This window comes from Saccostrea cucullata, unplaced genomic scaffold (genome assembly GCF_032062105.1).
Source record: "Saccostrea cucullata isolate Sc308-1 unplaced genomic scaffold, CSIRO_AGI_Scuc_v1 ctg912, whole genome shotgun sequence".
NCBI lineage: Eukaryota > Metazoa > Mollusca > Bivalvia > Ostreida > Ostreidae > Saccostrea > Saccostrea cuccullata.
Window position 1 is genome coordinate 106979 of NW_026923925.1, and position 55381 is coordinate 162359.

General features: G+C 34.2%; 1 protein-coding gene, 1 long non-coding RNA gene and 1 pseudogene across 2 annotated transcripts; 1 reads left to right on the plus strand and 2 right to left on the minus strand.

Annotated features, from left to right (window-relative positions):
- Positions 1 to 20246: 20246 nt before the first annotated feature.
- LOC134265281 (uncharacterized) lies at positions 20247 to 23238 on the minus strand. The gene is made up of 3 exons (XR_009991717.1): positions 23141 to 23238; positions 21039 to 21165; positions 20247 to 20430 (listed from the first exon to the last, which is right to left on the minus strand). It is a non-coding gene; the product is annotated as an uncharacterized LOC134265281 (long non-coding RNA).
- A 1594-nt stretch (positions 23239 to 24832) lies between these two features.
- Positions 24833 to 28066, plus strand: LOC134265284 (ATP-dependent DNA helicase RecQ-like). Its single transcript, XM_062747520.1, has 3 exons — positions 24833 to 25169; positions 25870 to 26029; positions 27100 to 28066. The coding sequence occupies exons 1-3, from the start codon at positions 24872 to 24874 to the stop codon at positions 28064 to 28066; spliced, it is 1425 nt and encodes a 474-aa protein (XP_062603504.1). The 5' UTR covers positions 24833 to 24871.
- Positions 28067 to 29745: 1679 nt separating this feature from the next.
- Positions 29746 to 33808, minus strand: LOC134265289 (uncharacterized; annotated as a pseudogene).
- Between the last annotated feature and the right edge of the window lie 21573 nt (positions 33809 to 55381).

Here is a 55381-nt window from a genome sequence, read left to right on the forward strand (position 1 = left end):
TTTATACACTGAATTGACCACGGATTTTTTCCGTTATTTCCTGATTATGACAACGAGCACACGGCGGGTGTGACCGGTCGGCAGGGGATGCTCACTCCTCCATGGCACCTGATCCCACCTCTGATGTTTCGGAGATCCGTGTTTGCTCTGCTCTTATTTTGTATATTTGTTTAATGGACGTTGAGATTGAATACTGTTTGTTATTTCCATATCCTTCATTGAAGTTGATTTTTTTTTTGAAGAAACACGTTTTTTAACGTAGGTCAGCTCCAAAAGCAAAGGGTCAAAGTTGTTGATATCCAATGAAAGATTTTTCACAATGATTACATATCTGAAGTATGAAAGCCGTAGCCCTTACTGTTCAGAAGTTATGGTCAAGGTTCAAGTTTTTTTATAAGAACGTAAATCTCTAAGGTCAAGGTCAAAGTTGTTGAAATCCAATGAAAGTACTTGCCATAAAGTATACATATGTGAAATATAAAAGGCCTAGTATTTACCGTTCAAAAGTCACCAAAATTAAAGTTTTTTAAGGGAAAATATCCCTCTGCTCCAAATTTCCCGACTTATTTTTTAAAAATCCAGACATTGATTTTCAGCAAGAACTATAACATTAAATTCAAATGGAAAATAGTTTGAAGTATGAAGTTTTGCTTACTTTTTCAGAAATGAATAATATGTCAAATCATGATGTGAAGAAAATTTGATATGGTAGATAGAAAGATTAATTATTTTTTAACTCACAATTAAATTAGAGATATGAAGTATATATTGAAATAATATTTACTCTCATACCTATCTAATTCTCATTAGAAAACATACTGAAGCGCTGCTTTTTAAACCACAAATACAAATTGTTTTCTGTGCATGTAAAATAACACGCATCCATAAGCAAGAGTTATCCTTCCATTATCGCCCTTGAAAATATTTTTTAATGAAACAAAATATTAATTAAATGTTTATAAACAATACTGCATCTGAAATTTCTGTACAATTAAAAGAATTATACTTTAAGAGGTAGAGATTTCTCAATTTACACTGTTTAAAGGAACTGAGTATAAATGTTTTAAGTAAATTATTATAAATCATTAATGTACATACAAGCAATAGAAACTATAAATCAACATTTGTACCTTAGAATAAGTTTGATTGAGTTGACTATGAAATGGTTGGCATGAATGAAACATGCAAACTCTGACATATCTAAGGAAAGTTATCTTTCTTATAAGAAGAGTTATCTCTCTTATCAGAGGGATGATCCACCTTAAAAGTAGTTAAAACTCCAATGTCATAGGGTAAAAGTTGTTGGTATGCAATGAAAGGTCTTCTCCCAAGGATTACATATGTGAAGTACGAAAGCCCTAGCCCTCACCGTTCAAAAGTTATGGTCAAGGTTAAAGTTTTTTCTTGTGTTTGCAAAAAGTACCCGGTTAACCGGTTAATCGTCGGACGATGCCAGTATCGGTTAGTAAAACTGCTACTCGGTTGCTCGGATAAAAATACATTTTTCATATTATATACGTATAAAAAAAACCTTGATATCATTTGTTAATGTATATTTGACACATTTCACTAATTAAATTACCGTTAGGTTTGCAGTAGTGGTTCACAAATTGGTCGATTTATTTTGATTAGTTTAATTGATGGCTTCAATTGCCATGGTGGTACACGTCTTGAAAACCTGAGTAATAATTAACATAAAGGTACATACTTTCACAAGATGCCGCTGAGAACATCAAGTGTGTGGAAATATTGTTAAAGAACTTGAAATCTGTGTTGTGTTGTCTTGTCAAATTCAAATTATGTGAATTGGAGTTATCGTATAAAGGTGGAACTAAAAATATGCTAAATAACTTTAGATTGAAACTTAATTCGATAATCACCGACTTGTAGGAGACTCAACAAACACAACCAGCATTTACAGGCTGTGTTAATTCTCCTCGATTGCTTGATTGATTGTATACTGTTTAACGTCCCTCTCCAGAATATTTCACTGATATGGAGAAGTCACCATTGCCGGTGAAGGGCTACAAATTTATGCCTATGCTTACGGCCTTTGAGCAGGGAGGGCTCTTTATCGTGCCACACCTGCTGTGACACGGGGCCTCAGTTTATACGGTCTCATCAGAAGGACCGCCCCATTTAGTCGCCTTTTACGACAAGCAAAGGGGTACTGAGGACCTATTCTAACCCGGATGCCCACGCAACAATATATATTCTTCATATGTTGATATAATTCTTTTCTTAACCAACAACAAATTCCCCGATTCGAGTGACATTTAAAATCAAAATTCTTTGAAGATAATGTGTTTATGGTTTTTTTTTTTGGTTTGTATTTGTAAATTAAGTTCATATATCTTACATTTGTTGTTTATTTATACCAATGAGTAAAAGGGTGAAATTAATAATAAATACGGAACTATAACATAAAATCTTCCGAGTAACCGTGTACTCGATCAAAAGATTAAGCGAGTGACCGGTTCATAAAAATCGTCCGATATGCCAACACTAGTTTTTTTCATAAGAACGTAAATCTCCAAGGTCAAAAGGTCAAGGTTGTTGGTGTCCAATGAAATGTTTTGCCACCAGGAATACATATGTGAAATACAAGAGGCCCAAGGGCCTTGAATCGCTCTTGTGATAAATTGTACAACCTATCACTTGTATCTGAAGCCTCTAACCCTAAGTATCCTAAAACCTAGTTGCATCAACTGATAAAAAGTTTGATGATTCTTAGCCAATTAGGACTGATGATATTTAAATAAAGCTATAAAAAAAACCATGAGTAGGTCAGGGTGACCTACTTTAAGATTGAAGTTTTCTAAGGACTCAAGACGCATTAATAGACAAGCTAATATTGAAAGTTCTAAGCCAATATGTATTTGAGATATTCAAAAGAAGGTCACCTTGACTTACATTTTGGACTACATTCATGGAAAACCCAAGATGCATCAACTGACAAAGTTTGATTATTCTAAGCCAATGAATACCTGAGATATTCAAAAGTAAGTTACCGTGACCTACTTTTTTGGTCAATATTCTCTGGAAACCCAAGAAGCATAAACTAGCAAAGTTTGACGATTCTAAGCCAATAAGTACCAGATATACTTAAATATAGCCATAAAATGTCAAAAGTAGGTCATCGTGACCTATTTTTTGGTCAACATTCTCTGAAAACCCAAGATACATACACAGATAAAAAGTTTGATGATTCTAAGCAGATAAGTACGGGATAGATACTTAAATGTAGCCATTAGATGTCAAAAGTAGGTCATCGTGACCTACATTTTAGTTGACATTTATCAGAGGTCTAAGATGCATCTGCTGAACGGCCAAGTTTAATAATTCTAAGCCAATAAATACCTAAGATATTCAAAAGTAGATCACTGTGACCTATTTTTGGTTGACATTCTCTGAAAACCTAAGAGGCATAAACTAACAAACTTTAATGATTGTAAACCGATAAGTACCAGAAATATATAAATATAGCCATTAAATGTCAAAAGTAGGTCACCGTAACCTACTTCTTGGTAGACATTCTCCGAAAACCCAAAATACATAAATTGACAAAGTTTGATGATTCTAAGCCGATAAGTACTGGAGATATGCAAATATAGCCATGAAATATTAAAAGTAAGTCACCATTTTTGGTCGTCACTCTCCGAAAACATAAGATGCATCAACTCACACAGTTTGATGATTCTAAGCCAATAAATACCAAAGATACTGAAATATAGCCATAAAATTCGAAAGTAGATCACAGTGACATATATTTTGGTCGAAATTTCCCAAGATGCAACAGCTGACCAAGTTTAATGATTATTGGTCTAAAGGTAATCAAAATATGCCTTTTAAACAATTTAAAACAAATGCCTGCAAAATGCTAAAAGTAGGTCACAGTGATCCACTTTTACTTAAATATGTTTTAAGGTCCCAAGAAGCAGCAACTTACAAGATTTGATGATTCTAACCCTATCAGTGTCTGAAATAATGGAATGAAATGTTTTAAAAAGAATAAGTCATGAAGTTCAAAAAGTAGGTCACAGTGACGTACTTTTAAGTTGACTATGTTCAAGGACCCAAGATGCATCAACTGACAAAGTTGGATGATCATATGCCTTAAAGTGTCCTAAATATGCCTTCAAATCAATTTGAAAAAAAGAATCACCTCAAAAGTAAACAAGAGGCCCATGGGCCACATCGCTCAACTGAGAAGCTTTGACCATTCTGTCCTTTACTAGATTCCCCCCTTGTAATACATATTGTGACCCCACCCTACCCCACTGATCATAATTTGTACAATTTGAAATCTACACTACCCCAGAATGCTTCCATATAAGTTTCAGCTTTTCTGGCCCAGAGGTTCTTGAGAAGAAGATTTAGATTCTCAAAGATTTTTCCAATATACATGTATTTCTATGTAAAACTTTGATTCCCCATTGTGGTCCCGCCCTTCCCCCGGGGGTCATGTTTTAAACAATTTAATATCTACACTACTTTAAGATGCTTTCATATAAGTTTCAGCTTTTCTGGCCCAATAGTTCTTGAGAAGAAGATTTTCAAAGATTTTTCCTATATATTTCTATGTAAAACTTTTTCCACAAAGGCTTAAATGTTCGTTTTACCTATTCTAAAAAAATACTGTACCCATCTTTCAGAAAAAAAAGATCAATGAACACAAACTACTTCTGTTTATTATGTTCCCCAAACGAAGTTGGGGGACATATTGTTTTTACTCTGTTTCTTATTATTATTATTAGGGTCTTCCGTCTTCAGCGGAAGACCCTTCTATTATTCTATTGTTTCTTTTTCACTTTTCTTATTATTCTTCCTTTTTTTAGGTCACCTGAGTAAACTCAGGTGACCTATTGCCATCCGTTTTCGTCCGTCGTCGTGCGTCGTGCGACGTCCGTCGTCCATCGTGTGTTAACATTTGAACATTTTCAGCTTCTTCTCTGCAACCACTCAATTAATTTCAACCAACTTTGGCACAAAGCATCTATGGGTGAAGGGGAACAAAAATTGTGAATTTCATGATGCCTGCCCCCCTGGGGCCTGAGGGGTGGGGCCAAAACCACTAAAATTAATGCAATCTTTAAAAATCTTCTTCTTTACTCCTGGACATCAAGCAGTCAAACTGTTTGCATGATTGTAATCAACATTGAGTCCTCTACCAAAATTGTGAAATTCATGGCCCTGGGGTCAGGGGTTCTAGTGCTAGGGCAGGGCTAAATAAGTATATAGTGAAAATGCATTATTTCTTTGAAAATCTTGTTCTCTGCTCCTGGGTACTAAATAAACCAACTAAGTACATTGTTATGATGAGCAAGAGTGCCTCTATCAAAATTGTGAATTTTATGGCCCCAGGGTCAGAGGTTCTGGTGTTAGGGTGGGGCTCTAATGATTATATAGTAAAAATACATGATTTCTTTGAAAATCTTCTTCTCTGCCCCTGGGTATTAAATAAACCAAGTAAGTAAATAGTTATTATGAGCAAGAGTGCCTCTACCAAAATTGTGAATTTTATGGCCCCAGGATCAAGGGTTCTGGTGTTTGGGGGGGGGGGGGGGCTCGGGCTCTATTGATTATATAGTGAAATTACATGAATTCTTTGAAAATCTTCTTCTCTGCTCCTAGGTATTAAATAAACTAACTAAGTGCATAGTTATGATGAGCAAGAGTGCCTCTACAAAAATTGTGAATTTTATGGCCCCAGCATCAATGGTTCTGGAGGGGGGGGGGGGAATTAATGTTTATTAAGTGAAAATACATGAATTCTTTGAAAATCTTCTTCTCTGCTCCTAGGTATTAAATAAACTAACTAAGTACAAAGTTATGATAAGCAAGTGTTTCTAAACCAAGATTGTGAATTTTATGGCCCCAGGGTCAAGGGTTCTGGTGTGTGTGGGGGGGGGGGAGGGGCTCTATTGATTATATAGTGAAAATATGTGAATTCCTTGAAAATCTTCTTCTGCTCCTAGGTATTAAATAAACTAACTAATTGCATAGTAATGATGAGCAAGTGTGCTTCAACCAAAATTGTGAATTTAATGGCCCTATCATCAAGGGTTCTGGTATTGGGCGGGAGTCTATTGATTATATAGTGAAATTACATGAATTCTTTGAAAATCTTCTTCTCTGCTCCTAGGTATTAAATAAACTAACTAAGTGCATAGTTATGATGAGCAAGAGTGCCTCTACAAAAATTGTGAATTTTATGGCCCCAGCGTCAATGGTTCTGGTGGGGGGGGGGGGGGCTTTATTGTTTATAAAGTGAAAATACATGAATTCTTTGAAAATATTCTTCTCTGCTCCTAGGTATTAAATAAACTAAATAAGTGCAAAGTTATGATGAGCAAGAATGCCTCTTCTAAAATTATGAATTTCATTGCCCCAGGGTCTGGGGTTCTGGTGTTAGGGTGGGGCGCTATTGATTATATAGCGAAAATACATTAAATCTTTGAAAGTTTTCTTCTCTGTCTCTGGGTATGAAGCAGATGAACTATCTATATAGTTATGATGAGCAAGGGCCCTAATCTTGCAGAATTGTGAATTTCAAGGCCCCAGGGTCAGGGGTGGGGGGGGGAGGCTCTACTTATATACTGAAAATGAATTAATTGTTTGAAATCTGGTCCTTTGTATTCAGCGTTTTTTTTCCTTATATAACTGGTACCGATAAACGGCACCATTCCCAATGCCAAAAAACATTAATTTTTCCCAATTCTGTGACTAAAAATTCCCAATTAAACTGTGAAGCAAAAGATTACGACGACATCGTAATTTCTTGTTAAATGAAACATTGTACAAGTTGATTAATTGTTTCACTTCCGCTTAAATCGAAAGTAGAGAAAGTCATAATTTGGCGGGACCAGTGGTTTAGCGTAGTGTCATACATTTTGACAAATTGAAAGCATGACAATGTGAAAACAAGGGATGTTGATATAAAAACAATAAGTACTTGTTGTTTATTCTTTAAAACAAGCAGTAATAGGTAATTAAGTTGGAATAAACGCAAAATACTTTGCATTTGCATAAATTAGAGAAAATTCTCCTTCTCCTTTTTCTTCGATGTTATTTTTCCCAATTGAACCGGTACCGGACCCTTTCCCAATGGGTGGAAAAAAATCGCTGGTATTTATAAAACATTTATTTATTTTTTGATAGGCAATTTTAAGGGTGCCTTTTAAAAATTTGTGCAACCTAGGGTCAGGGGTTTATGTCAAAGTGTTAGGGGGCACTACTGATTATTGATGAATATTACTGATAAGTTGGAGTGCATTTTTGTTCCCCTACCCTGCGTATGGGTATTCAGTAACCAAGCTAAGCAACTGCTAAGTTTATTGTTATGATGATCAATGGCGCCCTTTCAAAATTGTGAATGCCATATAGCATCTGGCTTAAAACATGAATCAAATTCAATACACTGTAACTGGAAAGTTGTTGCATAATGCTCAGGTGACCTATAAGGCCCGTGGGCCTCTTGTTTTTCTTTACAAAATTTGTGCAGAAGATTTCTCAGAGATGTCTCGTCCGATTTGCTTCAAATTTTCATGGTAGATGTGTTGGCATCTGAAGTTAATTCCGGCAAATTATTTTAGGGATATTCACTTCCGGTCGGAAGTTATCGCCCTTTGATCGAAATTTAGATGACCTCCTTGTCTGTGATGGAACTCAAAAACGGTTCAAGCTAGAAAGCTGAAATTTTCAGTGATAATAGAGGACATGTTGCCATGTTGCACCTGGGTCAGGATATTTTCCGGAAGTGCCTAGTATGGAAGCTCGGTAGGGGTCGAAATTTAGGACACGAATCATGACCGATTTTTTGAGACATTTTGCATCATATCTTTTAAAGTATCATTATTTTGTTAAAACATAATGAACAAAATGTGTGCAGAATGACACGAACTTTAATATGAGATCAATAAAAAAGTGCTGACTCATCACAATAGGGGCCAAAAGGGGCTAAAAGTCTTTTTTCGATAACTCTTTAACAGTCAATATTTTGTTATACATTACTGAAGCAAAAATGTTCATCTCAACAATCTACAACTGTATATTATGATTTTAATGTCGTACATTACATAATTAGGGGCCACAAGGGGCCAGAATGCTAAATCTTTGACGCTTTATATCTCGAAAGTGAGAAATATTTTGATAAGTAATATTGAACAAAAGATGTTCAAAATCATGTTCTGAACAATATGCAATCTTTCATTTTTCGCTAAACGTCCCCATTAGGGAGTTGAAGGGATGGCCCCTAAATATTTCTTTTGCGGATAACTCGAAAACGAAAAAGAATCTCTGAAAAGTTGTTGAACAAAAAGTGTTCAAAATCCAAAGACCTTTAAGGTGAAATCAAGAAAAAAGGGCTGAAAACTCAAATTAGGGGCCAAAAGGGGCTAAAAGTATTTTTTCGATAACTCTTTAACAGTCAATATTTTGTTATACATTACTGAAGCAAAAATGTTTATCTTAACAATCTACAACTGTATATAATGATTTTAATGTCGCACATTACATAATTAGGGGCCACAAGGGGCCAGAATGCTAAATCTTTGACGCTTTATATCTCGAAAGTGAGAAATATTTTGATAAGTAATATTGAACAAAAGATGTTCAAAATCATGTTCTGAACAATATGCAATCTTTCATTTTTCACTACACGTCCCCATTAGGGAGTTGAAAGGAAGGCCCCTAAATATTTCTTTTGCGAATAACTCGAAAACGAAAAAGAATCTCTGAATAGTTGTTGAACAAAAAGTGTTCAAAATCCTAAGAGCTTCAAGATAAAACCAAGAAAAAAGGGCTGGGCATTCAAATTAGGGATCAAAAGGGGCTAAAAGTCTTTTTTCGATAACTCATTAACAGTCAATATTTTGTTATACATTACTGAAGCAAAAATGTTTATCTTAACAATCTACAACTGTATATAATGATTTTAATGTCGCACATTACATAATTAGGGGCCACAAGGGGCCAGAATGCTAAATCTTTGACGCTTTATATCTCGAAAATGAGAAATATTTTGATAAGTAATATTGTACAACAGATGCTCAAAATAATGTTCTGAACAATATGCAATCTTTCATTTTTCACTACACGTCCCCATTAGGGAGTTGAAGGGAAGGCCCCTAAATATTTCTTTTGCGAATAACTCGAAAACGAAAAAAAATCTCTGAATAGTTGTTGAACAAAAAGTGTTCAAAATCCTAAGAGCTTCAAGATGAAATCAAGAAAAAAGGGCTGGGCATTCAAATTAGGGGCCAAAAGGGGCTAAAAGTCTTTTTTCGATAACTCATTAACAGTCAATATTTTGTTATACATTACTGAAGCAAAATGTTTATCTCAACAATCTACAACTGTATATAATGATTTTAATGTCATACATTACATAATTAGGGGCCACAAGGGGCCAGAATGCTAAATCTTTGACGCTTTATATCTCGAAAGTGAGAAATATTTTGATAAGTAATACTGAACAAAAGATGTTCAAAATCATGTTCTGAACAATATGCAATCTTTCATTTTTCGCTAAACGTCCCCATTAGGGAGTTGAAGGGATGGCCCCTAAATATTTCTTTTGCGAATAACTCGAAAACGAAAAAGAATCTCTGAATAGTTGTTGAACAAAAAGTGTTCAAAATCCTAAGGGCTTCAAGATAAAATCAAGAAAAAAGGGCTGGGCATTCAAATTAGGGGCCAAAAGGGGCAAAAAGTCTTTTTTCGATAATTCTTTAACAGTCAATATTTTGTTATACATTACTGAAGCAAAAATGTTTATCTCAACAATCTATAACTTTATATTATGATTTTAATGTCGTACATTACATAATTAGGGGTCACAGGGGGCCAGAATGCTAAATCTTTGATGCTTTACATCTCGAAAGTGAGAAATATTTTGATAAGTAATAACGAACAAAAGATGTTCAAAATCATGTTCTGAACAATATGCAATCTTTCATTTTTCGCTAAACGTCCCCATTAGGGAGTTGAAGGGATGGCCCCTAAATATTTCTTTTGCGGATAACTCGAAAACGAAAAAGAATCTCTGAATAGTTGTTGAACAAAAAGAGTGTTCAAAATCCTAAGAGCTTCAAGATGAAATCAAGAAAAAAGGGCTGGGCATTCAAATTAGGGGCCAAAAGGGGCTAAAAGTCTTTTTTCGATAACTCTTTTAACACTCAATATTTTGTTATACATTACTGAAGCAAAAATGTTTTTCTCAACAATCTACAGCTGTATAATATGATTTTAATGTCATACATTACATAATTAGGGGCCACAAGGGGCCAGAATGCTTAATCTTTGACGCTTTAAATCTCGAAAATGAGAAATATTTTGATAAGTAATATTGTACAACAGATGCTCAAAATAATGTTCTGAACAATATGCAATCTTTCATTTTTCACTACACGTCCCCATTAGGGAGTTGAAGGGAAGGACCCTAAATATTTCTTTTGCGAATAACTCGAAAACGAAAAAGAATCTCTGAATAGTTGTTGAACAAAAAGTGTTCAAAATCCTAAGAGCTTCAAGATAAAATCAAGAAAAAGGGCTGGGCATTCAAATTAGGGGCCAAAAGGGGCTAAAAGTCTTTTTTCGATAACTCATTAACAGTCAATATTTTGTTATACATTACTGAAGCAACAATGTTTATCTCAACAACCTACAACTTTATACTATGATTTTAATGTCGTATATTAAATAATTAGGGGCCACAAGGGGCCAGAATTCTAAATCTTTGACGTTTTATCGCTCGAAAGTTAGAAATATTTTGATAGGTAATAATCTAAAAGATGTTCAAAATGATGTTATGAACAATATGCAACCTTTCATTTTTCGATAAACGTCCCCATTAGGGAGCTGAATGGTTGCAATTTGGCCCCTAAATATTTCTGATGAAATAACTCGAAAACGAATAGGAATATTTGAATAGTTGTTGAACAAAAAGTGTTCATTATCCTGAGAGCTTTAAATAAAATGATATGAAGAAAAAAAGGCTGAATGATCCCTTATATTTTGGGCCGTGAGGGGCCAAAAGTCGATTTTTGAAGTCTTTATTGTTCAATTTCTTTGTACAGATTATGAAAAATCATGAAGTTCGAATGAAAATCTCAATCAAAATCTTATCTCATCGCATCAAGAATCGAACGGAAGACCCACTCGTTGCTCGCAACGAGATCGTATCTAGTTCTTATTATTTTTCTTCCTGGGAAAATTTTGTACGCGAGTGATCTTGTAAACTACACATCCGACTTAGGTGAAACCTTTTTAGGGTAAGTAGGCATGTTATGTAGATTTGCGGAATCAAGGTCATTTTGCGCGCACGTGCTTGCAAGAGCGCGCACGTGCAACACGTGAAATGACCAATATAATGGATATTGCCGTAACTTTTCTATTTTTAATGAAATTTTTTTTAAACTCATAATGTAAGGATTCATTAGTAGTATAGACAAGATAGCATGGTCAAAATAGCAAGATCTCACGTGCATGCACGTGCGCTTCGCTCTGATTGGCTGAAACTAAAGTCTCAATATCTTTCTTGTTTCTTGTCACAATCCTTTGAAATTTTGAACATAGTCCTACATAATGAAGATCTACCGCAAGATATATAAGAATTTTCATGAAAGCGTGCGCGTGCTGCAAGCTGATTAGCTGAAACTTTAAATGGCAATATCTCCTTTGTTTTTTGACGAAATTCTTTGAAATTTAAAATATAGTCATGCATTAGGAAATCCTACAAAATGATGTAGAAAAATATCATGAAATCACGCGCATGCACGTGTGCTGCAGTCTGATTGGCTGAAACTTTAAATGGCTATTTCTCCTTTGTTTTTTGACGAAATTCTTTGAAATTCAAAATATAGTCATGCATTAGGATATCCTACAAAATGATATAAAAAAATCATGAAATAAGGCGCATGCACGTGTGCTGCAATCTGATTGGCTGAAACTTTAATGGCTATTTCTCCTTTGTTTTTTGACGAAATTCTTTGAAATTTAAAATATAGTCATGCATTAGGATATCCTACAAAATGATATATAAAAAAACATGAAATATGGCGCATGCACGTGTGCTGCAATCTGATTGGATGAAACTTTAAATGGCTATAACTCCCTTGTTTTTCAACCAAACGGGATGGGATTTAGAACATAGATGTAAGGGACTCCTACAAAAAGGTATGATCATCATGCACGTGCACGCACGTGCGTGCATTTAAAACGAGTATAATTAAAAATACACTTGAATGAGTGATTTTTATTACTTTTGAACTGAATGCTTTAATATATAGTACATGTATATTAAAATATACAAATAGTGTAGACAAGATGATATGGTCATAACGCACATGCATTCACATGCGCTTGGGTGCAATGCTAAAAATTGAATATAATTGGTATCCTTCTGGGAAGACGTTGTTAAAGTAAAAAATGCACAGAGTTTGTCTTATTTTATGAAGCTTACAGGGAATATGGCACTGAAAGGGAGTTGGGGAGCGTTTGGGGAACATCTTTAACGGTTCCCGTTACAATTAGCACTAGTTTCAGTTGAGAAAATGCTTTCCTACCACATCCGACACCGAACTAAACTGACCATAGCAAATTACCAGGTTACGGACGATAATGATGTGCCTACTCAAGAAGATGCAAACCAGTTTCGACCACAACTTTCCTGAGTCCAAACTATTCCGGACGACCTACCCACATAACAATTTCTTTTTAAAATGTCTTGAAAAGATTATACTACACTTCATCCCGTATGACAGAAGAAGCTCGACTTCTCGTGAATCCAAGGGACTGCATTAACTCAGAGAAAAGGAAGTCAGCATGTCTAATACTCTACAACCAATGCATTTTGATTCTGTAGTGAAAGCTGCACTTATGACAGCAGGTTATGATGATGAAGAGGATTTACAGTCACCATTAACTGCCATCAAATTAGGATGTGACAAATGCCAAAGGAATTAAAGACAAAGAATTAGTTGATGCTTGCAAGCAGTTTTTTTAGACTGATCAACATTGAATGGTCCACAAAAGTAACTAAGCTCGCAACAGTGACCTTTGAGTTTTGTCGTTTCAATAAATATTTATCAGATTGTCAGAAGTACTTGACTTAATTTTCCGAACGAGAAAATGGAGACCCTGTATGGAGAGGAAAAGATTCATAAGAAGTGGTCAACCGAGGGAGGCACGTGCCCAGTACTGAACTGTCCCTTGAAGAAACACACCTTCCGAAAGTTCGGATCATACAGGGTGAACTTTTTTAAGAATCACAAAGTTCAGGTCCCTGTATACTACTGTTATTCTTCTTTATGTTCGTTTTCCTCATTCAAAAAGAAACATGCTTCGGCGGCATATGGTAGCCTATCACTACGGTTTAACCGGATGTTAGTTTTTGGAAGTAGTCAACAACCCTAGATTTGTAAGCCCAGAGAGTATTGGGATGTCACTACCCACTATCCAATAGGAGGCACATGACTTGGCGGCAAGAATTGCTTTTGCATGAATAGACATAAATAAAGTCTCATAGACGAATTGATACAAAATTTGAATGAAATTACATGAGGAAATTTATTATTCTCTTTATTTTTAAGCATTTTGCCACAGAAGAAACTTTCACTGGATTTGGGGATGTTCTCATGTAACAAGGGAGTATAAATTTGTAGCAGTTTTTTTATTCTTTTCCCCATCACATTTGTATAGAGTACCATTTTTCATTATTGAGCATTTGATATCATTATGAGCAGAGATTTTTTTTCATAGACAGCAATATAGCTTGTATAAATTATTAAAAGAGCGAATGAAAAAATAGAAAATATTATCAATGCATGGATTTGGAAAGGATTAATCTTTGGAATGATCCTGTACAATTTAATAAACATAAGAAAAAACACAATATTCATTTTATTCTATTTATATCTTATTATTATATCAGTTATCAACTGTTTAGCCTCAAATTGAATGTAAAAAGTGGTTATCTTGATGAAGGAACTGTTAAGGTTTTCAATCCCTAATGGTACCAAATTCTGTACCCTTAAATGTCCGTCAAGTACACAATACTCTGATATTATATTAAAGCATTTTATAGTGTAAAAGGATTGCCCACGAGAAAATTTCAAAAAGTTCATTAATTAAGCAGTAGTTAATTAGCAAAGATTGCATTGAAGTCTATGGGGAAAAGCGTTTTTTCAAAATAAAAATTCAAATAATTTGAATATCAATAAATCCTGTGGTTGAAAGATGCATTGAAATATTATAAATAGAATGATAATTGAAAACAATTTTTTTACCAGCTAAATTTTTTTTAATTGATTTTTTTTTTATTAATAAAAAAAGGGGAGATAACTCTTACCAAAATTCAAGGTCATGAATTAGGACACATCCCACTAAACATACTTATAGTAATAAATGGGAAGTATGTCTAAATAAACTGAGTATTCAATGTCTACATATCTGCTATGTCTTCAGTTTCATTGAATTTCTTCCTATTAGGGATTGAAGACCTTAATTAGTAATGAATCAAGGTCATATATAACCTATGTATGCCGGGGTTCTACGGTACCGGTGTACTTACGTATCAATGTTGAAAATTATTAAATGCTGTGAGCTGTTGAACAACAAATGTGACAAATCAATAATAAAGAATGTATTTCAACAAAAAATCAGCTTTACATTGTTTTATTTACTCAATTAGTCTTGAATCATTAACGAAACTTACATAATCTGAAGATACGTTTTCCAAGGGACGTTACTCTGATACCGGTATATATGTATGGCGCGCCGTTAATGTTAAAAATAACAAAATTTTGTAAGAAAATAATATAAAAAATAAGTAATTTACACTTTTAAAAAAAAAAAATTATTTATGTTTAAATGTCAATCAGTTATTTTTCATTTCAATACATTTTTTTCTTATACATTATGAAGAAGTAGAGGAAACATTTTTTGAATCATTTGAAGTTGTAAATTGAATTAGTTAATAATTCACAAATTCCTCTAACAATGGGGACATATAAAAGAACAAGATTCTTTAACTTCCCTTTCCTCAAAACAAAAGGATAAATGAGTCCAATGTCCACAAATGTCACATTTTGCCCATTTCACAAAAGTCAAGCTGGTCATCTCTCTAAGTTTTGACAGACGCTCACCAGCAATCGGCGTCATTTGTCACTAGCCGATTTTAGCCTCAACAATAGCTACTACGGATTTTCAGATTTTTCTAATACCAGGTATTGAAATCGTGTCTATTTGGATCGCCAGGACCAACACTGAAGAGAGCTTGGTAGATAAAACATGGGCATTTTAAGACAATCATAACTGATGGAGAGGCACCCTTGCTCATAATAACTATGCACATAGTTTATTTATTTAATACCTAGGAGCAGAGAAGATTTTCAAATAATTCATGTATTTTCACTACATAATCTATAGAGCCCAGCCATAACACCAGAACCCCTGACAATTGGGCCATTAAATTCCAAATTTTGGTAGATGCACTTTTGATCATTATAACTATGCACTTAGTAGGTTTATTTAATACCATGAAGCAGAGAAGATTTTCAAAGAAAAATATACTTTAAGACTTTATACTTATTAAATCCTGCCCTAGCACTAGAACCCTTGACCCCAGGGCAATGAATTTCACAATATTGGAAGAGGACTCAATGCTGATTTACAATTATGCTAACAGTTTGACTGCTTGATGTCCAAGAGTAAAGAAGAAGATTTTCAAACATTGCACTTATTTTAGTGGTTTTGGCCCCACCCCTCAGGCCCAAGGGGGGCAGGGATCATGAAATTCACAATTTTTGTCCCCTTCAACCATAGATGCTTTGTGACAAATTTGGTTGAAATTGGTTAACTGGTTGCAGAGAAAAAGCTGAAAACATTCAAATGTAAAAGGATGACGACGGACGTAAAAACAGATAGCATAGGTGATAGCTATTGTATGCAAATTATGAGTTTCCTTTAACAAGTTTTAAAGATTTTATAGATTATTGAAATTTTGACTTTAGGCTAAGTCTGTGTAATGATATTGTTCTGATCAAAATATACCAGAAGAATCAAGTATAATTTTATGAATCATTCCTTACCCATAATTGTTACCAAACGGTATATAACAATCAGTTTGTCTACAAATCTTTCGTATCACAAGTTCCAATACAGCTGGGGCTTTGATAATTTTGATTTTCCAAAAATATTTTGAAGACTCTTTTTGGTCAAATAGGTACAATCTGAAAATTAAAAAAAAAGCGTATTTTGATCGTGTACTTTTATCCACATTAAAGTAGATTGAGTGAAAAATTCCATTTGGGGCGATGGAGAACAAAAATAATAGTATACTCCATTCCTACGATACCGGTGGTTTTACGGTACCGGGGTATTCCTTTATTCCTTCTAGACTTGTGATTAAAAAGAGGATAAATGCTTTTGAAAACTAGGATTGTACATGTTTATTAAATATTTCCAATCACTCAATCCACTTCACTTAAAATAGTGTCGACTTTCTTAAAATACATATGACTAAATAGGCATAGTTGCCATAATATCTTGTGGAGAAAAAAGCATGTGAGATTTTGCAACAATTTCTTCAATCACATTATCTGTTAGGCTATGCATCAGATCAGACCAAAGCAAAGTGCTTGATATTGATAAAGAAAACTTAAATGCTATCAATGTTTCTTTTAAAAGAACACAGTCTGAGTCTGACACTGAAGGTCCCATGCTTGGATAACAGCTCTCCCTTTCCATACATGCTGGGTATGTTGGATACGACTCAACACCCATTGACATTCTTTTTCACAAACATCACAGCAGTTATGTAAAGGGTTAATGTCCATGTTGCAAAGATATGAAATTCCTTTAAAACGCTATTCCTTCTCCAGTTTTAGTTTGATTTCAAAATAAGTTGGCACACAAGTAGACTACAGAAATACAAAAATACTGCAATGGTTTTTGATAAGTACAATCCAGTAGAGCTACAGTCTTGATAGAGACTTCTGGTTTGTTCTCCTTACAAACTTTCATGTTTATCCTTACTACGAAGGTGGAAGGCAGGGACGTCTCCTCCAGCTCGATTGTACAGCCCTCATATCCGCAGTTAGTCTTCGTCCCGGCCTCATTCTGTCCCTAGCCCCAAAGATCTTACCCCTTCACAGACATCCTGCAAGACCAGTTCATTTTCCGTTTGATAATACGAAAAACGTACGCAGCCACGAAGAGGCAAATCAAAGTAAAGGACGTAACAGCTAGCCCATAAATATAGAAATGACTAGTAATATGTAAAAATACATGAAACGTCCAGAAATGTACAGGACAATTCTTTAAAAAATCTTCTTCTCAAACATGTTTACCTGTATGGAGGAAATATCCGATACCTGCTACACGTTGGCTAGTAAGAAATGGGCTTATGTGCGTGGTTCTTTAGATCAGCAATTTGAACGATGGCAAAGTAAAGATAATCCTAAGAATACGGACAAAGCAATGGTCATTGCACTTCACCAAATGAGGGTTAAATTCCACTTTACTGTCGTCAAGTTCCAGTTCTTGGATTTAATTCTGCCATGTACGACTTGAACTTAAATTAAAAACGACATCGCGAGACATCTTCGTTTACATGAAACCAACGGGATGACCATTAAAATGAACAATACGTATACGTGTATAAGCTACAACAAACTCCGTCTTCTAGACATTACAAGCTTTATGGCATCTGGTACCTCCTATGCAAGTTTTCTCCGTGCATATCAGATTGAAGAACAAAAAGTTTTTTTTTTCCGTACGAACATTTAAAAAAATTCCGACAACTTAAAGAGGAAAAAACAACTACCCCCCATTGAAATGCGAACATAAGCCCAGAGAATTATAAATTCTGTCAGGACGTTTGGGAGAAAGAAAATATGAACTGTTTAAAAGGTTTCTTGTGTGGTATAATAACCAGGACATTGGACCGTTTGTAGAAGCAGTGGAGAAGTAACAAAGAATTTACTTTGAAAGTGGCATTGATGTTTTTAAAGTGGTCATGTCTCTTCCCGGCATTGCGCAAACAATTTTATTTCAAACAAGTTTGCGTGCACACGCTTCATTTGCACTTTACGGAGAACAAGAAAAAGGCTTATTTAAAACGGTAAAAAATAGCATCGTTGGAGGTCCGTCCATTATCTTTTCAAGGTATGCAAAATGAGGAGAAAGAACTATCAGGTACAATCCTGAAAAACCTTGTGAAAGCATAGTTGGTTTCGATGCCAATGCACTGTAGTTGTGGGCCATAGACCAGAATATGCCTAACGGACTATTTATTCGTCGTCGTGCCGAGAACGGATTTCGTGGAGAAGTCCGAGATAGATTCATGTCTGCATTCTAGGTTGGATTATATGAGTACTGTTTCGGGACATTTCATTCAGCATCGTTTAAATAACGGCAAAGAGAAATCGCGTGGGACCCTATCCAGTGGACGGATACTGTGCAGACACGTATACTATATTCAAGTTCCATGGGTGTTATTTTCATGGATATAAATCTTATTTGACAAAAAATATCAAAGACAAAAAGTGGCATGAAAAAAGAGAATCGCTTTTCAACAAGACCAAAGAAACATCCAAGTTTTTAAGACAGGAGGACTTTTCCGTGAACGAAATATGGGAGTGCGAGTACAATGTGCTCAAGCAACAAAGTGCCGGTTTACAGAAAATAATTACTGACAAAACATCACAGTTTTACAAAAAAACAAGGGATGTGTTACCGAAAATCAGATATTACAAGGCGTTCTGGATGAAAACCTTTGGAATGGTTGAAGTGGACATTAAAATTCCTGACCAGTGGCCGGATCACATGCAAAAAAGTTTAACTCCATACGAATATTTTCAGGAGATGGCACCCATATTGATATTTTGCATTATAGACATTCCCTTCGACGCAATTGGTTTTCGCATGCAAAATCATGCACAATCTAAGTGAAAATCCTCGTCAACTACTGTTGTAGTTTAGATTTTGAATTGTTCAAATTATGACCCGTAGGTTAGGGTATGGGTCACAAATCACAGTGGTCGGTGATAAATATGAAAATTATTTTAAATAAATAAAAACACAGAGAACGAGTAAAACATAAGCGCTTTCATTTCTTCTTCATGTTTTACAATACTCATGTTAACGTCTATTATGACGTCATAATAACTTAACGTTAACAAGTCTTTGATTGACGTCATATTTTTCCCGTACTTTTACAGAACAATGCATTAACAAAGCATACAATAACAAAGCAATGAATGTGACTCAGTAAGATAATTTACATGTAAAGAAACAATACTTTTACATTAAACTATTTAATTTAGGTTTGAAAATCCTTATAAAATGTCTTTCTTTATCACGTCTTTCGATTGTATTAGAATTGTGCAGCTTATAAAATGGAAAGACAGTAAAAGTTCTATTTCCGCACACGTCTTAGTGTTCACTGACTTTCAGTTTGCGATATTGCGGTACGTTTATTTGTTGTTTGTATATATATATATATATATATATATATATATATATATATATATATATATATATATATATATATATATGAAAATTTCTTTTGAGCTTTGGAGAATTTTAAGTATAAAGAAATGTCGTAAATGTATTGTTTACCCTAAACTGTCACTTTTTTTTTTATTTCAATACCGCAAATTCTATCTTTACGAAAGAGAGGACTTGACCTGAATTTTGAAACAGATATTTGTTGATAACTTAGATTCAGGCATTGTTGATGATATTTTTTCCATCAAGATTTCTACATTCCTGTTGCCCTAGTATGTGGCAAATTTGTAATGAAGGGAGATATCCGTTTATCACGATAAAACACATGCCTCACAGATTGGGCATGTTACAAATCAGATCTTTTAAATGGTCATTTTATAGGAATAATTATCGACAATGATTGAATATTGTAGATAGAATAAAACTGCATTTAAATGATATCTTTATTTTATTGGTTTAGAATGTCAGTCGTCCCATTTTATTACTGTCCATAATGGATTGAGAAGTCAAGTGGTTTACGACAACCAAAGATGACTAGAATCATCAACTGCTCGTATCAGATACCAGAGATGACAGATTGCTTTCCATGTTAGTACTTCCACTGGATATAATTATCTACTTCATATTTGTACATGTTCAAGTAAATTTTATTTCAAATGAAACAGACAATGCACCAGGCACAATGAAACATGGTAGCTCAAGTTATATTTCCTATTTTTACGTTGTAGAAGTCACGAAACTAACGGTTGGATTAACATTAAAATAGTTTTCAATATTGCCAGATGTGTTGTAATCTAGATATTTAGAAATAAATTCAATATTTCATAAATATTTTATAGTTCATTGAAAATTTGCCTTACGTCCAAGTTTGTTTCATGATCCTGGGTCCAGTACCAAACAGCAATAAAGATTCCTGGACTGAAAGTATATTATTTAGTATGCATAATACACAAAAGTTTAACTGTAGCAATTTAACGTACAATTCATACAATGTAGTGTAGAAATTTAAAATTATCATTCTATATAAGGCCTAAAAAATTTGTTTGTTTCGTTTAACGCGACCGACCCATTCAAATTGCGCCTGGTTGGATTTTTTTTTTTGACAAATGGCAAAACTTCGTTTTATCAATCAGCTGATCTCATTTATTAAAAAAGAAAATTAGCTTGTAGCTTAATTTGAGACATAAAATTTGTCAACCTAGTTTATATTTACCTTAGCTATGAAGAGTAATCATTATTATATAAACAATTTTCCCCCTACAACTTTATCAAAATCGTTTTCTCCTGCTAGTCAGCCATTTTGAATGCCATGTTGTGTGTCCACTGTAAATCTGACACCTGGTATATTCAGTCTGGGGATGTTTGACCATTCATAAGCAAAAAAAAAAAAAAGAAAAGAATTCCCGACACTTAATTTTTGGGGAATGTTACAGGAAACAAACATATTTTTAAGCCTTATGTAAAGTTTGTTATGAATAATTTGACTTTCTTTCTTTCAGAGGGCCTACAACGAGAAGAATGTCTACCGCTATCTTCGCCAAGTGATGTCTTTGCAGTTCCTCTTCCTGAACACGTCGTAGACAACTTCGAAAGACTTGATACCAGGGCACAAGAAGCATTTCAGCCGCAAATCATGATCCACGTGTACCATAACTGGAAGAGGAATGTAGAATTTTATATCCCCAAGTTGAGCATGTTTTGGACAACCATAAGAACACAACGATGTGGAGGGTTTGCAAAACCGCTTCAACATCATTGCAGCAGAGGCCAGTGAACCCAGTGCATATGGACTCCCTGTGTTCCATTTTCCAAAATGTAAAAATATTGAAGAAACTGTAATGTTACTTTGAATTTTGTGATGTGTTTGTTGCAAAAAGGTGTATGGTGTATGCATGAATGTATAAATATAAAAAATTAATGTTTTTCATACATGTAATTATTAGTTTTGTATTGTAAACTGTTATTACAATGATTGTATAATTTTTCCCAGTGATAATGCTATTGAATTTTTATTTTATTATTACCAAAAACGAAACCTGTCGTAGTAGGGAATGTTAGAGGCCTCCAACAAAATCTAACTTCTCAGAGAGATTTTCTTACACAACTACGCCAAGACTATGAGCTCATCTTACTCGGTGACTTTAATATTTGTAAGTTATAACCAAATGTGCCACTCCTATCAAAAATTTCTCACCCTCTTCAGTTTAACCCAAATTATAAAAGAACCTACTTGAATAACAAACTCATCTAGATCTCTTATATTGACCACATTATTTGTTACAATACTGAAAAACATATATCAGTCTGGGGTTATCTGTGTTGGTGTTAGTGACCTCAGTCTTTTTTTATTGTTCAAGAAAAACAGTAAAACCCATTTTGGGGAAACATAATTATATTTAGATAAGATCTACCAAAAATTATGATAAAGATGATTTTATTAAACTTTTAACTGATGCAGACTGGGAAAATGTACTATTGAATAAAAAACAAACTTAATTACTTACTTCCATCATAAAAAGATCAATTTGAGGGAATAGGAAAGCTTGAGGATTTTAAAGTAAAAGCTCATTTTGATAAAGTAGTAAAACCCGTTGCGTAACCATAATGCAGAATTTTCACAGACGAAAGGAATTAAAACGAGAGCTAGAGAAACTAGAAGAAATGGACATCATAGAAAAAATTGATGGACTGACTCCGTGGGTGACAACAATTTTAGTAGCTCCAAAACATAAAATTCCTGACCAAGTGAGAGTTTGTATCGACATGAGAAGAGCTAGCAAAGCTATACTGAGAGAACGCTATGTCATGCCCAGATTCGATGAACTTGTCACTGATTCCTTTTTTTATTTTATTTTATTTTAAATTTTTTGCTATTGATTTATAACTTGTATTTATATATCCCTGTTTTACATGATTTACAATTTATTTAGAATATAAATTTCTAATGAACTGTATTTTTAAATTAATTAATTTCAAATCAATTTAATTTTATTTTATTGATTTACTCTTTTTAAACCAGCCTTCTTACTGTTTATTTGTTTGTCTTGTTTATCTGTTTATTTTAGACCTTTTTTAATTTTTTTTAAAATTTAAATTAAGTGCAGAGGTTAGTAGTCCACTAACTAAACTAAATTACTAAACTAATTAAGTCTTATCTAGACTTTAATAAACCTAAATGATAAACAAAAAATAGAACTGAAAATGTACACCAACAGAAATGCTAAACCAATGGAATGCTTACCAACACCTGTACAACTGCCTGTTCTGTAATGTAAAGGTCAAGGTCAATGGAGAAGATAGGTATTATTTATCTACTACTCTTCCTTCCAGTCTACTTTCACTTTCACACACTACTCTGATTTAAATCATTGTAAAAAAAATCTATGAAATAGACATGATCAAATATTGAATAAACACACACAGGCCTGGAATAATTGAAAACAAAATAATAAGTAATGTGATTGTAAATATGAGCGCTCAAATATCAGTACAGCCACCTACAATCAGCTGTTCGTAGTAAAAATGAAAATCAGCTGTTCGGAATACAACGTGGTTTACATGCAAACAAAACAATTGATAAATGAGTCAAATATGCAATAGCAATGTTTGTTTGTCTCTGCTTTCTTACCACACGAAGTCTGGTAACGAAGTCTTTCACTGTTTGTCCATGGAAACCAAGTTCAACGAATAATATCACAAGTCACAACACTGTAGGCCTAATGTTTATAAAGCATGGTAACTTCCGGCGACTTCCTGTATGCACTGTGACGTCATCTTCCGGCGGGATATTCAAACACCATTGTTGGGCGCCAAATTTTGTAACCGGGTTTTCCCAATAATGATACGAAAAACACAGTTGGTGATGTGGGTTCTTTTTTAATTGTGATAATATATTTATAGATAATAAACAACCCTACAAAACATGTAAACATAATAAATATTTCATAACATTAACATAAGTATATATTTTATCACAAATTATTCCATTAGCATAAAATCTATATTACACTGATATTTCTATTAATTTACTCATTATCACTTCATGAATATTATCAAAGGGAAATAACTCTTATTTCTCTATAATTTAGCATATGCATAAAAACTCAAGTAAATCTATAGAATTTACCAAATATATTTACAGTTCTCAAAAATATGCAATAATATAAATAAATACCAAGTTGTGGACCTAGGCTGTCCAAGAATAATCTCTGGGTGTTACATCCAAACCATATCTGACCTATATTATAGTACAACATATGGTTGTATTGACTAAATCTTATAATATATACAATATTTACAAATTCCTTATGGTCAGATCTCATCATAAAGCAGATTTCTTATATCAGTGTAACTTTAAAAACAGATCTTCAGATTTATATTCATTTAAACCATTTACTATATAATTTTACTCATTTTCATTTACTCAATAAATAGTATATTTCATTCATACTCATTCATTCAACCAAGCAAAGTGTTAGTAAAAGAAAATAAAGAACTTACTGTAATCAGGTCTAATGTCCAGTCACATAGAAATTATATCAAACCAAATGTATATCAGACAAACTAGCACTCTGGCTTATGGCTAGATTCAAAGTGAATTTAAAATAACAAAGGAAAACTTACTAAGGAATTTGACCTCAATGACCTACCAATAAAAACTCTCCATAACAAGAATAGCCAATCGACTATGCTTGACCTAGACTGGTTCTCCTGTAAATACCTGAATGAACTAAAGAGTTCTAACAATGAAAAGATAACTCTTAATCTAAAATAAGTACTAACATGCAGTGTGTGAAATAAGTTTAATAAATTTAATTATCAAATGGAGTTTAAGTTTCAATTCATATTTATTTATAGCAGTAAGTTTGTTTATTAAGTTATTTCAAATTTAATTTATTTACAGTTTAAAATATAACAAATAACCCATTATTACATGTACACTAAGGCAAGCGTTTTATCTATGTGGATGCCTGATTCAAGGTACAAAGGCGATCCACTGGGTAGTGAGGTCACTGGTGCTGAGGCAGATTTGAGGAACCCCAGTTATCTACTGGATAGTGAGGTCACTGGTACTGGGGTAGATTCGAAGGACCTCTGCGATCTACAGAGTAGTTAGGTCACTGGTGCTGAGGCAGATTCGAAGGACCCCAGCGATCTACTCAGTCTGATTAAAATTAAACCTTCACTAGCTCTTTTTTATTGTTTTGTCGCGTGAAGGTCTGAAGAAACTACATAAGAGGTCACATGTGGATGACCTATTAATTAGCATATGCGAAATGTAGTTCGTGACCTTTTTTAACCAATCACATTGTGCGTACTTCAAATGCTTCGTGGAAATCCCAGATAACCAGTAAACAAGATGGCGTCCTCCACGTTTCGAGAGGCAATCGAAGAAATATGCAAACTGTTTGCGATAAAAAGCTTGAAAGAGGAGCAGGAGATGATGATAAAAACTTTACTCGACAAGAGAGACTGTATTGCAGTGCTGCCAACTGGGTACGGCAAGTCTTTGCCGTACCAGTTATTGTTACCTTTGGCACGAAAGTTGGGTATTGAAGCTGATTTCAAGATCGTTGTATGTTGTCCGCTGGTCGCTCTCATGGAGGACCAAGTAAAGAGATTGGAAAAGGTGGAATGCCTGCGGAATATGTACAAAGGTGCATATTTCTTTACTTATAATTATCCAGTGCCAAATAATGGCAAATATATATGCATAAAACAGGTCATAGTTAGGTCCAGGAAAATCGTTATTAATTAGTAATTCAGTATATATATATTTACCTATATAGCATAATTAGTGATTTTCCTGGACCTGTTAGTATGGCACGGTCTCTTGAGCATGTTGAGTAGCTTGAAATAGCTACTCAAAACATTGTTTATCAGGTTGGGACCAATTTCCTAAACAATGGGCATACAGGAAAACTTGTCAACCAAAAGTTATTCCTTTTAAGTGTTTTGATGCCGATTTATGATATTTATTGCCAAAGTAAAAATTTTCAATTACTGCACTGTAATTTTATAGCCCATTTGGGATATTATATCCCAAATGGACTATTATATCCCATTTGGGCGATTAGTCCCAACCTGTTTATTGTAAGAAATACATATATGATAAAGAAACAATCGTAAGTATTTGACAAATATGATATATGCTATCAAGAATGCAACCCAAATCACAGATAGTTCTAATAGTGCAGCTTTTTAATATTTTTTAATACTTTTAAACCGAGTATGAATTTCCCTTGTTTGAGTAGTGTACCTCAGCTCCTGACCTTTACCTAGACATGGACAAGTGTGATAGTTTGCTATCGTGATCAAATGTCTCTCTCTATATATTATGAATTAACTTTATTACAGGAAGAAGCAAGGAATTAGATAAAAGAATTCTGGATGGTGACTTTGATATTTTATTTGCCTCACCGGAAGCATTAGTTGGCGATCAGCACATTCGCCTACAGTTGCAGAAATACAAAATCGGAGTAATTGTGGTTGATGAATTCCATACTATTTATGAATGGCAAGTTTTTATAACAATATCTATCAAGGATATTTCTGTGTCATATTTATGTGTTGCTTGCGGAGTAGAGCAGCACTGAGGGGTCACTTTACACGGTGTCTGTCCTCTCACCCTGTATCTCAAGAACTGTAAGTCTTTGAGATATGGACTTGATATTTGCATATTTATTGCTTAGCATTATGGGATTTGTAAATTACCTTGGTTACAGACTTCTGACACTTTACCTTTTACTTTGACCAGCTTTTACTTTACCATGTTTGATTACTAAAATTAAAAAGATAGAAGTGCCAAAATACAGCACATTTTTTATATTTAAGGGGTATTTCTATGCTATTAAGCATGTGTACTGCTTGTCATTAAACATTTATATGAAAAATACCAGTGTTAGACTTTTGACCTACTTTACAAAGAATAATATCCCGTACAATTTAATGTTTGTTAAGATTTTTGAATTTTGATTGGCAGGTGTTGATAATTAACATTTATACATGTTTATAAGCTCATAATACTGTTTTTTGAAAATGTATGGTATTCATAGTATTATTGAAAATGTATGGTATTCATAACCACACAAACTGATACTTACAGGGAGCATGCTTTTCATAACATTGTAAAGTAATATAAAAAAACAGGTTTTAGTCTTTATTCATCAAAGGGAAATCTCATGATGAAAAGTGTATTGAGGAAGAGCAAGCAAACATCTATAAAAAATTAGTTTGTGGGGAGTCATGAAACTTTATGATGACTTTACCCGCGGGTTATAATGCCCATTTTAATTAATGATATTCAGCCAGTTGTATCAAGCATCAACACTTCTTAACCTTAAACTTTTTGGTTAATGTTTTTTGTAAATTTTGTTAGCACAGGCTGCCTTTTATTGTATCAGTCCACAATCATTTTGATAACTCCTCAAATAGAAAGTGTGAATTTCATAATATGTAAACGGTGCACATGGCCAAATCTCTTGCAAGATACATGTATGTTGTTTTCCTACCATTAAAATGTATTTTTTTAATATTACTTTTTAAAATAAGATGTTAAGTGTACAATGTTCTTCTTAAATATTTCAGGGGTGGTGAGGCGACAGCTGATGACAGTGGCGCATTCAGAAAATGGTTCCGATACATTGGTGAACTCAGATCTTTATGGCCAAAAGCAAACCTTCTTGCCTTGAGTGCAACGCGCACAAACAACATCAAGAGACGTGTTTACAGGGTTTTAGGCTTAGATCCTGCCCACACAACTGAGCTCACAGTCTCACCCAATAAGCCAAACATTAAACTCATTGTTAAAAAAGTGGACAAGAACATTGAGACCTCAATGTGTTGGCTAATTGATGCTTTAGATGATTTAGAAGACCAATTTCCAAGAACTCTTGTTTACTGTAATTCCATCTCTGATGTGTCAAAATTGTACTGTTATGTTGTTTCAGAGAATAATCAGTTACAAAAATTAGTAGATATGTTTCATTCAGAAACATTAGACGAAAACAAAAGTCAAATCATTAAAGTGCTAGGCGAAGAGAAAAGTAATGTAAGGATAATATTTGCCACCACAGCATTAGGGATGGGAATAGATGTTGTTAATTGTACATCAATGATTATATTTGGACCTCCAAGGAGTGTAGTGGATTTGGTGCAAATGATTGGCAGAGTAGGTAGATGTGGAAGTCAATCAGTTGCTATCATTATGTTTAATTCTTATCAATTAGGACATTGTGAAAAAGAGGTGAAAGAGTTCTTAGAGTGTAAATCATGTCGCAGAAAAAAACTGTTAGAAAGTTTTCTATGTGAATCTGAAATGTCAAAAGTAGAAGTTGGCACTCATATTTGTTGTGATATATGTGCAGATTTGTGTACATGTAAAAAATGCAAATTTCTGGATCTAGAGCATTTGCTTAATAACAGTAGTAAAGCCAGTGCTTTATCTCAATGTAGTGATAGTGACTTTATAGATTATTACAGTGATCATGCTGATGGTGAATTCACTGATAATGAAGAATTGACATTGTTTCAGTCTGTCAATGAGCCAGATTAAAAATTAAAATCTGAATACTTTGTATTATTTGTTGTTCACTTATCTAAAAGCTTTCACATTCAATTTAAACTTTGGTCTTGGGAGATAGTATGTTAAGAGTTCAAGGTTTTGTTCAGACTGCCTGAGGATGTGTGAAGATTTTTACCTATGTACCGGTAATTTTAAGAAGTGTTTGAACCTCACCATAAAATTAGCTAGACATGTAGGGCTGAGACAGCTAGTTAAAGTTATCAACCCTGCCAAGATTGTACTAACCCCCAAAAATAGTCTTATAAGATCCCTTTAGCAATAATGTGAATGGGGCCAGCTCACTATACATTCGATCATGGTCCTTATATAGGCTGATGAAGTCTACCCATTTGTTTGTTACACTTTGCAAATAGTAATATGAGTTGATTTGAGAGTTTTATCAAATATCTGAATTTGAATTTGTAAAAATTTTACATGTCTAGCCAGGTGTCAATACATGCAAATCTGTTTGCCTGCGACAAAATTTGTGCATGTCAGGCACATGGTTATTTTAAACACTGTTCCCATGTAAAACTTGTTCGTCTGTTGTGGCCCAACCTTAATCCCAGAGGTCCTAATTTGAAGAAACTTGAATCTAAGCTACCTTTGCATGCTTCTCCATTAGTTTCATCCTTCCTGACCCAGTGGTTCTTGAGATTGATTGTATACTGTTTGTCCCTTTTGAGAACTTTTCACTCATATGGAGATGCCACCACTTGCTGGTGGAGAGTTGCAAATAATTTCTATAATTGGCGTTGAGGGCCATTGAGCTAGGGGGGTTCTTTTTCATGTCAGCACCTTCTGTGACACAGGACCTTATTAATAAGGTCTCCTTCAAAGGACCGGTCTCAATGTCCCACACTGGGATTCCAACCCGCTGCTTAAGATTTTATAAAATATGCAACCAAATTTTCACTATTTCTGAAATATTTCCCCTTGAAAAAGGGTCACTGTTTCCCTTCATTTGAACAAGCTTGAATCCCCTTCACCCAATGATGCTTTATGGCAAGTTTTGGTTAAAATTGGCCCAGTGGTTCTGGGTTGGGGAAGTAGAAAATATTTATAGTTTATGGACGAACAGACAGATGAATGCCGGACAAAATGTGATCAGAAAAGCTCTCTTGAGCTTTTAGACACTATGTAGGAAATGGAGAAAATTCCAAATCATGTATAATTTTTATTTCGTAATCTTGAAAAAGGTGTAACAGGTCTATGTCTATGTATGAGAACAGGAAGTCCTTTAACAGAATTATCATATGGATTTTTATCTTTACAAAGATCTCTTCACAACTGTTTCCTATCTGGCTGACATTGCAATGCATTTATACATGGAATTTCTTTGGCAACTTTAATTACATCAGCCTTATAGCTTGGCAATTTGTGAAACCCTTTCCTGCCCCTGACCTCAGATATTTGATCAAAATTTATCAAATGTGGATACTGCTTAGAATGCATGATAATACTTTCTTTTGTTTGGTGTCCTGACACAATGTTCTTACTATCTCTATTCAGTATTTCAAGATATTCATCGAGTGCAAAATTATTATTTTTCCCACCTGAAATGTTAATTGTTCTGTTTGCCTCTAAACGCTGTTTTTGGTGATTTGGAAGAGTATTTTCATGCAGTTCAGTAAGATGAACACAACCAATCACATATTTTACTTTCCCTGTTTTGTTGAATAAAGGTAGTTCATATTTTGCCTACCGAATCGATCTACAGCCATAAGCCATATCAATAGATGTATCAAGATTTTTCAACAGAGCAGTTAATTTGAATAACAGTAAAACATAATTGTTCAATTCATCACAATGTTCTGCTTTTGACTTTTTTGAATTCTGGTGATCATTCTTATGCTGATGCTTTGTGACTTCATGGCTTTTCAAACTTCCTACATGTGTATAAGACCTATCGCAGTAATGACACTGGAGTCTTCCATCACTGATATTATTTACGTAGTAGTTTTCTGGATGGCTAGAATCAATTAAGACATCACGTACATCTTTCAACATATCATCTGAATTATCAAAAAACCACTTCTTCACAATATTCTTACAAACTGAATTTATCCATTTTATTTTTTCATCATCAATCATTTCCATGAAATCTTTGGGGAATGTAACGTTAGTATCAAAATCAAAAATGTTGAACTCCATCAAAAATAGCACGCAACATATGGCGTCAAAAATGGTATAGTACAGCATTTTATACGCTCTAAAAGCATTCTTCACATCGCTTTTAACATTTCTGGCATTGAGAACATTCCGGAAGTAGTAGGCTGTGCCTTTGTCCCTCTCTGATGAAGTTGAATACGTCAATTTGACGATGGCCTAAAATAGTGGATAAAAAGATATTACCCAGTAGCAAAAAGACTTTTAAAAAGTTAAAAAAAATGCCACCTTGGCCCATAAACTTTAAGATTTTTAAGAAGCTAAAATAATTTGTTTTTCCAATGAACTAGCATAGATGAGCATACCTAAACTGTAACAATAAACAATATTACAATAATATTGTACTTGAAGTCAGGAATGAAATAAGATGTTTTTATTTACCAGTAAAATGATTAAAAAAAAAAAACGAAAACATAATTGTGGCTACACATGAAAAAGTGGCTTAAATGATATGCATGTGATTATCATTTTATTTGAAAATTATGTGAAAATCATATGAAAATTATATATATATATATTTATGTGAATGATATTCACACAAATCTTTTATTGAACTTTCATGTGAAGTTTTCTTTGCATGATTATGTATGCTAATATATGCTTATCATGTAAAATTCATGTGACAATTATGTGTCAAAATCACATGAAGTTTTCATATAAATTTCACGTCTTGCTTTTTGTGTCATTTTCATGCAAAGAATTCACATGAAATTTATTTGAGCCACTTTTGCCTGTGTAATCACTAGAATAAATATGTAAATAAATCGTTCTTAAATATGACAATGCGAAACCTTAATGTTCATAACCTTAGGTAAATTTAAAACTAAATTGATTTCATATTCAAGAGTCAAAATTAGGGAGTTAAGTACCTCTAAGAAGTTCATCATTCGGTGCCAATCTTCAATCTTGGAGATGAATCCTTAAAGTTTATCAAGGGGAGTTGGAGCATTATTCATGGCCCGCTGAGCACTCTGGATTCTTTCATCCGTAAGTCTATCCCCTGAAATCCAAACATGTTTATTCAATTAACGATTAAATGTCTTTGAAAATATTTGAAAGGAGAATGGGTCAGTATCTGGCTTGACTGTCTTTTTTTTTTTAACAATTCATAATTATTGTTTTCGATATTTGACTTAAGAATTTATCAGGGTTTCATAATCTTAATGCACAATTTTTTAATTTATTTGACAAGTTTACTTACCACCAAAGAAGACCTCTTCAATATTTCCATTTTCGTCAACTGGGACATATTGGGTGAGCCCTTTCAGCAATTTAATGACATCCTGTGTCTTATTCTCATCACAGTCAAAAAGACCAAGGGAGTACTAAATAATTAAAGAAAAGTGAGATTATGTCGTAATTTATATCAGTATTACTCCGTCTAACTAAATATCCTAATTTTAATATAAAGATTATGTCGGACTCCCTTGGGGAAGAAATCAATAGATGTGAGCTATTAGCATTGATAAATGAACTCCTTAAAATTTACCTGTGTTGTTTTTAATCCAGCATATTCACTGTACTTATGGTTTAAATGCACTGGATAGATCTCTCCAAAAACATTCTGCATCTGATCAATGTTCTGAATCACAGAGGTAGCTATGATAAATGTTAGTTCCTCACTCAGCATTTGTTGTTCATTTACTGATGGTATAAACCTGTGCAGTGGAAAGTCTTCCAAATACATAGTTTCAGGCATATTTTCTTCACAACTGATTCTGTCCATAACCACTAAAACATTAAACAGATGCAAGGATATTGTTTTGTCTTGAGAAGTTCGATACACAGGTATTATGTTCTTATCCCAGTTGTCACCGATTATTTGATATGTACTAGTAGTACCACCACTCTCAATCCATTGTTGTTTTGCTTTTACTACTGCAACATCCATGTTCTTTTCCCATGAAGAGTGTTTATTGAAGAGAGATTTGGGTGATATGCATAGTCCAAGTTTTGCCAATCTTTCTATATCCTGAAAACAGAAACAGAACCATTATGATTGTAAATATTTATACTATGCAATCACTGACAATAGGGGGTGCAACAATTTAAGAAGGTTCAGTTACACTAAAACATACCTTTTAAAGTGTTGTGTGATTTTTCTTTGAATCTACATATTTCAACAAATATTGTCATACTATCACATGCAATAAAATGAAATGCTGACTTACCCTTACTTTGCATCCACCATGGGCTAAAAGGAATCCAACTTGATATTGCATTGAGGATATCTGGTCATCTCTTCCATGGAAGCAGATACCAAGAGAGTTCATCAAATGCAAATTTTTTTTCAGTTGGGTGAATAGGGATATCACTTACTATGGCTGAGACAATTCTTAGTGTGTTCGGTGTATAAGGAATCCCATGTAAAGCCGAAAATTCCCTCATAAGTTTTTGTTGTAAGATGGAATCTGATCCGCGTTTACACAGAGATTTGCACTCCGTAGAAACCAATTTGCATGCTGCTGTTGTGACGACATCAGGATTTGATTTGCTTATTATTTCTATGATGCACTTTTCTACATTTTGTCCCCTGAACACTGCACGGCATATTTGTTTGTGATTTTCCTCTAAAACAAATGATGACCTCTCTCCTCCTGGATAGTAAACAGTAACCTGATATGGAAAACATAATTTACGGTAAAAGAAAATAGTTTTATACTCAGATCTATAAATTGAAATTTGTCTACATCAGCTGTAATGGACACTTTAACAAAAAAATTCAAGAAAAAGGTAACAAGAACAAGTCATACCTTCTGCATTGATGTGTATAGAGGGTATTGGAAAAGAAAAATCCTGTAAGTATAAATAAAATAAAAATTTCATGCATATAAAATAACAACTGAAAATTTAACAATAAATAACACCACCAGAAAACTAAAAATGACAAATTCATTGTGTGTTTGTTGGACCTTCAAAATAAGGTACTAGTCTACAGGGCTAGTAGGCAGGCTGGAAAAGACAATCTGTTTTCATTGTTTTATTTACATTAATACATTTATTATATTAATATTTTAGTGACCTCAAATTTTATTAATTAATAATATAAATTATAATGTTATGGTGGCATAATTCTGTGTCCACTTGTTAGAAGACTGCATTGACTTGTCAGAAATTTATATCTGCTTATCAGTACATTATGGTACCAGAATCCTTATATTTACTATTTCAGGCTATGCTCTAGTTTCCCAAAAGTGCAAAAAAATTTGAAAAGAATTGGACAAGAAGTATTTTTAGAAAAGTGTACAAGAAAGGAGTCTGATTAAATAAATAAAATCAAACCTTCACTACTCACTAGCTCCTGTTTATTTCAAGAAGATTTAACTTAAATCAAACTGGAGCACTAGTTGCAACAGTGCAATAAGTTACAAAATCCAAGTGACTCAAGTAGTATAATTATGTTTCAGGATCAGGCATACATATAAGGGTCATTTTGAATTTCTAAAACACACAATATGGTCTAATCATATGAACAAATTAATAGGTAGACAACATGGACAAGGGACTGACTCAAGCATACATATAACTTTTGTGTGCTCAAACACATTTATAGTGGGCTGTAAATTAACCCTTTCAAATACATATTAACATAATTTCCTCATTGTTTTTAAATATACCATATGCATTGATCTCTTGTTCCTTTGTCTAATTTAAACAGTAACTGTGTTAGTTAACATGGTTAAAGAACTTATACTGTAATTAATACATAAAACATATGTTCCCTTCACTTCTCCAATAAGATAATCTCTTTCATTTTCTTTATCTGTCACAGTGGTGGAAAAACCTAGAGATCGTTTTGCACTTGATTGTTTCTTCTCCTTATGCATTGATGAAGTTGGTGGAACGTCACTGACATTGTCAGTACTAGATATGATTTTCTTAAAAGTTGGAATCTCACAAAGATGTACTACAGTGTATGTTAGTGTCTTCTGATGTTTCAGTGGTTGCTGTACATCTTGTAGTGGAGACTTTGGGAGCCTCTTCTGAGTGTCTGATTTGTTATCCTGGGACTTTTTGCATGTTAGTTGCAAATGAGCTTAAAACAGTTCAAGGTCCTTGGGGACAAGGAGTGGTTGTGTCCGCCATGTCGTATTATCTCCTAGAGGAACACTCAACCATGCAGCATAATGTTATATGTGTTTTGTTATGTAAATGTTATATTAATTTATTATTTCTTCATTATAATAAATAATATTCAGATGTAGTTGTTAGTTTTGTATTAAAAAATGGCCTTAGTATAGTGGACAGAAATTATTTCACTTATATCAGAAACTATTAACAAAGAAATATTGCTGTAACCCATGTAACCACAGAAAAACAGACCCCCCTGCCAGACTTTTAAATGCTCTGTGACCAATGTAACCAAAGAAATATAGTTGTAACCTATGTAACCACAGAAAAACAGACTCCCTGCCAGACTTTTAAATGCTCTGTGACAAATGTCACCAAAGAAATATAGTTGTAACCACAGAAAAACAGACCCCCTGCCAGGCTTTTATCTGCTCTGTATCCTTTGTCATCAAAGAAATATAGTTGTAACCCATGTAACCACAGAAAAACAGACCCCCTGCAAGACTTTAAATTGCTCTGTGACCACTGTCACCAAAGATATATAGTTGTAACCACAGAAAAAACAGACCCCCTGCCAGACTTTTATCTGCTCTGTAACCTTTGTCACCAAAGAAATATACACATGTAGTTGTAACCCATGTAACCACAGAACAAGAGGCCCACGGGCCTTATAGGTCACCTGAGCATTATGCAACAACTTTCCAGTTATTGAATTTGATTAATGTTTTAAGCCAGATGGTATATGACATTCACAATTTTGAAAGAGGCACCATTGATCATCATAACAATACACTTAGCAGTTGCTTAGCTTGGTTACTGAATACGCAGGGTAGGGGAACAAAAATGCATTCCAACTAATCAGTAGTGCCCCTAACACTGTGACCCCTGACCCTTAAGGTCCACACATTGCACAAATTTTAAAAAGGAACCCTTAATATCAATAAATAAATGGTTTATAATACAAAAGAGCAGATTTCAAACAATAAATTCATTTTCAGTATATAAGTAGAGCCCCCACCCCACCCCTGACCCTGGGGCCTTGAAATTCACAAGTCTGCAAGATTAGGGCCCTTGCTGATAATAACTATAAACTTAAGGTAGTTCATCTGCTTTATACCCAGAGACAGAGAAGAAAATTTTCAAATATTTAATGTATTTTCACTATATAATCAATAGAGCCCCGCCCTAACACCAAAACCCCTGACCCTGAGGCCATAAAATTCATAGTTTTAAAAGAGGCATTCATGCTCATCATAACTATGTACTTAGTTTATTTAATTCCTAGGAGCAGAGTAGAAGATTTTCAAAGAATTCATGTATTTTAAATATACAATCAATAGATCCCCCCCCAACACCAGAACCCTTGACCCTGGGACCATAGAATTCGCAATTTTGGTAAAAACACTCTTGCTCATCATAATTATGCACTAAGTCAGTTTATTTAATACCTTGGAGCAGAGTAGTAGATTTTCAAAGAATTTATGTAATTTTACTATATAATCTATAGAGCCCCACCCTAACACCAGAACCCCAGACCCTGGGGCCATAAAATTCACAATTTCGGTTGAGGCACTCTTGCTCATCATAACTATGCACTTAGTTAGTTTATTTAATACCTAGAAGCAAAGAAGAAGATTTTCAAAGAATTCGTGTATTTTCACTATATAATCAATAGAGCCCCCACCCTTCCCTAACACAAGAACCCTTGACCCTGGGGCCATAAAATTCACAATTATGGTTGAGGCATTCTTGCTCATCATAACTATGCAATTAGTTAGTTTATTTTATACCTAGGAGCAGAGTAGAAGATTTTCAAAGAATTCGTGTATTTTCACTATATAATCAATAGAGCCTCCCCCCCCCCCCCAACACCAGGACCCTTGACCCTGGGGCCATAAAATTCACAATTATGGTAGAGGCTCTCTTGCTCATCATAACTATGCACTTAGTTAGTATATGTAATACCCAGGGGCAGAGAAGAAGATTTTCAATGAAATCATGTGTTTTCACTATATATAATCAATAGAGCCCCGCCCTAACACAAGAACCCCTGACCCTGGGGCCATAAAATTCACAATTTTGGTAGAGGCACTCTTGCTCATCATAACTATGTACTTAGTTGGTTTATTTAATACCCAGGAGTAGAGAAGAAGATTTTCAAATAAATAATGCATTTTCACTATATACTTATTTAGCCCCGCCCTAGCACTAGAACCCCTGACCCCAGGGCCATGAATTTCACAATTTTGGTAGAGGACTAAATGCTGATTACAATCATGCAAACAGTTTGACTGCTTGATGTCCAGGAGTTAAGAAGAAGATTTTCAAAGATTGCACTAATTTTAGTGGTTTTGGCCCCACCCCCCAGGCGGGCAGGGACAATGAAATTCACAATTTTTGTTCCCCTTCACCCATAGATGCTATATGCTAAAATTGGTTGAAATTGGTTCAGTGGTTTCAGAGAAGAAGCTGAAAATGTTCAAATGTTAACGCACGACGAACGACGCACGACGACGGACGAAAACGGATAGCAATAGGTCACCTGAGTTTACTCAGGTGACCTAAAAACAGACCCCCTGCCAGACTTTTAAATGCTCTGTAACCTTTGTCACCAAAGAAATATTGTTGTAACCCATGTAACCACAGAAAAACAGACCCCCTGCCAGGCTTTTATTTGCTCTGTAACCTTTGTCACCAAAGAAATATAGTTGTAACCCATGTAACCACAGAAAAACAGACCCCCTGCCAGGCTTTTATCTGCTCTGTAACCTTTGTCACCAAAGAAATATAGTTGTAACCCATGTAACCACAGAAAAACAGACCCCCTGCCAGGTTTTTATCTGCTCTGTAACCTTTGTCACCAAAAAAATGTAGTTGTAACCTATGTAACCACAGAAAACAGATCCCCTGCCAGGCTTTTATCTGCTCTGTAACCTTTGTCACCAAAGAAATTTAGTTGTAACCTATGTAATCACAGAAAACAGACCTCTGCCAGGCTTTTATCTGCTCTGTAACCTTTGTTACCAAAAAAATATAGTTGTAACCTATGTAACCACAGAAAACAGACCCCCTGCCAGGCTTTTATCTGCTCTTTAACCTTTGTAACCAAAGAAATATAGTTGTGACCCATGTAACCATAGAAAACAGACCCCCTGCCAGGCTTTTATCTGCTCTGTAACCTTTGTTACCAAAAAAATATAGTTGTAACCTATGTAACTACAGAAAACAGACCCCCTGCCAGGCTTTTATCTGCTCTTTAACCTTTGTAACCAAAGAAATATAGTTGTGACCCATGTAACCATAGAAAACAGACCCCCTGCCAGGCTTTTATCTGCTCTGTAACCTTTGTTACCAAAAAAATATAGTTGTAACCTATGTAACCACAGAAAACAGACCCCCTGGCAGGCTTTTATCTGCTCTTTAACCTTTGTAACCAAAGAAATATAGTTGTGACCCATGTAACCATAGAAAACAGACCCCCTGCCAGGCTTTTATCTGCTCTGTAACCTTTGTAACCAAAGAAATATAGTAGTAACCTATTTATAATTGACCTAAAATACTCCCCAATACACACACCAGCTGCTCTTATGAGCTGCAGCTAGTTTTTGTTGAAAATCTATTTTTAGAATCCAGATTTGCTGTGGGAATCTTTTACCTAATTTATCCTAACACTGACAACTTCAGCTAGTGTGCTGAAATTCATTATAGAACCCAGTCAAAATAATATAATAACTTTTTTGTTTGAACATTATTTTTAGTCATCTTATTTTGACTTCTATACATAATGATCTCTTTAGATAAAACCATAATTTTTGTTATAAAAATTCTAATGTACTTGTACATTTGCAACAAAAGGTTATGTATTGCAGCAAGTTTTCTTCTAATCATTTCTAGCTGAATTTTTTATGTATGTCAAAATACCAAGAATGCCTACAAAGAAAAATCAAAACAGTATAAAATTGACATCAATCAGAGTTACAAATTTTCGGCAGATGGTTCATCATTTAAAATCGAATCCTCTCCCAATGCTTGTACTGATGAATTATTTAATCGCAGAAGTCTTGCTCTATTTAATCTCTTTCTTATAATGCAAGCTATTGAAGCACAAAAGCATCCAAGGGATATTGCTGACAAGCAGGTAGATATAACTGAAAGCAAGAGAAAACATACTAGTTTGATAAAACCATAATTTTTGTTACAAAAATTCTTATGTATTTATACATTTGCAACAAAAGGTTGTGTATTGCAGCAAGTTTTCTTCTAATCATTTCTAGCTGAATTTTTATGTATGTGAAAATACCAAGAATGCCTACAAAGAAAAATCAAAACAGTATAAAATTGACATCAATCAGAGTTACAAATTTTCGGCAGATGGTTCATCATTTAAAATCGAATCCTCTCCCAATGCTTGTACTGATGAATTATTTAATCGCAGAAGTCTTGCTCTATTTAATCTCTTTCTTATAATGCAAGATATTGAAGCACAAAAGCATCCAAGGGATATTGCTGACAAGCAGGTAGATATAACTGAAAGCAAGAGAAAACATACTAGGTATCTCTTGCATTTAACTCAAATTGTTCATTATATTTAAAATAATGTACATTGATCTGTATATTTTTTATAGCAAAAAATTATAACAATTACTGATGCAAGAATAAAAGTGGTAGCCAGAACTGCAAAGATAACTGAAAGAATAAGGATATGGAAATAACGAACAGTATTCAATCTCAACGTCCATTAAACAAATATACAAAACAAGAGCAGAGCAAACACGGACCTCCGAAACATCAGAGGTGGGATCAGGTGCCATGGAGGAGTGAGCATCCCCTGCTGACCGGTCACACCCGCCGTGTGCTCATTGTCATAATCAGGAAATAAAGGAAAAAATCCGTAGTCAATTCAGTGTATAAATAATGGACTAACAATTGGTATGAAAAACGTCAGTCAGCATTTCATTCAATGATAAATTGTATTTGCTGACAAGGTCATTGTATCGACCATAGAATTTACGAAATGATGACTTTAAACGAGACTGTTGATATTCTTGTTTCATCAACTTGCTTGTCAATAATTTACCTCGTTTAAGAAATTGTTCATACGTAGAGCATGCTCTTGCGTATCGAATCAACTGAGATATAAATACTCCGTATGCAGGTGATGAAGGTATATTGCTGCATAAGTAAGGGAAGTTGACGATAGAAAAGTTAAAGTCATCACGTTTATCATATAGCTTGGTTGTTAGATTACCATTTGTGTCTTTTTCAAGTAAAATATCCAAGTATGAAGCAGATGTGTTGGACTCTGTGGTATCTTTTATCTCAAGCTCACCAGGATATATCGTGTCGACGTAGGAATGGAAATTATCATTATTAATTGACAATACGTCGTCGATATATCTAAATGTCGAGTTGAAGGCCACAGCAAGTGTTTTTTTCTTTTCACGCAAAAGATTTTGCATAAATTCTGCTTCATATGAATATAAAAATAAGTCTGCTAATAACGGAGCGCAATTTGTACCCATGGGAATTCCAATAGATTGTTGGAATACCTGGTCTCCGAAAACCACATAGATATTGTCAATCAGAAACTCAAGCATCTTCTTGATGTCAACTTCAGAGTACTTATGTGAACAATCAGAATCTGTTTTAACAAAATAATTTTTCAAATGACCAATGACGAGGTAAGTAAACTTCCGAGTTCCATTTTTAGCTCTACTGGTCAGAGACCAGAAGAGCTTATGCGATAGTAATGCGTCCGTCGTCCGTCCGTCTGTCTGTCTGTCTGTCCGTCTGTAAACAATTTTTCAAAATGCTACTCCTCCTACAGTTTTGGTCTGATTTCAATATAACTTGGCACACAAATAGACTACACTATGATACATAATTCTGTGTATCGGTTTTTGATTTCGATGAACGGTGTTGCCGTGGTTACTAAAAATAGAAATTTCTGTGAAATTCTTTCAAAATGCTACTTCTCCTACAGTTTTGGTCTGATTTCAATATAACTTGGCACACAAGTAGACTACACTAAGATACATGATTCGGTGTATCGGTTTTTGATTTCGATGAACGGTGTTGCCTTGGTTACTAAAAATAGAAATTTCTGTGAAATTCTTTCAAAATGCTACTTCTCCTACAGTTTTGGTCTGATTTCAATATAACTTGGCACACAAGTAGACTACACTAAGATACATAATTCTGTGTATCGGTTTTTGATTTCGATGAACGGTGTTGCCTTGGTTACTAAAAATAGAAAGAACAAAGTACGTTATTGGTTGATTTTCGCCGAGCCTTGAACTAAATTGAGGTTTATGGCACTCAAAAGTTGAGAACTTTATCTTTCTAACAATATGTATCTTGTTTATATTTAATTACGTGTAACACATCGCAAATTATGATAAAAAGTTGTGTTTAAACGGTAGTAACGTCAGTTCCGACGTTCATTTTACTATACGACGTCCATTACGTACATGTCTCCCTTGCGTCATACAAAGCTCGTATATGTATTTAAACAACGTGCAATTGTCTGTAAAATAGAAATCAATCCAATCAAAGATATTTTAAGAATTTAATTTGCAATTGAGTTTACATTTCATCATTTGGGCCATGACAGAGATTGGAGTAGGAATGACAGTATTTTACATGAATATATAGTTAATGCATAGCGAAACATCCGACTGCCTGCATATATAGGACACAAAACAACTACCCATGATTTTAATTTTTTCCAGAGTTCGAGCCACCTCAATTTTTTTTTTTTATAAAATACACCGTTACATACCTACATGTATACGTGAACATCCTGTATATTTTTCAAAATTTGAGGTTATGGTAAGCGGAGAATAATAAATGATGGTAGCTATAATTCTTGAAATTAATCTTAACCTGTCATAGAGATATTTTTTTAGAGATAATGCAAAAAAAAAAAACACAACCAAACAAACAACAAAAAAAAAACAACAACAAAAAAACAGAATTTCAGGAGCTGTTGACATTCATTTATCCGTCGGACTAAGTCCGATTGTATCCTTTAAATATTTATTGAAATTATTATAAATTGGAAACGACGGATGGACCGTCTTGACGATGTTGCACGTGTTGTTGATCAATCTTGGTACTCTAACCAGTATTTGATTTAGCGACACTAAACAGAATTTACCTGTGGCACATAAATTATATTCATTTTTTAAATTCTTATACTAAATATATTTGTAAAGTTTTCCGTATAATTACTTTTTATATTTTTTTTTTCAAAAACAGATTAATACTATGCACACGATGTTGGAAAGTCAATCTTGCACACACGTAGATTATTTGCATGAAATAAAACTTTCAGACAATTAATGGAACACAGTGGGAATAAACGCCCATTCTATATTGTTAGCGGGCCCCTGTTACTGCCCCCTTCTGTTTTTTCCGAGACTATAGCTTTCTGCTGTTGATTTACAATGTAGTATGGATTTTTTAAAATTCAAAACCCGTTCCTCATGATCTTTTTTGTGTTGCATTACGATCACCCCCCCCCCCCCTCCAACGTTTAACACACGCAATTGAAATCTGTCTTATTGAAAAATGGCAGCTGTATTATACAGACGGCGCACTGCACAGTGCTCAAATGTTTAGAACCTGAGGACACTCCTTTAGAAACGCATGATAAATAAATATCTACATAATATAAAAAACACTGGTTTCGTGTCTATTCCTTTTCTAACCTTGGAAATAAAAATGGACTCAAAACCCATCTTTTGCGACTGTACATGGATTTTTTACGGTCTTTGGTATATTTAAAGGGCAGAAGCGATTTTTTCCCCAGATTTAGAAGAAAAGTCCGGTTGAAACTACAGGGAATAATTTGTTGTCAAACTGACACTGTCACTGTGCCTTTTTATTTGTGATCAAAGACGAAAAATAATCTTAGAAACGGGAATATTAAATCATTAGAAAGCTTTAGTTACTCGAATACTGCTTACGCATAGGCGTAGTCACAGGGGGCAGCAGGGGCAGTAGCCCCCCCCCCCCCCACTTTCAGATCTGGGAGGGGCAAGAGTATGTCTGTGTCCCCCCCCCCCTTTTAATGAAGAACAAAATCACAGCTATTTTTCCCCAACATAACCTTTACTATAGGAAATTAAATGTTCATTGAAGGGATAATTGCCCCCCTCCCCTCCCCACTTTTTGACCCTAGTATAGTTATAACGAAGAATTGTGGGAAAAATGGGAATGGAAAGTAACTTGACTTTGAAAAAGTTGGCCACTACACCCCCCCCCTCCCGAAATAGGATTTTCGAGTTTGGGGAACTTTCATATTTATTTTTTTTTTTTTAATTTTTTTGCTTGTCAAAGAATTTCTGGAGTTGAGCCCCCCACTTTTCAGTTCGTGACTACGCCTGAAAACTTTATGCTTAATTAGGTAATGGTAATTAGGGCATTCCCCACAGACACTTGCTTCGTATATAGAGGATCCCCTCCTTTCTCTTTCCACGAGTTACCTAGATCAGTTTCAGACACACTCCGCTTCAATAAGGTCGATTTTTTATCAATCATTTTTCTTTTTTTTGTAATAAATAGTTTCAGACTTGCTTTGTCGAGTCTCTTTCTTGTAAAGTATCCATGTACAGCCACGTAGCATCGTTTTTGAAAGGTTGGCGGGGGGCGGGCAGCTAGAGAGAAAAAAAATTACTTACCTGAAAAAATTGACCAGAAAAAAAGTTGCCCAACACCGAAAATCCTACTCCTGGGGTGGGGGTGGGGTGGACAAGGGTGCAGATTTTTTCCCTTATATCACAAACCCCTGCCCCCCCTCCACCCGTTGCTATACGTGCCTAATATATTCCTCAAATATTACTTCAAGGCATTGCCCAGAGGAAATCTCAAAATCTCATTTTGTGGAAAGGGGGTGGTTTTGAAAAGGGACTTTCCTTATTCAATCTTCTTCAGATTCATGGCTTATTTACCTTGTTACAAGGAATCCGTGTTTCACAAGGGGATGGGGTGTTTTCCAATGTGATTTTTTTAATTTTGGAAAGATACTTTATATTGCTGACAATGCAACAGGAAGGGGTGGGGGGGGGGACTCTGAGCCCCCTCAAGATTCAGGCATTATGATGAGGCGGGTCTCAGCTGGTTAACGTTTCATTATATGTATGAAGTTGATCGCTGGTATATTTTACACTCTAGGCATTTGAACAAAACCGATATTGCAGAATATCTGACATAAATTAAGATAAACTTGTGTGCACATTGCTCATATTGTCAACAAAACTACCGCTAGCTGCAGACCTGTAGCTCTCCGAAAAAATATATTGATAGACCGGATCCGGAGAGCTACAGTGCCATCCATTGAAAAAAAACTGTATATTTTTTGTTCACAAAAAAGTGCGCTCTGTTCTTGATTAATTCTTCCAAATTCTTACATCAATTGCAATAAAGGGAAGATTTAAAAAAAATCTCTTTCTCCTCTATCAAGTATTCTTGTAGTTTACATCTGAACAAAGCATATTGGACCGAATTATCTTTGAAACCAAAATGGCTGTATAAAAAAGCGAAAAGTTTGATGATTAATTATCAGAGTCAGGAGGATTGCTAACAACAATTGTAAGGAATGTTTGGTTTTGGAAACGGTGAAAGAATATGTAAGGAACATACGGTAAGTAATATTTTAAGATTACAATTTAAAAACATGGATGAATAAATTGAGAACCTAGCGCACTTTTTTGTGCGCAATATACATAATCAGTTTTTTCAATGGGTGGCACTGTAGCTCTCCGGTCTATCAATAATTTTTTTTTCGGAGAGCTACAGACCTGCAGCTTAACTAACGCTACATAACGAAAATTTCAACTTTCCGCTATATTTTTTTTTTCAATATTAAAGACAATTGCCGACTATGTACAAATCGTTACCGCTACATATGTCTTGGCCTGCAATGCCACTGTAAATAAGTTCTATTCATAGTGTTTCGTTATAATGATAATAATTTTTTTTTTGGTAGCATTTACATGTAATTGCTGTTCTATAATATGTCCTGTTTCATAGATCAAACAAACCTTCGACATCGAAAAAAAATTGTCAACAGAGCCTCTTAAAGGGCACAATTACTCGGTTAGGCTGGCAAGTTCATGGATAATATCGTGAATTTATTGATAAAGTAGACATGTTTATCTTGTTTATTTTTTGTTTTTATTATAAATAGTTGCAATTAATGACTGTTGGGTATTCTCAAGTATGGATTGTGCAAAGTACAGTGGTAAATAAGGTTCACAAAAAACGATTCAAGACACATTACGTTCTGACCCCCCCCCCCCCAAAAAAAAAAAACCATCAGGACTATACCATCACGTACTAGTACATGTAGCTGGTGATAGCTATATACCTGTAAAGTTTTACTACTTTTGAATAAAAGCATAATTTAAAAGATTATTTAAAATACAAATATGTATGGTTTATCCTTTATCAGGTCACCATCAAATGCACATACATGTATATTGAGGAAGGATTATAACGCTATATATACGTACATACTGAACCAGGCAATCAATGAAATCCCGACACAATGGATTTTATAAACTTGAAAGATAATTATAAACATATGTGGATTTTATCTTGTATGATTTTGTTTGTGTTCACATGTTAAAACAGCTGTTGATATTTTTTGTTTCCTACGTAATACTGTGTAAAATTAGCGTAAAATAATGAATGCTAATGTTGCATAATTTTCATTTCCGGACTTACTATTTACAAAAAATGAATACTGTTCCCACTCATTAACCGACACGAAATTAATACTGGACGGAGAGTTTTAACCAATTATTTTGTACACAAAAAATAAAAGTGGTTAATGCTTGGGAACATATTCAATTTTATCAACATTTACTGATTTTTCTTGAAAAATGAACGGATTTCACTGAACAACCGCTGTTTGGTGTGGTATTGTGACGTCACTGTAACATATTACGTCATTTTTACATAAGTTGAGTTTAGCTTTGATTTTATTGTAAACGTAACATAAGGGACTTGCATAAATAATGGTAGTTTAAAAATAGTAAAATTTCTCGGCCGCATATAGCCAATAACGTACTTTATTCTTTCTGTGAAATTCTTTCAAAATGCTACTACTCCTACAGTTTTGGTCTGATTTCAATATAACTTGGCACACAAGTAGACTACACTAAGATATATAATTCTGTGTATCGGTTTTTGATTTCGATGAACGGTGTTGCCGTGGTTACTAAAAATAGAAATTTCTGTGAAATTCTTTCAAAATGCTACTTTTCCTACAGTTTTGTTCTGCTTTCAGTATAACTTGGCACACAAGTAGACTACACTAAGATATATAATTCTGTATATCGGTTTTTGATTTCGATGAACGGTGTTGCTGTTGTTACTAAAAATAGAAATTCTTGTGAAATTCTTTCAAAATGCTACACCACCTACAGTTTTGGTCTGATTTCAGTATAACTTGGCACACAAGTTGACTACACTAAGGTACATAATTCTGTTTATCAGTTTTTGATATCGATGAAAGGTGTTGCTGTTGTTCGTTAAAATAGAAATTTCTGTGAAATTCTTTCAAAATGCTACACCTCATACAGTTTTGGTCTTATTTCAATATAACTTGGCACACAAGTTGACTACACCAAGGTACATAATTCAGTAAATCAGTTTTTCACTTTAATGAACGGTTTTGCCATGGTTACCAATAATAAAAATTTCTGTTAAATACTCTCAAAATGCTACTCCAAATACAGTTTTAGTCTGATTATACAATGTAATATAATGTGGCATGCAAGTAGACTACACTAAGAACATAAAGAGACTTAATCAAGGATCATTATTCTATTTATTGCTGTTGAAAAGTTCCAATTTCCAACTGCTTAGGTACTTTTCTCTTCATTTGCTATTAGTACAAACCAGTAGAGCTTAAGTCTCGACAGAGACTTCTGGTTGTTGAAGAAGCAGCTGTCAATGATATCAAAAAGCCTGGATTTTAATTTGTCGTGCGGAATTGTTGTGTATAAAGTTGAAAAGTCGTAAGTTTTTATGCTGTTGATTTTTGTAAAGTCTTGTGATTTCAAATTGTCCAAAAGTTCTTTAGAATTTTTAAGTATCCACATCTGATTTACACCACTTCTTGAATATATAGTTGTACAGTACTCTTGAAGTTTTTCCTTCACTACTGTCAATATTTTCGTGAGAAGTAACGAAAGAGGCTTGGTTGAACATATACTGGAACCTGCAATGTATCTTTGTTTGTAAGAAAAGAATTTACACAACTTCATCATTTTTTTTTCACTGTCTGCGCGAGGCCGTAAATAACCTTCAGAATCAAATGAATCCAATGATATATGTGAACTTGATCCATGCATTGCATATTGATCTCCCCAGAGACGGAATTTGTTTTATTTTTATATATAGCATTCTCGAAATAATTAATGATAAAAATATTGTAAAGAGTGATAGAAAAAAAGAAGAAATAGATAAATATTTAGTTAGAAGAATGGTCAGTGTTGTCATCCTACCTCGTGTGGTTTGGTAGTCTGTGTTTAGTAGGTGGCTGAAATATTTAAAAAAATCTATAGAAGGGTCTGGGAATAAATTAAAGTAAGTTAATATTTTATATAACATCAGTATCATCTTGTGTCTTGGATTCTACTCTTGGAAATAAATAAAAAATATTAAATTCAAATGTTGGGTGGATAAAAGAAAAACTGTCGAGTGACCTAATTATGGGAAATGTTCATGACGGCACTGACCAAGACAGTTATGTATTGCTCCCAAACTATGACCAACGCTTTATTAATTTTTGCATCATGTACATAATATAATTTAATGTGTTTTAGAATACTCAACACCCTGCCACAGATGTCAAGATAAAATCCCAAGAAGTGAGCTTTCAGGAGAATTATCAACCTCCACTCCCTTGGTAGATCCTCCTTGCAGAGAAGGTGAAGTCTCCCGTAAATAAAGTACCTTTTCTAATGATCCAGTGGCTGGGAGACGCGATACCCTGTCTGTTGATCCAGTGGTTGGGACTGGGAGATGACTGTGGCTGGCAAGAAGGGTGAAAGGAGTGGTCTTCTGTGAAAGAAATGATACAGTGTCTGCTATTTCAGAGCTCTGCATCAAAGTGATTAAATCTTCAGCTTTACAAAAACCAGATTGAACTTAGTTATTTATTTCACATTACATGTAGTTCTCTGTAACATCTTTTACAGCGGTTGTAGAGTAAGATTTAAAATAATGATTGATTATAAAACGACAGTAAAACACATTTAAATCAAACTTTCGCTTTATGAATTGATGCTTACAACAAAATGAATTTTACTCCCCTTGCTTTTAAAACAATTTGTGAATGTAAAGTATATGTATTGTATTTTCCTGACAATTCCTTGTAAGTGTGTTTTGCTGTATGTGATTGACCTTCTTCATATGACTATGTCGGAAACAGAATTTTATGATAAATTCCTGACTTTATACATTTTGTGATACACCTAAAGGACGGAGATGCATATTTTATGTGAAAGACTTGATAATGTTATTAAAGGAAAAAACTAAAAGCAGATTTGAGCTTAAAGTTTTCATCTGTGAAATCTGAGAATGTTCTTGAAGTATTAACTCTTTGCTCCTCAATAGTATTTCCTTGAATTAATAATCCAACATAAAAATGTGTTTGTTTTAGGTCTAATGTACAAGAAGATCCCTGGATTAAGTTTTGACAAAGTTTAGGGGACACATTGTTCAAGACAAGATACCGGAAATCATTATGTCCAGGCTATTTCGAAGAGTGCCTTTCGTGCCATAAAACACAACATTGACCTCACTTGCAATTCGTACGTTAAATTTAGTGGCGAAATTGCCTTGGACCATGCAGGTCCCGAAAGATATTTTTTCGGTAAGTTACGTTGGCTTTTCAAGTGTAGTATAATACGCCTCTTACCCACTGGCACATATGACAACACCCCCCTCAACTTTATACAGGGTCCCCGTCAATTGAAGGTGATGAAAGTTTTGTTTCGGTATTAAATGAATTTTAACCCAAAGCATATAAATAATAACACAAAATATCGGAAGTTCTAGGGAGGGTTGATTTTACTTTGTTATAAACATAATTTGTATTATCCGTTCAGTTCAAAATAAAGTTATGTGAAAGCCATTGGGAATAAAAATCCATTTTTGGATGCTTCAAATTATTGTTATGGTGTTGCTTTTAAGCGTGTTTAACTGTACTGGGAAAAAGTCTTTACCAAAATAACAGGATCATTGACACAGGTGAGAGTTTGGCCCATGGGCCTTTTTTGCAATGTATGCAAGGTTTTTCAATGAATTTTGCTTGAATTAAGTTGTCTTTTTTATTTCAGATTGGCAATGGAAAATTTATCAAGCTCACCGATGTTTGAAGGAGTACAGATCTGCTGGAATACTCGTTGGCAGGAGTTTCTTGCATGACGGACCTGGTTTAAATGTGTTTAAATTAATGAATTGATTGCCTGCAAATCTAAATTGTATAGATATTTTGTCACGATACTCAATAGAAATTTTGGTATAAATTTATAAATGGCCATATGTAAATTAATGTTTATTTGCCTCTCCCCACTCTGTATAAAATTTACGTCGGCAGGTAGGTGGAAAAATCTTATCTCACGAACATTTCAACATATTTATTGCCGGGATAAGATGAATAAAAGACATTGTGTCTTGAAATTTAAAGAGAAGTTTGAGTGCCATTTTTAGCCAATCGGTCAGGAGAGGGTAACAATGGCCTACAATATACTGTAATATCACATATTTTTGGTATTAGAGCTATAATCTTTATAAAGGTTGGATTGACACATCTTTGTACTTTCAAAAATGTTCTTGTTATTCTTAAAAATCTGACCAATTACATACAGTTTTTAAACTTTTAAATGCTAAACAATTCCCCACTGTCTTCAAGAGTATAGAATATGTTATAGAGGAGGCTTGAAACTTATGTGTGCACATCCCACCATGATCGTTCTATCCTCTGAAGCTACACAGATCTCCCTGTTACGTGATGTGCAAAAACTTTTCCCAAGATTAACAAACATTGCAGTTGGTTTGTTTTCATCTCCATGATCTGATCCCACTGTTCATGCCATTTGAAAGAGTTGCCACAAGAAAAAGTTTAGCAACTGTAGCTGCTTTGTTATTCAATGAAGCATGTAGATAAACTATGCACATTGAAAACCCATCTGCACATCCATGTGTAGTGATTCCCCGCCTTAACTTTAAAAAAATGTATACCTGATGTATATTTACTTAAATAAATCATCAGATCTTAGCTAGCATCAGGAAATAAACAACCATAGCTTTTGATGATGCAGAATAAATAACAACAAACTATATTTTTGCGGAGGAGAAAATTTGGGTAGGGGTTAAAGAACATAAAATATACTTTGATGGTAAAAGCATGTTACAAGTATACTACTACTGTATTTGTACTTTGATTTTTAATTATCTGATGATTTTTTTTCAGATATATTAATCAGTCACCCTATAGGTCAATTTTTGATTTAAATTTACTAAAAATTACCTATTTAAAGGGATTAGATACGAAAGTAAAATGTTAGCACAAACTATTGGGAGTTGGTACTTGTATAGCATTGTGGATATGGGGTTCTTCTTTCGACTATATCTGTTAAAGATGAAAGGGTCTCACGAACTCTTTTCCTCTGTACATAAATTCCTTCGGCAAGAAGGTATTCGTGCATCATCTGAATAAAAACGAGTATTATTTCTAAAACCACCATAACTCAACAATAAAGTCTAGTTCTGAAAAAACAATTCCATTTATCAAAAAGTATTCATACCCGAAAAATGCTTGAGCAAATTTTTGAAGGAATTAATTGTTTTATAAAATAAACATTTTTCTCTATATTTATACCAGAGGAATATACATAATATGCAGTATACTGAATTGTTATTTCATGAACAAAGTACGCTAAAACTGTGCCAAATTTTGTGCTCAAATATAAGTCCATCTTTTCCAGAAAGTAGAACCACGTAGTTTGGTAGTTCAGGGAGCAGTAGAGGCTTTTTCCATAGGTAGTGCAGAAGTCGAACTATGTCTCGTAGAAAAAAATGGATGCCAGGACATCAAAGTAGAAATTAAGATTTTCCAATGAGCACCCACAAAAAAGTCAAAAAGGTCCACTTGGAATACTTCACAGAACGAGTGAATAAACCGGAGAGGTGAGGTGGGTTACATATATGCAAGATTTCCAATAACGTATTTTGAATGCAGACGTTGCTATGAGGAGTAAAATGTATGCTATATATGCTACACGTGCAAGAAAATAGCTTGTTGCATGCCATGTTTCCAGCGATTGAAAAAGTCCCGTGGATGTCCTCTCTGCAGGAGCACAACATCACCTGGTAAATTATTATGATTGTTAATTTCTGTATAGTAGCGTGAAATAGGTGTTCCCTGTTAAAATTTTATCATTTTTTTCTCTTTCAGACCCTGCTTCAATTTAAATTCCATTATAACAATGAGGGGAGGGGGTCATTCTACCTTTAAGAGTAAACTTATAACACTATATTGATACATATATTTTTTTTTACTTCTGGGTGTCTTGTGTGTTTATTTTAACTTGCGATTGATCATACAAAATGGGAGGAGGGGGACAAAACAACTACAATTAATTAATATTTTCTTTAACGGGGTTTATCTCCTTATGTTTATATATTCACATTAAAGAATTAAGTCTTAAAAATAAAATCAGCTAGATTTTTTAAGGGTTACTAAATTTTAATAATCCAACAGTAAAATCATATATATCGTCTTTAAAAAATTATTTAACATGTATTATAAAATAATAAAAGATTAGGAAAATGCACACGAGAAAAAAATAAAATGTAATACACGCGGATTCCAGACTGTGAACTCACGAATAGTGTATAATCATTCATTCTACAGCATATACACATACCACTATGCCACGAAGTCTTGGCAATCTATGAATTGGATAAAATGAAGCAAATGTTGAATTTTGAAATAATCCTTAAAGAAAAATTAAAAACATATTTTCAACATTTTGAATATAAAGTCCACTTTAACCAAAATTATCAAGCGTAATTGAAGTGCAGTCACATCCAAATAAAATTATTCAGAAGTTGTTTTTCTGGATAAGGTCTTTAGCTACAGTTTACATTGTTAAGGGGGGACCTCAGTATTTACATTATATTTAATTTATATATTGAAATTTGTTATCTATCATATGAGGGAAATCAAAAAATATTATTTTTGTGTGATTTGCTTTAAGGCAATAAACTAACTTGTATGACAAAAAAAATTGGTTAAATAATGTATTTAAAAATCACTACTAGAGTAGGCGAAAGTGACTATCAAATGCGCTATGGCTCTTTATTACGCTATATTGATACATATAAAATATTTTTTTTTAACTTCTAGGTGTCTATTATGTTTATTTTAACTTGCGTTTGATCATACAAAATGGGAGGAGGGGGTGGGGCAAAACAACTACAATTAATTAATATTTATCTCTCGATGTTTGTATATTCACATTAAAGAATTAAGTCTTGTAATAAAATCGAGGTTTAAGGGTTACTAAATTTTAATAATCCAACAGTAAAATCATAACGTAAATAAATAAATTAAACGTAATACTATAACGAGAATAAAGTCGCAATGTTCAGCAAACTCGATTCAAGACTGTGCTAACTACCCAGAAAAAAGACGGATAGAGAAACAAAAGAGAACATTTTGCACTTTTTTAGTAGTGTTTTTAACAAATAACCAGATGGTGAAGTACCACAATTTAAAGCCAGAAACATCCAAATTCAATGGGAACAACGTTACATAAAGGAAGAAACTTTTCCAGAATTTTATCAGGGAAAATGGTAGACAAACACCAGGAAGACAAATTCCAATCATCCAAGGTTTTTGATTTTGAGGAGCTGTCGGTACCACTAACTATTATATTCAAGAGATCATTGGAAGGGGCAATGACATATGGAAAAAAAAGAACCAGTGCTATTTACAAGAAAGGGAACAAGTCCTTAGCAGGAAATATATATATGTGGCCTCACATCAGTTGTGTGTAAAACAATGGAAAAGGTAATGCGGGATCAGATCAGAACACTTCACAAGGAATGATCTATTTACAATAAGCAGTATGGTTTCATAACAGGGAGGTCAACCGCACTACAACTACTCAGAGTCTTAGACAAAATGGACGGAGGCATTTTGATCAGGGACACACATAGATTGTATATATATGGACTATCAGAAAGCATTTTAATTCCTCATAACGTTTATCAGCAAGCAGAAAGCATATGAGAATAGGATTTAAAAACAATTCAGTGGATTTCCAAGACTATAGGGATCAGAAAACAACAGGTTACAGTGAATGGGAAAGTTCCGAGTGACCATGGGGTAACATCCAAAATTCACAAGGCTTTTGAAAGAGATATTGTTTGTAATATTCATAACTACCTGCAGAGATCGTAGTTTATTTAATACCCAGGAGCAGAGATACAAAGATTTTTAACATTGTGAAAGAAAATGGAGATCAGGAAACACTGCAAAGAGATCTTGAAAAACTCACTCAGTGGAGCAACACTTGGTTGTTGAAATTCCATCCTGAAAAGTGTAAATATATGCATATAGGGAAAAAGTCCACAAGAAATTCATACAAGTTTTAGGAGAATCTTTAGAGCGTGTTCAGGAAGAAAAGTACATAGGAGTAATCATAGTTAAAATTTATTTGAGAAACACATATGCGAGAAGTAAAGAAGCCAAGACATTTGCAAAGATTAAAATGCATTTTCACATTTATATAACCAATAGAGCCCCGCCCTAACACCTGGTTCGAACACACCTGACCCTCTGGGCCCATAAAAACAAATATATTGAGATGGTGGAGGTAGTGCAAAGAAGGGCAACAAAGCAGATACCTGGAATGTCATCTTAATTTATGAGAGACTTAGAAACTCAAACTTACTCAGCTACACACAGAGGAGATATGATAGAGATATATAAAATTACAAGCAGAGAAAATATGACACAAAATGCATTTTCACTAGGATAATCAATAGGGAGAGAAACCAAGGGGGAATTCACAAGCAACTATTAACCAGAGACCAGATAAGATATCAGAAGTAGAGAAGAAGAAAAAAAATAACTTCACCCTGAGAGCTGCACAATTTTCTGGAACATCATAACTAGAGATGTTATAAGTGCGAAGTTTAATTCTTATACAACGTTAGGATAAACACTGGGAAAATCAAGACATTTTATATGACTATAAAGCTACAATATCCAAGTCACTTAGTTTCACTAGATACAATATATATAGCCCCGCCCTAGCACTAGAACCCCTGACCCTGGAGCCATGAATTTCACAATTTATGTAAGTAAGTATTACAGAATCTGTATTACATTCATAACAACAGTTTATCACTTGATGTTCAGGAGTAAAGAAGAAGATTTTTAAAGATTGCAAGTGGAAATTTTAGTGGTTTTTGGCCCATCCTGGAGAGGGCGATGGGAGGGATAAACGTTGAGGGATAACCAGCACTGACCAGGCTGGTCATCCGTAATTGCGATGACATCACATCAAACCCCTGGACCCATAGATGCTGTATACCAAATTTGGTAATGAAATTTTTTATTTATATATAAAAGAAGCTGAAAAAATTAACAATAATGTTAACACAAAGACACACTTGTCAATGGAAATATACGGATAAGAATTTTTAATTCCTCAGGTTATTTTAAAAAATAAAAGTAAATAAAACTAGTGCTACTTGTAACGGGGACTGTTACAGATGTTCCCCAAACGCTCCGCAACTCCCTTTTGGTGCCATATTCCCTGTAAGCTTCATTAAATAAGACAAACTCGATGCATTTGAGACTTTAACAACGTTTACCCAGAAGTGTACAAAGTTCATTCAAATTTTAACATTGCACGCGTGCGTATGTGAATGCATGTGCGTTATGACCATATCATCTTGTCTACACAATCTATATATTTAAATAAACTAAGTATTTATTCCATAGGTCCAGACCTATACTCGGCACTCAGGGCCATTGAGCAGTGAGGGTTCTTTATCGTGCCAACGCCTACTGTGACATGGGACCTACGTTTTAATGTCATATCCGAAAGACCCGTGACCTTCACTTTTAGTGCCGAGCGCTTGGCGAAGGAACAGTCACTACCTTTGTTTACGTCTTAGGTACGACGCGGCGCCGCGATCGAGAATCGAATCCGGGCCTCCCGATCAAAAAATGTACGAAGAATAAGGAACAGCAACTGTATTCTTAAAATTTCAAGATAATTCCTGAATATTCAAAAACCTGAAAATAATATCCTTGTATATACATTAGGCAGTAAAGAACAACTTAATATTGAATGTATATTTAAACAATTATGAAGCTTGTGTTATATAAAATGCCAGCCTTCAATAAATGCAAGTATCATGAAGGCTTGACCCGTTGACCTTAACTTAAAAAAAACAGCAAGTGCAGACAAAGGTTTTCATAAATCTTAAAATGACAGATAAAGAAAAGCCTACTAAATTTTCTGCAGCAGGCTAGATAATTAATCCCAAGGGATTAATTGTACCTCTCTCATCATTTTCTTCTTAAGATACAATAAGAACTTTGTCAGTATTAATGATATAATGAGATTTCTATACAAGTATCCTAAAAATCCATAATATTCTTGAATTAACATAAAGTGAAAAAAGTAAATCAAAAAAATCTTCTTTAATCTTTGTTTCAGAGTGTTCATCCCATTCCAAATTGACTTAACTTCAAAAACAAACTTCTTTGCAGATTTCCCCCCTCATAGGAATACAGTCATGTCCAATAAACAATACGAATAAACTAAGTACGTGCTAACAAATTGCATAAAATTTGCTTAAAGTTAACTCGTCCTTTCAGTGACTCGAAAGATGATTAATCTTACTGTTCACTCATGTGACCATTTGTTATCTGTTGCTACATAGTTTCCGGATATGATGAAGACTCTCCATGGTTATCCAGATAACCGCCGTTTCTTTCAGTCAGACTTTCCATAGGGT

Bases quoted from the DNA above. Each gene is read 5' to 3' on its own strand.
- LOC134265284 (XM_062747520.1), top strand. From the start codon at position 24,872: ATGGCGTCCTCCACGTTTCGAGAGGCAATCGAAGAAATATGCAAACTG. The intron at 25,170-25,869 runs GTGCATATTTCT...ACTTTATTACAG, and splicing joins CCTGCGGAATATGTACAAAG to GAAGAAGCAAGGAATTAGAT. The intron at 26,030-27,099 runs GCAAGTTTTTAT...TAAATATTTCAG, and splicing joins TTCCATACTATTTATGAATG to GGGTGGTGAGGCGACAGCTG.